Source organism: Ranitomeya imitator, chromosome 1, assembly GCF_032444005.1.
Source record: "Ranitomeya imitator isolate aRanImi1 chromosome 1, aRanImi1.pri, whole genome shotgun sequence".
In the NCBI taxonomy this organism is placed as follows: Eukaryota; Metazoa; Chordata; class Amphibia; order Anura; family Dendrobatidae; genus Ranitomeya; species Ranitomeya imitator.
Genome location: NC_091282.1, coordinates 620,241,921 through 620,314,009, shown reverse-complemented (window position 1 = coordinate 620,314,009; position 72,089 = coordinate 620,241,921). Strand labels below are relative to the sequence as shown.

The 72,089-nt window shown below is 43.4% G+C and overlaps 1 protein-coding gene across 2 annotated transcripts; it reads left to right on the top strand.

The window, feature by feature from the left end:
* The first annotated feature begins 21,659 nt into the window (after positions 1-21,659).
* On the top strand, positions 21,660-59,242 carry LOC138657970 (acyl-coenzyme A thioesterase THEM4-like). 2 transcript variants are annotated; one of them, XM_069745558.1, is made up of 7 exons: positions 21,660-21,768; positions 43,912-44,021; positions 44,095-44,257; positions 44,742-44,895; positions 45,291-45,401; positions 55,843-55,931; positions 58,954-59,242. In XM_069745558.1, the coding sequence occupies exons 2-7, from the start codon at positions 43,923-43,925 to the stop codon at positions 58,977-58,979; spliced, it is 642 nt and encodes a 213-aa protein (XP_069601659.1). In that variant the 5' UTR covers positions 21,660-21,768; positions 43,912-43,922; the 3' UTR covers positions 58,980-59,242. The 2 variants fall into 2 exon arrangements, with proteins under 2 accessions (XP_069601659.1, XP_069601658.1); XM_069745557.1 differs by having other exon boundaries at positions 55,807-55,931.
* The last annotated feature ends 12,847 nt before the right edge of the window (positions 59,243-72,089 follow it).

Below are 72,089 nucleotides of genomic sequence, written 5' to 3'. Positions count from 1 at the left end.
GTGACCTAGGAGCTGCATGAGAACATTCACTGGAGAAAGTGGCCACTGTACTGACCGCAATCCTGAACTTAACACCACAACTAGAAGTAGCCGTGGAGTGTACCTAACACACCTAGACACCTCGTCACAGCCGGAGAACTAAATACCCCTAAAGATGGAAATAGGAATACTATCTTGCCTCAGAGAAAATCCCCAAAGGATAGACAGCCCCCCACAAATATTGGCGGTGAGTCGGAGAGGAAAAAACATACACAGGCAGAAAAACAGGATTAGCACAGGAGGCCACTCTAGCTAGATAGGACAGGATAGGACAGAGTACTGTGCGGTCAGTATAAAAAACCCTTCAAAACATCCACAGCAGAATATACAAAAACTTCCTACATCTTTACTAAAAGATGTAGGAGCATAAATCTGCAACTCCAGTGAATCCTACAATCAGAGCAGGAATAAAACTGAAACAAGCACACTGGCAGTGTGCCACAGAAACAAAAACCAAACACTTATCTTTGCTGAAATAGGCAGCGAGCAGGACAAACCAGAAAGTGATCCAACACTTCACAAGGAACATTGACTACTGGCAAGGGCTAAAGGATCCTGCCCACTTAAATATCCCAGTCAGAATTGTAATCATCCGATATACCTGGCCAGGTCGGTGACTCAGAGACAACTGCATTCCCACCTACAACCACTGGAGGGAACCCAAGAGCAGAATTCACAACAATAATGGCCTCACATGATGCTGCGTACAGTATAATGGCCCCACATGATGCTGCGTACAGTATAATGGCCACACATGATGCGTCATACAGTATATAATAATAATAATAATAATTTTATTTATATAGCGCCAACATATTCCGCAGCGCTTTACAAATTATAGAGGGGACTTGTACAGACAATAGACATTACAGCATAACAGAAATACAGTTCAAAACAGATACCAGGAGGAGTGAGGGCCCTGCTCGCAAGCTTACAAACTATGAGGAAAAGGGGAGACACGAGAGGTGGATGGTAACAATTGCTTTAGTTATTCGGACCGGCCATAGTGTAAGGCTCAGGTGTTCATGTAAAGCTGCATGAACCAGTTAACTGCCTAAGTATGTAGCAGTACAGACACAGAGGGCTAATACTGCATAAAGTGTATGAGAACATGATGCGAGGAACTTTTTTTTTTAATTATAAATAGGCCACACAGGGATCGTTAGGTTAATGCATTGAGGCGGTAGGCCAGTCTGAACAAATGAGTTTTTAGGGCACGCTTAAAACTGTGGGGATTGGGGATTAATCGTATTAACCTAGGTAGTGCATTCCAAAGAATCGGCGCAGCACGTGTAAAGTCTTGGAGACGGGAGTGGGAGGTTCTGATTATTGAGGATGCTAACCTGAGGTCATTAGCGGAGCGGAGAGCACGGGTAGGGTGGTAGACTGATACCAGGGAGGAGATGTAGGGTGGTGCTGAGCCATGGAGTGCTTTGTGGATGAGGGTAGTAGTTTTGTACTGGATTCTGGAGTTGATGGGTAACCAGTGTAATGACTGGCACAGGGTAGAGGCATCGGTGTAACGGTTGGTGAGGAATATGATCCTGGCTGCAGCATTCAGGACAGATTGGAGTGGGGAGAGTTTGGTAAGAGGGAGGCCGATTAGTAGAGAGTTACAATAGTCCAGACGAGAATGAATAAGTGAAACAGTAAGAGTTTTTGCAGAGTCGAAATTAAGAAAAGGGCGAATTCTAGAAATGTTTTTGAGATGCAGGTAAGAAGAGCGAGCCAGTGATCGGATGTGGGGGGTGAATGAAAGGTCAGAATCAAGGATGACCCCAATGCAGCGGGCATGTTGCTTTGGAGTAATGGTGGAACCGCACACGGAGATGGCAATGTCAGGCAAAGGTAGGTTAGTAGAGGGAGAGAACACGAGGAGTTCAGTTTTTGACAGGTTTAGTTTCAGATAGAGGGAGGACATGATGTTAGAGACAGCGGTAAGACAATCACTGGTGTTTTCTAAAAAAGTCGGTGTGATATCGGGAGCAGAAGTGTATAATTGGGTGTCGTCAGCATAGAGATGGTACTGGAAACCAAATCTACTGATTGTTTGTCCAATAGGGGCAGTATACAACGAGAAGAGGAGGGGGCCTAGGACTGATCCTTGAGGAACCCCAACAGTAAGGGGAAGGTGAGAGGAGGAGGAACCAGCAAAACATACAGTGAAGGATCGGTCAGAGAGATAGGAGGAGAACCAGGAGAGAACGGTGTCCTTGAGGCCGATGGAGCGGAGCATAGTGAGGAGGAGCTGATGATCCACAGTGTCGAATGCTGCAGAGAGATCCAAGAGAATTAGCATGGAGTAGTGACCATTAGATTTAGCTGTTAGTAGGTCATTAGAGACTTTAATGAGGGCAGTTTCAGTAGAGTGTAAAGAGCGGAAGCCAGATTGAAGAGGGTCGAGAAGAGAGTTATCTGAGAGATAGCGGGTAAGATGGGAGTGGACCAGGCGTTCGAGGAGTTTAGAGATGAAGGGAAGATTAGAGACAGGTCTATAATTAGCGGCACAGTTTTGGTCGAGGGATGGTTTTTTAAGTAATGGATGTATGATGGCATGCTTAAATGAGGAGGGAAAAATACCGGAAGTGAGGGAAAGGTTGAATATTTTTGTTAGGTGAGAGGTGATAGCCGGGGAAAGGGACTGGAGGAGATGTGACGGAATGGGGTCACTGGTGCAAGTGGTCGGGCGAGAAGATGCAAGGAGCCTGCTTACTTCTTCTTCTGTAACTGCTTCAAAGTCAGAGAGTGAACTAGATGCAGTGGGGGAGGGAGGACAGTGCATGGTATGAAGAGATTGGGAGATGATTTCCTGTCGAATGTGGTCAATTTTTTCTTTGAAGTAATTGGCCAGATCGTCAGCACGGAGATCCGTGGTTGGGGCCTGCTCTCTTGGGTTGAGTAGGGACTGGAACGTGTCAAAGAGACGTTTAGGGTTATTGGACAGGGAGGTGATGAGGGTGTTGAAGTAGGTTTGTTTGGAGAGGTGAAGGGCAGAATTGTATGTCTTTAGCATGAACTTATAATGGATGAAATCTTCGGGTAGATTAGATTTTCTCCACAGACGTTCTGCGCACCTGGAGCACCGCTGCAGGAAACGTGTTTGCAGCGTGTGCCACGGTTGTTGCCGTCTGTGCCGAGTTGTTTTATGTATAGGAGGAGCAGCTTCATCCAGAGCACTTTGCAGGGTTTCATTGTAATGCTTCAATGCAGAATCAGGACATGAGATGGAGGAAATAGGGGCCAATGAGGACTGCAAGTTCTTCATAAGTTTCTGGGTGTTAATGGCCTGTATGTTTCTATAGGTGTGGAAAGTGGGGGTGACCTGAGCGGGATGGCAGTTCTTGATAGAGAATGAAAGAAGGTTGTGGTCAGAGAGCGGGAGAGGGGAGTTTGTGAAGTCATCCACTGAGCAAAGTCGGGAGAAGACCAAGTCAAGGGAGTTTCCATCTTCATGTGTTGGAGAGTTAGTATGCTGCGAGAGGCCAAAAGAGGAGGATAGAGATAAAAGGTGAGAAGCAGATGGGGAGAGGGGAGAGGCAATGGGGATGTTGAAATCACCCATGATAAGGGTGGGGGTGTCACAGGAGAGAAAGTGTGGAAGCCAGGTGGCAAAGTGATCCAGGAACTGATGAGAGGGGCCGGGAGGACGATACACCACCGCCACTCGCATGGAGAAGGGGACGTAGAGTCTGACCACATGGACCTCAAAGGAAGGGAAGACAAGTGAGGGTACTTGGGGGATAACTTGGAAAGTACATTTGGGTGAAAGGAGCAGACCAACGCCTCCACCTGCTCTGTTGTCTGATCTTGGGGTATGAGAAAAGTGTAGTCCACCATATGAAAGAGCAGCAGCAGCGGTGGTGTCTGACTGCTGGATCCAGGTTTCAGTAAGAGCCAGGAGATTAAGAGAATTAGAAAGGAAGAAGTCATGAATGAAGGAGAGTTTATTACACACAGAGCGAGAATTCCAAAGGGCACAATTGAAAGAGACAGCAGGCATGCAGGGAATATTAATAAGGTTAGAGGGGTTTCTGGGTGTAGCAATTGGGAGGTTTGACTGGCTATAACATGGGGGGCCGGGGTTTGGAGATATGTCTCCAGCGACTAGGAGAAGGAGGATCGAAAGAGTGAGCAGATGGTTAAGTGATTTGTGAGAGCGTCTCTTGTGTTGGATGTTGGGACTGAATGGATCTGTGCTGTTAAGCAATGTGAATAGAGCATGAGTGCTATACATAGGAGAGGCAAGGACAGAGGGGCCGATATGGATGGAGTGTAGAGAGTTAATGCGAGGGCGGTGAATGTGAGTGAATGCAGCAGCCAGAATATAGATTATACAAATAAATATGGTGAGTATTTGTGCTGTTTCAAGTGAATATGGATTAGATTTAGTTTTTCTTACCTGTCTCCTGCCCTGTCCAACTGCCATGTTATAACTGCCGAGTACTTAGAAAAAAAAAGTACTTTGAATAAAAAATACACGAATAACAGTGCACGAATGCACCCCTGCACGAATGCATCCCCAAGCTACATCTACATTTATAGAAGGCTAGCCCTTAGATCTCTTTTTTTTTTTTTTGTGTTAAAGCTCGTTAGCAATCAATCTAACTCAGTTGAGACAACAGGACACAATAAATGTAGTGATCAGATAAACAAATGTCCAGGTCTACATGGATCATAAAGCACTTTGAAACAGTTATGTGATCTCTCTGAGTAAGGACATGCAAAAGTGAGTTAAATATCTATAAACACAAACAAAGGCATAATAGGATGACTAACATATATAGATACATGCAGGATTCAATGCCGAAGATAGAATGACTCAGATACCATCCAAGCTGCTTGCTGTCAGGGACTGGAGCAATAGACATGCAGGATATTTCAGCTCAGAGAATGAATGATATGTTTACCATCCAAGCTGCTTGCTGTCAGGGACTGGAGCAATAGACATGCAGGATATTTCAGCTCAGAGAATGAATGATATATAACGGCCCCACATGATGCTGCGTACAGTATAATGGCCCCACATGATGCTGCGTATAGTATAATGGCCCCATATGATGATGCTAGTGTACAGTTGGGGCTGTAGATGTGTCCCAGCAGCTCTGCTTACAATGCAGGCAAAGATTTCTGCACCTGTCGCTGTCCACACTGCAGCTTCACAGATCCTGCACATTGCAATGTAGCCCAGTTCTGCCAACCCTGCGTGCACTCACACAACACCACTACTGGCTCCACTCCATAACTGCTGTAGTATATAAAGGATGCATATATATATATATATATATATATATATATATATATATATATACTGTGCTTATGACTAACAGGCTGCACTGGATTGCTCTAACTGCTGCCACTGATATGGAAATTTGGGTTGGATAAATCTATCCCGTGTGTGCTGTGGCCGTTCCCAATAAGACTGAGTTTTTTGAGCGCTCATCAAGAATGAGTCTGTACACGATTGTGACAGGAAAGCATTCCATCAATACTGACCCTTTATTTCCTGATACATAGTTTTATAATTGCATATAGAAAGGAGTGGTTAGGGGTGGTTAGTTAATTAACATATTGTCTAGCTCCTCTGTTATTGGTTATCTGAATATATATGGAATATTGTGATTAATGCACATATGACTGCTGATTAAGCAACTAAAATGAAGTTCTCTGCATCTGGGACAAAGTTGAGACATCTCATCAGCACTTAATACATCTGGAGTTCTTCTGCTTTTCAGGTGGAAAACACCGAACAGTCTGTCTGGCTTATATTAGTTTATGTCAGCCATTTTAAGCCATTGATTATAATGTATATAGATATATTTGCGTTTATATGAGTATATATGGTTATAGAGGAGTATACATGCAAGTGAGATCTACATGATATAAACATTTCTATCACAAGCCCCCTTTAGATATCACTTGCCCTAATCCTAGCCTCGTGTCCCAAAGCGCTGCAACTCTTTTGTGCTGCCGGCGAACTGACGCAAACCTAGTGCCCACGCCCTACACCGTACAGACTTTTTGCAAATGGGCGATCATGAGATCTGTCCCTAATGGGGGTTAGTTGCAATCAGTCTCTTAGTCAATAGCATGTGTAGTGTATTCTTTATCAGGAAGGTCATCTATTCGGTCAGGCAGGGCATCCACAACATCATTCTGGCTTGGGTGTCATCTTCTGGTATGGGAGCGTTCATGCGATGCGTGGATCCAAGTGGGTCTTTCCTCCAGCTTCACAGAGGTTGGTGTCATCAGCGGCACTTGGACAGGACTATCAGATCTGGGATCGAGTGGTGTTCTCCTTACAAACTTTTTCACCAACACCCAGTCTCCTGGCTTCAAGTAGTGCGTACCGGATACTGAATCTGGCAATGAAGAAAAAACTCGAGAATGGATGTTAGCAAGTTTCTTGGTGAGTTCAATTACATAAGCAGACAAAGTATCATATTGCATAGTCAGCTGCTGAGGGAAAGAATACCCCTAACCTGGGACTAGACCCAAACAAAATTTCATATGGTGACAGCTTTTCCAGGCCTCTGGGAGTGTGCCTTACACTAAGTAGTGTGATTGGGAGTGTCTCATGCCATGGTTTGCGTGTCTCTTGGGCAACTTTCAACATCCTGTTCTTAAGGGTCCCATTCAGTCTATCCATTTTTTCGCTACTCTGGGGATTGTAAGAAGTGTGTAGGCCTAAATCTGACCCTACTGCTGACCAGATCTCCCGTGTGAAATTTGCTGTGAATGCGGGTCCCTGGTCACTGCCTATCACTTCTGGGACCCCATATTTGCGTATCTCATCTCTGAGGGTAGTCTCTTTGCAGTAGTCTTTGCTGACTGGTTCCTCACTGGGAAAAACTTTTGGCCATCCTGTGAACACGTCCAAGACCACAAGGGCATATTCAAAACCTCCACTTGGCGGCATCTGGATGTGGTCTATCTGGATCTGGATCCTCTGGAAGGGGTACAGCGGGCTGGCAAGATGATGTGTGGGAGCTTTCTCCATTCTTCCAGGGTTGCATTTGCCACAGGTCAGACAGCTGCTAGTGAACTTGGCTGTTAGGGTGGAGATCTCTGGAGCGAACCAGTAAGCACCAATCAGATCATTCATCTGTGTCTTTGATCTGTGTGTGGGCGCCTGTGCCCACTGGACCACCGTAGGATACATGCTTCGGGATAAACAGGGCGGGGTAAACAGGGTTTTGTAGTCCATTGCGTATACCCTTCCTTGTTCATGTGTTGCTCCATTCCACATCCAGCATTCCTTCTTGTCCTTTTTTGGGGGGCTTGCTCTTGCAGCTTTTTGAGCAGATCCCAGGACGTCATCTGGTCAGGTTTCTTGTCTTCAGTCATCATGTAGTAGCCGTTCGGCTCTACAACCTCTCCCACTTCTCCATTTTGCCTTCCTTTGGCTGCGTCTTTGGCTGCTATATCCGCCATGTTGTTACCCCATGCCTCTACTGTGTTTAATTTTCCATGTGCTTTGACTTTTAGTACTGCCACCATTTTTTGGAAGTTGGAGTGCATCCAGCAGGTCCTTGATGGCTCCATGATGCTTCACGGTTGTTCCGCTTGCTGTGATGAAGTCTCTTGCAGCCCAGACGGGTCCAGACAAGTCGTGTGCTATGCCATGCGAGTTCCTTGAATCAGTGTATATGTTTGCAGTTTTTCCTTCTGCAATCTGGCAGGCCTTCGTCAGCGCTATCCATTCTGCTTCCTGAGCTGACAGAGTAGGCGGCAGACGTCTGGACCACAGGATCTCTTGATTGCTGTTCTCTGCACATCCTGTGTGGAATCTTCCTTCATCATCTGCAAATCTGGAACCATCCACGTAGAGGATCATCTCTGGTTTGGTCAGTGGCTCTTCTGCCACCTTAGGTAGTCCTGCTGTTTCCTGTTGCATGATGCTGAAGCAATCATGGTCATCCGTCCGGAGCAAATCCAGATCCCTGCGGAAGGTATCATGCAGATTTTGATCAGAATTTTGATCTGAGAGTCCATATCTGTATCCCCCCTTGGGAGTGGGAGTAGAGCGGACGGGTTGAGGACTGTGCATCTGGAGATGGTGACATTGTCGGGCAGGAGTAGAGAGCACTGGAGGTAAAGATGCCTGGCGGTGGAGAGATGTTTTGGCTGGGTTTGGTTGAGGATTGCTGAGATGTCATGCAGGAGGGGGCTTCCCTTGCAACTGGATCCAAGCAAGCTGAAAATTAGCCCAAAGGTCTCGGCTTTCCCCCCTGAAGCTGCATCAGGATTCCAGTAGCAAGGCCTTCTTTTTCCATCAGGTTTCTCGTAGTCAGGTAAGCCTAGTGCTGGCGCTGAGACTACAGAGTCTTTTAACTTCTTGAACGAGCTGAAGGCTGCATCTGTCAGGAGGAACGGGGTTATGTTGACACAGTCATGTAGAGGCTGCATTACGACTGAAGCATCAGGGATCCAGGCTCTGCAATACGAAACTAGACCAAGGAAGGCCTGTAGCGCCTTTGGAGTTGTTGGAGGAACCGTCTTCTCCACTGTGGTCTTCCGGTTATCTGTCAGATGTTTCGTCTGGTGAGCAATACAGTGTCTCTGGAACGTAACTCTCTTCAGACACCACTGGACTTGGTTCTTTGAGACCTTGCAGTGCTGCTCCGCCAGGTAGAATAGGAGAGACAAGGAATGGGCTTTACACGTGTTAATGTCAACTGCACAAAGGAGCAGATCGTCCATGTATTGTAGCAGGGTTACTTCTGCATGTTCTGTGACCCAGTTGGTGAGGACTGTGGACATTACTTTGCTGAGCTGTAATGGCTGTTTTGGGCCCGCTGTGGCATAACTGTCCATGTGTGCTGTCCCCCCTGGTGCGTTAAGGCAAACAGGTACTGGTCTTCTGGATGAAGTGAACACTGGAGAAAGCATTAGCCAGGTCGGTCACTGTGAACACTTTTGCTGTGGAAGGCACCTTTTGAGAGCAGAGTGTGGGGATTCGGCACAATTGGCGTTTTAAACACTGTGGCGTCATTCACATCTCTCAGGTTATGTACCATTTTGAACTTGGCTGGCTCTCCTTTGCAATCTTTTTCTTGACAGGGGTATTGCAAGGCGATGTGCAAGGAACAATGATTCCTCTTTCCAGGTAGATCTTCAGTTGGTCAGAGGCAGCTTGACTCTAGGCCTGGCCTGGGCCTTACGAGGGTACGGGGTACCTGGCTTGAGTGACACCCGTACTGGGGCAACTTGAGGTTTTCCCACGTCCTGAGGTCCCTTAGACCATAAACTTTCTGGTACTACGTCCAGTACCTCCTTGGGTAGGCCTCCGTCGGTTGTTTGAGGTTCTTGTAGGGCCGCCGCCAGCATGATTCTGCTTGGGTCAGGGATGAAGAAAGTGTCATGGTCCCATCTTACTGGAACACTGTGGTTGCCTTCAGCTTCTGCAGTAGGTCCGCTCCCAGCAGGTTGAGTGGCAGGTTCTTGACACCACAAACTGGGACAGGATACAGTGTCCTGGCTGAGTGCACACGCTCAGAGGCTTTGTAAACTGAGAATGTCTGACTTGACCATCAATGCCAATGCGAGACACAGAGGATTCTGATAGGTAGGTGGGATCGGGGAGTTCCACAGGTCTCATCACACTTCTGGCTGCACCGGTGTGTAGAAGAAAAGATCTGACAACACCATCCACTTTCAGGGTAATTTGAGGTATTGGTCCTGCAGACGGGGTTTTACATGTCAGGAGCGTAGTGTCTTGCAGACCTGGCTTGCTTACCCCTGCCCCATGGACGGGGTACTTCACTGTTTTCTGTACTTCTTCCTTGACCTGTTTCTCTGGACCAACTCTTGGGTTGCATGGGTGCTCTGCACTGGTTCCGGAAATGGCCAAACTTGCCATAGATGTAACACTTGACACTTCCTCTGTCTTTGTAGGGTGGTTGCGCTTCCAGGTCAGTGGTCACCATGAGAGGGGCTGTCTTCTGCACTCCTGGTTGGGACTCAATCCCTTTGGCTACTGTGGACAATGGCATGATGGACACTGTAGCGGCAGCGGGGTCCGGCCTGCTGATTGAAGCTGCGGTGGTAAGATGGGGCCTGCAGGTGCGTCCTTGGCGAGGCCCGGGGGTGCCATGAGACCGGTGGCTGCATCCAACCCAAGGTCTTGGGGCATTACAGGGGCTGCGGCCGCATCTGCCATTACTTCTTCCCCCTGCTTTGACATAGCTTCTCCCCTTTGCTAACCTTATTGAGGTTGGTGTCTCCTCTCCGGAGTCTGCAGCGGTTCTTCCGGCGTGTCGTTCGGCACTTTGCAGCGTCTTTACTTCTGGCTCCCCTTCCGGCGTTCTCAGCAGCACTGCACCCGTTTCCTTCTTCGCGCTCTTTGTGGTGCTATAATGGCAGCAGTTTTGGTGACAATTGACAATAAACAGTCTCCTAGGAGCACATAACCCGTTTTGCTGGGTCAGTCCACTGCTATTGATCTGTTCTCGGGCCTAGCCACTATCAGTGGTTTCCTGATTGGCTGTCTCAGTCCATGCACAAAGGCCTGTGCCAACATTTCCGTGTGTATCTGGTCATGAATGGTGAAGCCCAAGTCTTGGAATACTTGCATTACTCTGCCATGAAACTTCTCCACAGACTCTGTCTTGTCTTGGCTCATGTCATGTAAGCTGAGGGCTTGTCCTGCCAATGTGCCTTTGGCTCACACTCTGAGCTGTTCAATTAGCTGTGGCCCTGACTCCCAAGCGTGTACATCTAATTCTGCTGGAAGTTTGAATTGTTCCTTCCTGATTGGCCAGAGTGCATCACCTGCTTTTTTGTTCCATTTATGGCCTAGAGATCATTCCAGGTGGCTATATATGTTCGCTGGTTCTGCTACATTCTTCAGTAAAATGGCATGGGATGCATCCCTGGGTCTGGAAGATTGTCACCTGACTTGAAGTGCACATAGTGTAATGGTGGTGCTTCTATCTGCCCCTGCATTCTTGGTGCCTGTGGGTTTCTTTTCTTAGTACTGGGCAGCATGTATGATGTTCCCTCCACATCTTCATCAGAGGAATACTTGTGATAGCATGTGCTGGGGTCATACACTGACTGATTTTTGGACTTAGAAGCTGCCGTTTTGTGTGAGGATGTCTCCCCCCTTGATGAAGCTGTGGTGGACTAGGCTTATAGCTCTATGTTGATGTGAATGTAGGCAGCTCTGACCAGTGCTGAAGTTGCACATTATCAATAGATGATGATGATGTCAGTCCTCCCCCCCCTGCACCCAGGGCTGAGCTGTCTGCCGCCTACTGCAGCTTAGGGGGTACCTTCTACCGGGGGATCTCCACCTTCCTCCCCTGATACCATGACTGTCAGAGGCTGGGCTGTATTGGGAACATAGAATGTGCCTTGTGCTGTGAGCACCGGATACAGAGACGCCACACTGCCTGGATTTGGCACCTGCCCGACAGGCGGCAAGGCAGGAGAAGGAGAGTGTGAAACAGGAAGAGATATGTGGTGTAGAGGAAAAGAAGGAGGTAGAGATATGAGGTGTGCAGAAGGCAGGACGTGCAGAGGTGAAGAGGAGAGCTGATAGAGCAAAAGATGGGTGGTTTAGTAAAGGGGGAGAGAGAGAGGGAGGCAAGGGGTGTGGTGAAAGAGAAGGAGGATGTGTGGAGTGTGATGTAGAAGGAGGGAGGAGAGCAGAGGGAGGGGAGAGAGAGGGAGGCAAAGGGTGTGGTGAAAGAGAAGGAGGAGGCGTGGAGTGTGATGTAGAAGGAGGGAGGAGAAGATGGGAGGTGTGGAGGAGAGAGAGGAGGAGGAGAGGAGAGGCATGGAGATGGGTGTGGAGAAGGAGGAGTAGATGTGTAGAGGAGATAGAAAGGGAGAGAGGGAGAGGAAAAGAACAAAAAAAGAAAATTCCTTCTTCTTTCATGGCAGATGCAGCCTGAGACTGCATGGTCAGAGCAACAGCGCCATCTCCATGTACAAAGGTTGGGCGGGGCGCACCACATACTGTGCAAAAACTCCCTATACCATGGAATCTATTGAGAGCATGGGGAGGCGCTGATGGCTTAATACCTTTCCCCATTTTATATACATAAAAATCACTTCCTGGTTTGCTCACATATCTCTCTGTACCACCTAAGCGATGTAAGCTCTGCTGCTACTGTATACCATGTATCAGCATTCAGCAATGTAACATCAGCTAACTTCTCTTATTTTCCTTTCTACGTCATGCCATTCTGCAGCTTGAATTCTGCCGTTCTGATGAATTTCACATACTTTATACCTTCTAAAATTCTTCACGTACTTAACACCTTCGTGTTCTGCCACTATCTCAAAGGCCGTTTTCTCATCAGGAAAATAAAAGACCCTCCTGTTGCTTGGCCACCTTATTTCCCATTGCAAAAAGAAAAACAAAAAAAAACACAACAAAAAACTTCAAACAAATGGGTATATAAAAACACCAAAAAAATAATAAAATAAAAAAAAGAAAGGAACACTTCCAAAAATTGGTGCAATATGTTGAAATCAAAACATAAAAAAAAAAAAAAAACTCGGTACACGATCCAAAACTCAGGATCTTTACAGAAAAGGAAAAAAAAACCCTTTTAAACAAAAAGTGAAGAGGCAGAAAAGAAAAGAAACTTTGAAAAACTTTAAAAAAAAGTCTAAAAACTTCAAAATGCAACAAAGACAGAAGGACAGAAGGAAAAAACCCTTCAAAAGAGTAATAAAAAAAAAAAAAAATTAAAACGACTTCTCTTCTCCCTTTTTTTTTTTCCCTGAACTCTGCGCTCAAATGAAGTCAGAGACACACTTCCCCTTTTTATAAGCAGCTGCTTGTTTTACTAAAAAATCACGTATGTCACATCAAAAATGATAGATATCATTTAGTTTCACCTCTTCAAATAAATGTTATACCATAGCCAGATATACGCAAAAATAGGAAACTTAGAAAAAGGAAAAAAAAAACATATGACTGTGTGATTTACAATGGATATATCTCTGCTTGCGGCGTGGAAAAGGAAAAAAAAAAGAGGAAGAGAAAAAAAAACTTCTCTATACAATTATATACTCTTAAAGCAGCAACATGTGACTCGAACCAAACAGATACAGACGTCCGAGAGATGCCCATTTAATTATTCTGTGACACGTGCAGGTTGTGCTGGGAACAGACTACTGCCAATCGCACTGGGCACACCTGTGCCCGGGCCGCCTGAGTGAGAAACACATGTAATGTAAAAGTCTAGCACTCAACTTCAGTAACCGTAGACACAATGATAACCGTGAAAACGATTTATTAGTAGCACCAGAAACGTTTCAGTCCCTTAGGACTTTCATCAGTCGCGTGCCTATGAAGACCAAAGCAGGCAAATTTAGAGTGGCTGGAAAATTATGGGAATAACCAGCGCATATAGGTGAAAAAGCCCTAATGTAAAGGGGATGTACTTTAGAAATATATATGTTATGGTGGAAGCTGTCCACCTATCGGGTGTAACACCCGTGACTTCCGAATGCTGGGGAGGAGGAGAGGAGAAAAGCCACCTCAGGACACGGCGTCCACCGCAATTTTTCAGCCACTCTAAATTTGCCTGCTTTGGTCTTCATAGGCACGCGACTGATGAAAGTCCTAAGGGACTGAAACGTTTCTGGTGCTACTAATAAATCGTTTTCACGGTTATCATTGTGTCTACGGTTACTGAAGTTGAGTGCTAGACTTTTACATTACATGTATTGACGGTTTGGGAACCTAAGTCTTAGCACCAGTCTGTGAGCTGTGCACACGGTGTTTTCTTTTCATGAGTGAGAAACACAAGCGGGATATCTACCACCCCGGTCCGTCATCCTAACTGGATAGCCGGCACTACGGGAATCTGCAGTAGCCCACTAAGTTATCGCTACCCGTGCCTGGAGCCTGGGACCACCTGTCCCTCCTATGCACGGGAATCCTGCAATAACTTATCGAGCGATTTGACCTCCTGCGGTCTGTTACCCAGCAACCACAAACAGTCACTGTTCCTTGCTTCTCCCGGATCTACACAAACACAGAACACATACATGGCACACAGCAGACACCTTGATCCCAGGGTTTTGGGTACAGGCTTTGGACTTTTCACACTACCTGGAATGCGGTGGTGACCACACCTGACCGGCAAGAGGTATAGACCCGGACTGGGCACAGGGGACTTTCAAGTAAGATGATAACATTTTCTTACCTTACTTATGTTGGCTTCTTCTCCTTCTGGCTGTGTGGGAAAAGTAGAGTCCCGTGCGGAACTGCGGGGCACAGCCTCAAAATTGCGACAGTCCTGCAGTATGAGGGACAGTTGGGAGCTATGGATTATGGTGTTTTCAACACTCACCATCTTTGTTGACTGAAGACTTCAGCAGCCACAGTCCAGAGCACCAGATCACAGGGCAGGCAGGGTCTGGCCAGCTTGGAAGTGAATCCAGAGTCCTCTTTACCAGGTGGAGTTAAAAGCCCTCCTTTAGCGCGATGGTGTTATAGTCCCTTACTGCCTATGGCTTCAGATAAGGTCCTCACAGATGTTCTCTGTTATGATCCGGTGACCTTGGAGCAGCATGAAAACTTTCACTGGAGTAGGTGGTAATTATACTGACCGCAAATCCTGATCTTAACACCGCAACTAGAAGTAGCCGTGGGGTGTACCTAACACCCTAGAAACCTCGTCACAGCCGGAGGACTAAATACCCCTATAGATGGAAATAGGAATACTATCTTGCCTCAGAGCAGAACCCCAAAGGATAGGCAGCCCCCCACAAATATTGGCTGTGAGTAGGAGAGGAAAGACACACACAGGCAGAAAAACAGGATTTAGCACAAGAGGCCACTCTAGCTAAAATAAGAAAGGATAGGACAGAGTTCTGTGCGGTCAGTATTAAAACCCTTCCAAAAATATCCACAGCAGATTATACAAAAAATACCTCCATCTACCTAAAGACGTGGAACGTATATCTGCAACTCCAGAGACAATACACTCAGAGCAAGAATACAATAAAAAAAAGCACACAGCTTGTGTGCCATGGAAAAAGAAACAGACACTTATCTTTGCTGAATTGGCAGCTAAGCAGGAGAAGCCAGACAGAGGTCCAACACCTTGCAAGAAACATTGACAACTGGCAAGGACTAATGAGTCCTGCAAACCTAAATACCCCAGTCAGAATTGCCATCAGCAGATACACCTGTCCAGGACTGCAGCCCAGGGACAACTGCATTACCACCTACAACCACCGGAGGGAGCCCAAAAGCAGAATTCACAACAGTTCTCTCTCTTTCCCCCATATAGGATAGGACATAACCCGTATGACTGGTGACTTGAGCCGGTTTATAGGGACTCTAGCAGGCCCCAGGCTCTATAGGTGTCACCGTGCCTCCTGGGTATTAAGGCGGACAGGTAACTTGAAGTTCAGCTGTCCTGTCGGTCTCTGATGTAAGTCATGCAGTTCCTTACAATCCTTATCTGCGCTTCAGAGGGAGGCAGCCTGCTCGTGGCTGGTCTCCCCTGATGTCCTTCTCATATTGCTTCGCTCTCCTTCACTCTCACTGAACAATGTTTGGCTTTCTGTATGTCTCTTTCCAGGAGCTGTGGTGCTTCAGACCACATGGCCCCTTCAGACGTTCTGACCCTCTAGGTCTGTCTGTTCTCTTCTGTCTCTCACACTTTTCTGAACTGAAACTGAACTCTTTCCCTCCAGATCAGGATGTATTTATAGGGGAGTTCACCTTAAACAGGATTAGAGCTCACTCTTCTGGCCTGGAGTGTGAAAATGTTGTATACATTGTGGTTACCTGATAAAAGATCTCCTTCATTGCTTCTTTTTCTTCAGAAAAAGAAAGAGAGAAATTCCGTGGGTTTCTGAATCAGTGTCAGTTATATTTTTCAGCACGTGCAGCTCAGTTCTCAACTGAACGGGACAAGGTGTTAACCATGATAATGTTGCTGACAAACAAAGCCTTAGCCTGGGCTAATACTCTGATTGAAACCAATGATGCATGTCTAAATTCTCTGAATGACTTTATTACTGCAATGTGTCAGATGTTCGAAGATCCCAACCGAAACCTCATGGCAGAGGCTGCTTTATTAACACTTCGTCAAGGAAAGTGTCCTGTCGTGGAATATGCTATGGAATTTCGGAGGTGGGTGCTGGACAGTACATGGTGTGACTCAGCAAAATATGCAATGTTCAGGAGGGGTTTGTCTTCTACTATTAAGGATGAATTGGCTCGAGGTGAATCACCTACTAATCTGACTGACTTTATAAATCATTGTATCCGGATAGATATTCGTCTCACCGAACGCCGGCAAGAGAAGTGGGCGGATGCCAACCGTAATAACCCTATATTCCTCCCATCCTCCTCCAGGGAAACTCAAAACAGGTCGTCTTCTCCAGCAGAGCCTGAACCTATGCAGGTTGATGCGGTTCGGAGGAGTACCATCGACGCACGCAAGGAACATCGCTTCAGAGAAAATTTATGCTTCTACTGTGGAAAATCGGGTCACTACATCTCGGTCTGTCCGGGAAAAAATCACAAGTCCGTAATCGAATGTGACTTTTCTGATGTCTCTTCTGTATGCTCTCAGTCAATTTCTTGCGCGAAAGTGATGTCAGATGAAAATCCAGACTTTCCTGATTGTAGTTCCGTAGCATCGTCACCTGTGGGTGGGGATGTATTTTCAATAAGTTCTGCTACGTCAATCTCAGGCGACGTCAGAAAAGACTCACTTTGTACTATTCCCATTAAGATCTGGGTGCAATCCTGTTGGGTTACTAGTACAGCCATGATTGACTATGGGGCTAGCGGCAATTGCATGGACATTGCATTCGCTAAAAAACATGGTATACACTCGCAGAAGAGACGCTCACCGGTGTTAATGGAGACGGTAGATGGGTCTCCGTTGGTATCTGGGCCGGTAGACTTTCAAACAACACCTCTGAAAATTCATATGGGAGCAGATCATTCTGAAAAACTGTCATTTTTGCTAATTTCCTCTCCTCACTTCCCTATAATTCTAGGGTTACCATGGTTACAGCAAAATCCCACTATCGATTGGAAGACGAAAGAATTGCAGTTTCCAAGTAAACAGACATCATCTGGAGAATTAACTTCAGTCAGGTCAGCAATTACAGTTGAGTTAAAATTACCAATTTAATATCAAGATTTTGCGGATGTGTGTGATAAAAAAAAATGCAGACAAATTGCCACTGCACCGACCATACGACTGCCCTGTAGAACTACTTCCTGGTGCCGCGATTCCATTTGGGAATATTTATCCCTTGTCTGGACCTGAATTAAAAGCTCTTAAAGAGTATATTGATGAGAACTTAGCAAAGGGATTTATACGACCATCTCCCTCCCCAGCAGGTGCCCCAATCTTCTTTGTCAAAAAGAAGGATGGCTCTCTCCGCCCGTGTATTGACTACCGTGAACTTAACAAGGCTACTATTAGAAACTCTTATCCACTTCCACTAATTCCCGAATTACTCGAGAGGGTGCGACACGCCAAGATCTTCACAAAATTAGATCTCCGTGGTGCCTACAATTTAGTACGGATTCGCCCCGGGGACGAGTGGAAAACAGCTTTCCGGTCACGTTATGGACATTTTGATTATCTCGTTATGTCTTTTGGTCTGCGCAATGCACCGGCAACATTCCAACATCTGGCAAATTATATTTTTAGGGACATACTCGATATTTTTGTTGTGATTTATTTGGATGACATTTTAATTTTTTCCAGCAATATCGAGGATCACCAGCGGCATGTGAGAATGGTTCTGGATCGTTTACGGCAAAACGATTTATACATCAAACTGGAGAAATTTGAGTTTCACAAAATGGAAATACAATTTCTGGGCTATGTTATTTCTCCCCAGGGCCTCAGCATGGATGCGAGCAAGATACAAGCTATTCAAGAGTGGCCAATTCCCAGTTCTGTGAAGGAGGTCCAACGATTCATTGGATTCGCCAATTTTTACAGGCGGTTCATTAAAAACTTTTCGGAGATCATCGCACCCATCACTCAATTGACTCGGAAGAAGACGCCGTTTGTTTGGTCACCACAGGCACAACTAGCATTTTCTAAATTGAAGGCTAAATTTACTTCGGCCCCTATTCTCGTGCATCCAGACCCAGATCGGGCCTTCATAGTGGAGGTCGACGCCTCGGACTGTGCTATAGGGGCCATACTCTCGCAAAGAACAGGTGAGAAAGATCTTCTACACCCTTGTGCTTTTCTCTCCCAAAAGTTGTCACCTGCAGAAAAGAATTACGACGTTGGAAATAAAGAGTTGTTGGCGATTAGAGCCGCATTCAAAGAATGGAGGCATCTGCTACAGGGAGCATCCCAACAGACTGTTGTGCTCACGGATCACCAAAATCTTGAATTCATGAGGTCGGCAAGGTGTCTTAAACCCAGACAAGCTCGGTGGAATCTGTTTCTTAACCAATTTGATTTCATTATTTCCTATAGACCAGGCTCTCGCAATGGGAAGGCCGACGCTCTATCCAGGATTCATTCGGATGATGTAACCTCAGCTTCGCCTTCAAGGACCATACTATCAGAACGAAACTTTGTAAGTATGCTGCATAATCAAGATCTATTAAAGGATATTAAGGAGGCCTACGCCACAGATTCACTTCTAATTCAACCACCTAATCAGGTAAATTTAACCTTGAAAAATGGCCTTTGGCTTCAGAGACAACATCTGTATGTCCCGAAAACAATGAAATTAAGAGTAATAAAACTGATGAATGACTCTAAGATCGCCGGTCATAGAGGAGTTCAGAAAACTCAAGATTTTGTGTCTCGTTTCTTTTGGTGGCCAACTTTCTAAAAGGACGTGCGACTGTACGTGTCATCATGTGAGGTATGTGCCAGATCAAAAGTTCCTCGCTCCTCGCCTACTGGACTATTGCAACCTCTTCCTATCCCATCTCGTCCCTGGGGGTCTATATCAATGGACTTTATCGTAGAGTTGCCTACATCCCAAGGGAAGAGCACGATTCTAGTAGTAGTTGACCGATTAACCAAAGCTGCTCACTTCATTCCTTGTACCGGGTTACCGACGGCCAAACAGACTGTGGATCTTATCGTACAAGATATTTTTCGATTACATGGAGTCCCGGATGAAGTAATATCTGATCGAGGGGTCCAATTTACTTCAAAATTTTGGCAAAGTTTTTGTGCTGCTCTGGACATCAAGGTAAATTTGTCATCTGCTTTCCACATCCACAGTCTAATGGCCAAACTGAACGGACCAATCAAACTTTGGAGCAATATCTGAGTTGCTATGTGTGTCACTTACAGGATGATTGGGTGAGTCTGCTTCCGCTGGCTGAATTCACATACAATAACTCACAGAGTGCATCCACCAAAATGTCTCCATTTTTTGCTAATAAGGGATATCATCCCAGCATTCTTCCTCGACTTCCGATAGACATGTCTGTACCTGCGGTAGCCGACCGCATTTAGTCTCTGCAGAAGAATCTGGAAGTTCTGAAGCAGACGCTGGCCACAGCACAAGAAAGATACAAGAAGGCAGCAGACAGATTCTGTAAACCAGTACCCACATACAAGGTAGGAGACATGGTCTGGCTCTCAACAAAGAACTAGTTCCAACATCTAAATTGGGGCAAAAATATGTTGGTCCGTACAAGATCAGTAGCATAGTGAGTTCTGTAGCATGCCGACTCAAGTTGCCTAATTCTTTAAAAATACACCCTGTCTTTCATGTTTCCTTGCTTAAACCGGTAGTGGCAAATCCTTTCTCCGGGCGCACATCTGCTCCTCCTGATCCAATTCTCATAGATGGGTAGGAGGAATTCATCGTGGAGAAGATCATCGATTCTCGGATTCATAGGGGACGACTTCAGTATCTGGTAAAGTGGCAAGGATATTCGTCTGAGGAGAATTCCTGGGAACCTCTAGAAAATATTCACGCTCCTCATCTGATCAGACAGTTTCACAGCAGATATCCCAATAAACCAGATATAAGAACGTCCAGAGGACATCTTTAAAGTGGAGAGTAATGTAAGGACTGAGACTGCATACCTGTTTTTGTCTGTTCTTGCCCTTAGTTCTGTTGGATTCTGCCCTTACCCAAGATGGAGTGGCTGACTTCATGGGGGCCATCTTGTTTCCTGTCTGATACTCCTTGTTTCCTGTCTGCTGCATATATAAAGGAACTCTGCACATTACACCTTGCTTGTGTATCTTGTATCTCACTTGCTGCCAAGCTCAAGGACTTGCAACCTGCTTGTTCTTCTACTCCTCGGGATACCCCGCTTGCTTCTGGATCTACGTACCACCGGAAAGACTCTGTTACTCTTCACCTGCTCTGCACCCACCTCTGCTACGGTCTGCCCCTCTGCTAGGAGCCAGCCTGGACTCTGACCTCTGGATACTGCATTGCTGGACTTGTACTTGCACCCTCGGTCTGTACTTCTAATATCTGCATATTCTTGAGACTGTTTACTACTTGCTTATCTGTAAAGCTGCAGTTTGAATCAGTTTTCTGAAGTTCATCTTCCTACAGTATATACAGTATATATATATCTTGAACTGTGATATACCGTGTTTGTCGTCATTCTGACTCACGTCATCGGTCTCCATAGAACATTAGCATAATCTTATTACACCCTTGTCACCAGGAGAACAAGTGCTCAAATGTAAAAGAAGGCTGCACAAACTTGACGACCAGTGGGAAGAAGAAACGTATACTATCCTACCTTCAAACTTCGACAACACAAAAGTTTGCCTTATCAGTAAAAATGGACGAGAAACTTCAACTGCAGTATCCAGAGACTATCTCAAAGTATGCCCTGATAATCTGAGGAACAAAGAAACAGACACAGGAACATCTCCACCCATGGAAGAAGAAGAAAAGAGAATTGACACCGTTCTTGGAGATTTTCCCCAGTCTTGGACTCAAGTGCATCAGGCCATAGTGATACCTGTCTTGACTTTTCCCCATCTGGAAATACCACAACAAAATGTGATTCCAGACCATCCTGAACCAGAAGAGACTCTGCACCAACAGGTTGAAGCAGCAAACTTCACCCCAGCAGTGGAACCAGAGAATCCACCCTCTGCTGTTGGTGAATCTGTCATACCTATTGTGAATCAAAGAAGACACAGATGCTTGCCCAGTTTGCCAATACAATGCAGGCCTACAAGTAGTACACACACTAGTGGGTCCACTACAGTAACAGCAGACATGTTAGATCAGGAACCACGCAGGTCTACTCGTAGTACCAAAGGTCAAATCCCAGTTCTTTACAGGGACTAAAAATGTCAATAATTGCTATTATTTGTTTAAATTGCTTGCTTACATTTGTTACAGGTTTCTATGGACAGTGAGGTAATGGACAGTGATTATCCAAATTTCATTGCAAATAGTTTGGCACACTCAAGGTGCACCCTGGTTCTGCCCACTTTGCCGGCGTGGGTAGAGCCTTTCTTTGTTTCTACGGACCAAAGACAACAAAAGATGTACTTTTATAAACTTGTTTTTGCAATGTTTAAGCATCAATACCTCGCATAAAGGGAAGCCAAAGTTTTATAATTGTTCAAATGTTTTTCAAAATGTTTGCATTATTTAACCTGTAATCTGTTGTTTTCTTTTCCCAGTCCGGGAGTACTGGATTTAACGGGGGGGAGTGTGACGCCCCAGGGTCCTGGTCGTCACAGTGACATTGCTTTCCTCACGGAGAGAGTGATGTTACATTTAGAAGCAATGAAGGAGATCTTTTATCAGGTAACCACAATGTATACAACATTTTCACACTCCAGGCCAGAAGAGTGAGCTCTAATCCTGTTTAAGGTGAACTCCCCTATAAATACATCCTGATCTGGAGGGAAAGAGTTCAGTTTCAGTTCAGAAAAGTGAGAGAGACAGAAGAGAACAGACAGACCTAGAGGGTCAGAACGTCTGAAGGGGCCATGTGGTCTGAAGCACCACAGCTCCAGTTTGCAAGAAATGAAATATCTTTTACTGAAAAAATTGTTCTAAAAGCAAACAAAATATCTGTGTTGTAAAAAAAAGTCAATTTTTGACCAACCAAATTTCTACAGCCAGATTTTGGATTTTAGTTCAAACCAAAGAAAATTCACACAAAGCAAGTTGTAGAGTATATTTGACAATAGTCAAACTGTACCAGGACTTGCAGTTTGTAAATTTTTTAATCCACTGTAATTTTACACAAAACACATCAAACTGTATGGATGACTAATTGATTCAGTAAAACATTTTAGAATTTTTTTTGCATGTTATATACCAACAAAATGTACCCAAGTACACATTATACTGAATGGATGAGCAATATAATGCTGATAAATTTATTAACAAGTTTTTCACAGTTGTATACCAACGTAATGTACCCAAGAATACATAATACTCTATGGATGAGCAATATAATACAGATACATTTTTAACAATTTTTAGGAGGATTAGATACCACCGAATTGTACCCCAAAACATATAATACATTTTTTATCAATTTTCTTGAAAGTTACATACCACCAAAATGTACCCAAGAACAAGTAATACTGTGTGGATGATCTAATACTGATAATTTTTTTTAACAATTTTTGGGAGAGTTAAATACCACTGAAATGTTCCCAAAACACATAATACTCTATGGGTGAGCAATATAATACCAATATATTTTTTATCCATTTTTTGGAGTGTGATGTACCAACAAAATGTACTTCAGAACAGGGTATACTCTATGGATAACTAATTTAATCCAGATACATATTAAACGCTTTTTGGGAGTGTTGTATACCCCGAAATGTATCTTAGATCATGCAATACTGTATAAATGACTAATTGAATCCATATAAATTTTTGAACTTTTTTGGAGAGTTAGATATCACAGAAATTTACCCAGACCACGGAACAGTATATGTGGGTGAGAAAATTAACCCAGCAACATTTTTTAACACTTTTTGGGAGTTTTACATACCACCGTAATGTACCAATGTAGCACCCTAGGTAACCGATTGCTACAGTGATGTTGCTTTTCCTTCATGCTAAGAGGCAATGGAATTCTATTCACCAGGTAAGGCACACACATGCAACACATTCTGAATCCTGGCCAGGAGGGGAGCTCAGGACCCGGATTCAGGGGAGCTTCCCTAAGCTATATGTACCTGACCTGGAGGAGGAGCTAGTTAGTTAGTGAGAGACTTTGAAGTAGAAGGAAGTCTGGAACTGAGTGCAGATGGAGAGGCCTGGCAGCGACAAGGGAGCTGAAGCCTCTGGAACGAGTGAGAGAACCTGAAGGGTTGTTTTATGTGGAGAAGCCTGAAGGGAAGGAGCACAGGAGAGGAACAGGGCTCAGAGGGGAACTGTGACCGGACACCATCAGAGCCATAACGCAGAAGCCGGGTACCGGGAGCCCGATGCCTTAGTGGAACTGTACGACACTTGGCAGAACCAGAGGACTAAGAACTTTATGTGATTGGCCCACACCACACCTGAGACGCAGCAGCACCTGAGGAGCCAGGGGCATTATAGAGTCTCTGTAAAACGGCTCAAGCTGCCCGTCGTGCTGATTCCTATCCCAGGGGGACACTGAAGGACTCTGCAGAAAGCTTCAGGTAGCAGGACTTCATTTACAGCAGGCACTAGTTGGAAAGACTCACGGACCTCTACTGGAAAAGGGAACTATCTGTTGCCTCTGAGCCGGCCGGATCACCATCACCCTTGCCTGTACCCTGGACTGTGGCCTACCATTTGCAGTAAACCAGGTAAAGACTTACAACTTGTCTCCTCCATTTATTCATTGTCACATACCATCCACGCCTTACACCATAGGACCTCTGGGACTCCGAATCACCTGTGGGAAGTGTACCATCCGTGCTGGAATAACAACCCCCATGGACCCCCTTCAATGCAGTGCCGGTCCTACTGCTGACCGAACACCACAGGAGGTGTCACGACATACTTTGAACATTTTCCCCTTTAACCCCTTTACCCCCAAGGGTGGTTTGCACGTCAATGACCAGGCCAATTTTTACAATTCTGACCACTGTCCCTTTATGAGGTTATAACTCTGGAACGCTTCAACGGATCCTGGTGATTCTGACATTGTTTTCTCGTGACATATTGTACTTCATGATAGTGGTAAAATTTCTTTGATAGTACCTGCGTTTATTTGTGAAAAAAATGGAAATTTGGCGAAAATTTTGAAAATTTCGCAATTTTCAAACTTTGAATTTTTATGCAATTAAATCACAGAGATATGTCACACAAAATACTTAATAAAAGAAGACACAGAAGAGAATAGTAAAACCAAAAACACTCAGTTTGAAAAAATGTTGCAGTAATCCGCAAGTGCTAGTAAAAGATGTAAAAAACAGGGTATTTGGTTGATACGTTTTTTGCAAAAAATGTATACTAAGCTGCTCTACCAATCTTCACGGTATACCCTTATCAGAGCAGTCCTAACTAATGTATGCAATCCCTATCTGATGTATTTAAAAACCTGATCATCTGTATATAACCTGTGTGAACAGGGTTCAGAGAGGAAAAATCCATGTGTGCATACAGGGTAGAACAGCTTTTGTGCAGATAGCCCAAGAGGAGTGGTGGAACTCCCCAGTCTTGTAGACACAAGAGAACAATTATGGAAACAGGAACACATGGGCTACTTGCACAGTGAACAAGTCTGTATGATCATGTTCACACACCACCAAGAAACCTGAAGACACAAAAGAGAATAGTAAAACCAAAAACACTCAGTTTGAAAAAATGTTGCAGTAATCCGCAAGTGCTAGTAAAAGATGTAAAAAACAGGGTATTTGGTTGATACGTTTTTTGCAAAAAATGTATACTAAGCTGCTCTACCAATCTTCACGGTATACCCTTATCAGAGCAGTCCTAACTAATGTATGCAATCCCTATCTGATGTATTTAAAAACCTGATCATCTGTATATAACCTGTGTGAACAGGGTTCAGAGAGGAAAAATCCATGTGTGCATACAGGGTAGAACAGCTTTTGTGCAGATAGCCCAAGAGGAGTGGTGGAACTCCCCAGTCTTGTAGACACAAGAGAACAATTATGGAAACAGGAACACATGGGCTACTTGCACAGTGAACAAGTCTGTATGATCATGTTCACACACCACCAAGAAACCTGAAGACACAAAAGAGAATAGTAAAACCAAAAACACTCAGTTTGAAAAAATGTTGCAGTAATCCGCAAGTGCTAGTAAAAGATGTAAAAAACAGGGTATTTGGTTGATACGTTTTTTGCAAAAAATGTATACTAAGCTGCTCTACCAATCTTCACGGTATACCCTTATCAGAGCAGTCCTAACTAATGTATGCAATCCCTATCTGATGTATTTAAAAACCTGATCATCTGTATATAACCTGTGTGAACAGGGTTCAGAGAGGAAAAATCCATGTGTGCATACAGGGTAGAACAGCTTTTGTGCAGATAGCCCAAGAGGAGTGGTGGAACTCCCCAGTCTTGTAGACACAAGAGAACAATTATGGAAACAGGAACACATGGGCTACTTGCACAGTGAACAAGTCTGTATGATCATGTTCACACACCACCAAGAAACCTGAAGACACAAAAGAGAATAGTAAAACCAAAAACACTCAGTTTGAAAAAATGTTGCAGTAATCCGCAAGTGCTAGTAAAAGATGTAAAAAACAGGGTATTTGGTTGATACGTTTTTTGCAAAAAATGTATACTAAGCTGCTCTACCAATCTTCACGGTATACCCTTATCAGAGCAGTCCTAACTAATGTATGCAATCCCTATCTGATGTATTTAAAAACCTGATCATCTGTATATAACCTGTGTGAACAGGGTTCAGAGAGGAAAAATCCATGTGTGCATACAGGGTAGAACAGCTTTTGTGCAGATAGCCCAAGAGGAGTGGTGGAACTCCCCAGTCTTGTAGACACAAGAGAACAATTATGGAAACAGGAACACATGGGCTACTTGCACAGTGAACAAGTCTGTATGATCATGTTCACACACCACCAAGAAACCTGAAGACACAAAAGAGAATAGTAAAACCAAAAACACTCAGTTTGAAAAAATGTTGCAGTAATCCGCAAGTGCTAGTAAAAGATGTAAAAAACAGGGTATTTGGTTGATACGTTTTTTGCAAAAAATGTATACTAAGCTGCTCTACCAATCTTCACGGTATACCCTTATCAGAGCAGTCCTAACTAATGTATGCAATCCCTATCTGATGTATTTAAAAACCTGATCATCTGTATATAACCTGTGTGAACAGGGTTCAGAGAGGAAAAATCCATGTGTGCATACAGGGTAGAACAGCTTTTGTGCAGATAGCCCAAGAGGAGTGGTGGAACTCCCCAGTCTTGTAGACACAAGAGAACAATTATGGAAACAGGAACACATGGGCTACTTGCACAGTGAACAAGTCTGTATGATCATGTTCACACACCACCAAGAAACCTGAAGACACAAAAGAGAATAGTAAAACCAAAAACACTCAGTTTGAAAAAATGTTGCAGTAATCCGCAAGTGCTAGTAAAAGATGTAAAAAACAGGGTATTTGGTTGATACGTTTTTTGCAAAAAATGTATACTAAGCTGCTCTACCAATCTTCACGGTATACCCTTATCAGAGCAGTCCTAACTAATGTATGCAATCCCTATCTGATGTATTTAAAAACCTGATCATCTGTATATAACCTGTGTGAACAGGGTTCAGAGAGGAAAAATCCATGTGTGCATACAGGGTAGAACAGCTTTTTTGCAGATAGCCCAAGAGGAGTGGTGGAACTCCCCAGTCTTGTAGACACAAGAGAACAATTATGGAAACAGGAACACATGGGCTACTTGCACAGTGAACAAGTCTGTATGATCATGTTCACACACCACCAAGAAACCTGAAGACACAAAAGAGAATAGTAAAACCAAAAACACTCAGTTTGAAAAAATGTTGCAGTAATCCGCAAGTGCTAGTAAAAGATGTAAAAAACAGGGTATTTGGTTGATACGTTTTTTGCAAAAAATGTATACTAAGCTGCTCTACCAATCTTCACGGTATACCCTTATCAGAGCAGTCCTAACTAATGTATGCAATCCCTATCTGATGTATTTAAAAACCTGATCATCTGTATATAACCTGTGTGAACAGGGTTCAGAGAGGAAAAATCCATGTGTGCATACAGGGTAGAACAGCTTTTGTGCAGATAGCCCAAGAGGAGTGGTGGAACTCCCCAGTCTTGTAGACACAAGAGAACAATTATGGAAACAGGAACACATGGGCTACTTGCACAGTGAACAAGTCTGTATGATCATGTTCACACACCACCAAGAAACCTGAAGACACAAAAGGGAATAGTAAAACCAAAAACACTCAGTTTGAAAAAATGTTGCAGTAATCCGCAAGTGCTAGTAAAAGATGTAAAAAACAGGGTATTTGGTTGATACGTTTTTTGCAAAAAATGTATACTAAGCTGCTCTACCAATCTTCACGGTATACCCTTATCAGAGCAGTCCTAACTAATGTATGCAATCCCTATCTGATGTATTTAAAAACCTGATCATCTGTATATAACCTGTGTGAACAGGGTTCAGAGAGGAAAAATCCATGTGTGCATACAGGGTAGAACAGCTTTTGTGCAGATAGCCCAAGAGGAGTGGTGGAACTCCCCAGTCTTGTAGACACAAGAGAACAATTATGGAAACAGGAACACATGGGCTACTTGCACAGTGAACAAGTCTGTATGATCATGTTCACACACCACCAAGAAACCTGAAGACACAAAAGAGAATAGTAAAACCAAAAACACTCAGTTTGAAAAAATGTTGCAGTAATCCGCAAGTGCTAGTAAAAGATGTAAAAAACAGGGTATTTGGTTGATACGTTTTTTGCAAAAAATGTATACTAAGCTGCTCTACCAATCTTCACGGTATACCCTTATCAGAGCAGTCCTAACTAATGTATGCAATCCCTATCTGATGTATTTAAAAACCTGATCATCTGTATATAACCTGTGTGAACAGGGTTCAGAGAGGAAAAATCCATGTGTGCATACAGGGTAGAACAGCTTTTGTGCAGATAGCCCAAGAGGAGTGGTGGAACTCCCCAGTCTTGTAGACACAAGAGAACAATTATGGAAACAGGAACACATGGGCTACTTGCACAGTGAACAAGTCTGTATGATCATGTTCACACACCACCAAGAAACCTGAAGACACAAAAGAGAATAGTAAAACCAAAAACACTCAGTTTGAAAAAATGTTGCAGTAATCCGCAAGTGCTAGTAAAAGATGTAAAAAACAGGGTATTTGGTTGATACGTTTTTTGCAAAAAATGTATACTAAGCTGCTCTACCAATCTTCACGGTATACCCTTATCAGAGCAGTCCTAACTAATGTATGCAATCCCTATCTGATGTATTTAAAAACCTGATCATCTGTATATAACCTGTGTGAACAGGGTTCAGAGAGGAAAAATCCATGTGTGCATACAGGGTAGAACAGCTTTTGTGCAGATAGCCCAAGAGGAGTGGTGGAACTCCCCAGTCTTGTAGACACAAGAGAACAATTATGGAAACAGGAACACATGGGCTACTTGCACAGTGAACAAGTCTGTATGATCATGTTCACACACCACCAAGAAACCTGAAGACACAAAAGAGAATAGTAAAACCAAAAACACTCAGTTTGAAAAAATGTTGCAGTAATCCGCAAGTGCTAGTAAAAGATGTAAAAAACAGGGTATTTGGTTGATACGTTTTTTGCAAAAAATGTATACTAAGCTGCTCTACCAATCTTCACGGTATACCCTTATCAGAGCAGTCCTAACTAATGTATGCAATCCCTATCTGATGTATTTAAAAACCTGATCATCTGTATATAACCTGTGTGAACAGGGTTCAGAGAGGAAAAATCCATGTGTGCATACAGGGTAGAACAGCTTTTGTGCAGATAGCCCAAGAGGAGTGGTGGAACTCCCCAGTCTTGTAGACACAAGAGAACAATTATGGAAACAGGAACACATGGGCTACTTGCACAGTGAACAAGTCTGTATGATCATGTTCACACACCACCAAGAAACCTGAAGACACAAAAGAGAATAGTAAAACCAAAAACACTCAGTTTGAAAAAATGTTGCAGTAATCCGCAAGTGCTAGTAAAAGATGTAAAAAACAGGGTATTTGGTTGATACGTTTTTTGCAAAAAATGTATACTAAGCTGCTCTACCAATCTTCACGGTATACCCTTATCAGAGCAGTCCTAACTAATGTATGCAATCCCTATCTGATGTATTTAAAAACCTGATCATCTGTATATAACCTGTGTGAACAGGGTTCAGAGAGGAAAAATCCATGTGTGCATACAGGGTAGAACAGCTTTTGTGCAGATAGCCCAAGAGGAGTGGTGGAACTCCCCAGTCTTGTAGACACAAGAGAACAATTATGGAAACAGGAACACATGGGCTACTTGCACAGTGAACAAGTCTGTATGATCATGTTCACACACCACCAAGAAACCTGAAGACACAAAAGAGAATAGTAAAACCAAAAACACTCAGTTTGAAAAAATGTTGCAGTAATCCGCAAGTGCTAGTAAAAGATGTAAAAAACAGGGTATTTGGTTGATACGTTTTTTGCAAAAAATGTATACTAAGCTGCTCTACCAATCTTCACGGTATACCCTTATCAGAGCAGTCCTAACTAATGTATGCAATCCCTATCTGATGTATTTAAAAACCTGATCATCTGTATATAACCTGTCTGAACAGGGTTCAGAGAGGAAAAATCCATGTGTGCATACAGGGTAGAACAGCTTTTGTGCAGATAGCCCAAGAGGAGTGGTGGAACTCCCCAGTCTTGTAGACACAAGAGAACAATTATGGAAACAGGAACACATGGGCTACTTGCACAGTGAACAAGTCTGTATGATCATGTTCACACACCACCAAGAAACCTGAAGACACAAAAGAGAATAGTAAAACCAAAAACACTCAGTTTGAAAAAATGTTGCAGTAATCCGCAAGTGCTAGTAAAAGATGTAAAAAACAGGGTATTTGGTTGATACATTTTTTGCAAAAAATGTATACTAAGCTGCTCTACCAATCTTCACGGTATACCCTTATCAGAGCAGTCCTAACTAATGTATGCAATCCCTATCTGATGTATTTAAAAACCTGATCATCTGTATATAACCTGTGTGAACAGGGTTCAGAGAGGAAAAATCCATGTGTGCATACAGGGTAGAACAGCTTTTGTGCAGATAGCCCAAGAGGAGTGGTGGAACTCCCCAGTCTTGTAGACACAAGAGAACAATTATGGAAACAGGAACACATGGGCTACTTGCACAGTGAACAAGTCTGTATGATCATGTTCACACACCACCAAGAAACCTGAAGACACAAAAGAGAATAGTAAAACCAAAAACACTCAGTTTGAAAAAATGTTGCAGTAATCCGCAAGTGCTAGTAAAAGATGTAAAAAACAGGGTATTTGGTTGATACGTTTTTTGCAAAAAATGTATACTAAGCTGCTCTACCAATCTTCACGGTATACCCTTATCAGAGCAGTCCTAACTAATGTATGCAATCCCTATCTGATGTATTTAAAAACCTGATCATCTGTATATAACCTGTGTGAACAGGGTTCAGAGAGGAAAAATCCATGTGTGCATACAGGGTAGAACAGCTTTTGTGCAGATAGCCCAAGAGGAGTGGTGGAACTCCCCAGTCTTGTAGACACAAGAGAACAATTATGGAAACAGGAACACATGGGCTACTTGCACAGTGAACAAGTCTGTATGATCATGTTCACACACCACCAAGAAACCTGAAGACACAAAAGAGAATAGTAAAACCAAAAACACTCAGTTTGAAAAAATGTTGCAGTAATCCGCAAGTGCTAGTAAAAGATGTAAAAAACAGGGTATTTGGTTGATACGTTTTTTGCAAAAAATGTATACTAAGCTGCTCTACCAATCTTCACGGTATACCCTTATCAGAGCAGTCCTAACTAATGTATGCAATCCCTATCTGATGTATTTAAAAACCTGATCATCTGTATATAACCTGTGTGAACAGGGTTCAGAGAGGAAAAATCCATGTGTGCATACAGGGTAGAACAGCTTTTGTGCAGATAGCCCAAGAGGAGTGGTGGAACTCCCCAGTCTTGTAGACACAAGAGAACAATTATGGAAACAGGAACACATGGGCTACTTGCACAGTGAACAAGTCTGTATGATCATGTTCACACACCACCAAGAAACCTGAAGACACAAAAGAGAATAGTAAAACCAAAAACACTCAGTTTGAAAAACTGTTGCAGTAATCCGCAAGTGCTAGTAAAAGATGTAAAAAACAGGGTATTTGGTTGATACGTTTTTTGCAAAAAATGTATACTAAGCTGCTCTACCAATCTTCACGGTATACCCTTATCAGAGCAGTCCTAACTAATGTATGCAATCCCTATCTGATGTATTTAAAAACCTGATCATCTGTATATAACCTGTGTGAACAGGGTTCAGAGAGGAAAAATCCATGTGTGCATACAGGGTAGAACAGCTTTTGTGCAGATAGCCCAAGAGGAGTGGTGGAACTCCCCAGTCTTGTAGACACAAGAGAACAATTATGGAAACAGGAACACATGGGCTACTTGCACAGTGAACAAGTCTGTATGATCATGTTCACACACCACCAAGAAACCTGAAGACACAAAAGAGAATAGTAAAACCAAAAACACTCAGTTTGAAAAAATGTTGCAGTAATCCGCAAGTGCTAGTAAAAGATGTAAAAAACAGGGTATTTGGTTGATACGTTTTTTGCAAAAAATGTATACTAAGCTGCTCTACCAATCTTCACGGTATACCCTTATCAGAGCAGTCCTAACTAATGTATGCAATCCCTATCTGATGTATTTAAAAACCTGATCATCTGTATATAACCTGTGTGAACAGGGTTCAGAGAGGAAAAATCCATGTGTGCATACAGGGTAGAACAGCTTTTGTGCAGATAGCCCAAGAGGAGTGGTGGAACTCCCCAGTCTTGTAGACACAAGAGAACAATTATGGAAACAGGAACACATGGGCTACTTGCACAGTGAACAAGTCTGTATGATCATGTTCACACACCACCAAGAAACCTGAAGACACAAAAGAGAATAGTAAAACCAAAAACACTCAGTTTGAAAAAATGTTGCAGTAATCCGCAAGTGCTAGTAAAAGATGTAAAAAACAGGGTATTTGGTTGATACATTTTTTGCAAAAAATGTATACTAAGCTGCTCTACCAATCTTCACGGTATACCCTTATCAGAGCAGTCCTAACTAATGTATGCAATCCCTATCTGATGTATTTAAAAACCTGATCATCTGTATATAACCTGTGTGAACAGGGTTCAGAGAGGAAAAATCCATGTGTGCATACAGGGTAGAACAGCTTTTGTGCAGATAGCCCAAGAGGAGTGGTGGAACTCCCCAGTCTTGTAGACACAAGAGAACAATTATGGAAACAGGAACACATGGGCTACTTGCACAGTGAACAAGTCTGTATGATCATGTTCACACACCACCAAGAAACCTGAAGACACAAAAGAGAATAGTAAAACCAAAAACACTCAGTTTGAAAAAATGTTGCAGTAATCCGCAAGTGCTAGTAAAAGATGTAAAAAACAGGGTATTTGGTTGATACGTTTTTTGCAAAAAATGTATACTAAGCTGCTCTACCAATCTTCACGGTATACCCTTATCAGAGCAGTCCTAACTAATGTATGCAATCCCTATCTGATGTATTTAAAAACCTGATCATCTGTATATAACCTGTGTGAACAGGGTTCAGAGAGGAAAAATCCATGTGTGCATACAGGGTAGAACAGCGTTTGTGCAGATAGCCCAAGAGGAGTGGTGGAACTCCCCAGTCTTGTAGACACAAGAGAACAATTATGGAAACAGGAACACATGGGCTACTTGCACAGTGAACAAGTCTGTATGATCATGTTCACACACCACCAAGAAACCTGAAGACACAAAAGAGAATAGTAAAACCAAAAACACTCAGTTTGAAAAAATGTTGCAGTAATCCGCAAGTGCTAGTAAAAGATGTAAAAAACAGGGTATTTGGTTGATACGTTTTTTGCAAAAAATGTATACTAAGCTGCTCTACCAATCTTCACGGTATACCCTTATCAGAGCAGTCCTAACTAATGTATGCAATCCCTATCTGATGTATTTAAAAACCTGATCATCTGTATATAACCTGTGTGAACAGGGTTCAGAGAGGAAAAATCCATGTGTGCATACAGGGTAGAACAGCTTTTGTGCAGATAGCCCAAGAGGAGTGGTGGAACTCCCCAGTCTTGTAGACACAAGAGAACAATTATGGAAACAGGAACACATGGGCTACTTGCACGGTGAACAAGTCTGTATGATCATGTTCACACACCACCAAGAAACCTGAAGACACAAAAGAGAATAGTAAAACCAAAAACACTCAGTTTGAAAAAATGTTGCAGTAATCCGCAATCTGCACAAAAGCTGTTCTACCCTGTATGCACACATGGATTTTTCCTCTCTGAACCCTGTTCACACAGGTTATATACAGATGATCAGGTTTTTAAATACATCAGATAGGGATTGCATACATTAGTTAGGACTGCTCTGATAAGGGTATACCGTGAAGATTGGTAGAGCAGCTTAGTATACATTTTTTGCAAAAAACGTATCAACCAAATACCCTGTTTTTTACATCTTTTACTAGCACTTGCGGATTACTGCAACATTTTTTCAAACTGAGTGTTTTTGGTTTTACTATTCTCTTTTGTGTCTTCAGGTTTCTTGGTGGTGTGTGAACATGATCATACAGACTTGTTCACTGTGCAAGTAGCCCATGTGTTCCTGTTTCCATAATTGTTCTCTTGTGTCTACAAGACTGGGGAGTTCCACCACTCCTCTTGGGCTATCTGCACAAAAGCTGTTCTACCCTGTATGCACACATGGATTTTTCCTCTCTGAACCCTGTTCACACAGGTTATATACAGATGATCAGGTTTTTAAATACATCAGATAGGGATTGCATACATTAGTTAGGACTGCTCTGATAAGGGTATACCGTGAAGATTGGTAGAGCAGCTTAGTATACATTTTTTGCAAAAAACGTATCAACCAAATACCCTGTTTTTTACATCTTTTACTAGCACTTGCGGATTACTGCAACATTTTTTCAAACTGAGTGTTTTTGGTTTTACTATTATCTTTTGTGTCTTCAGGTTTCTTGGTGGTGCGTGAACATGATCATACAGACTTGTTCACTGTGCAAGTAGCCCATGTGTTCCTGTTTCCAAAATACTTAATAAGTAACATTTCCCACATGTCTCCTTTACATCAGCATAATTTTGGAACCAAATTTTTTTTTGTTAGGGAGTTATAAGGGTTAAAAGTTGACCAGCAATTTCTCATTTTTACAACACCATTTTTTTTTAGGGACCACGTCTCATTTGAAGTCATTTTGAGGGGTCTATATGATAGAAAATGCCCAAGTGTGACACCATTCTAAAATCTGCACCCCTCAAGGTGCTCAAAACCACATTCAAGAAGTTTATTAACCCTTCAGGTGTTTAATAGGAATTTTTGGAATGTTTAAATGAAAATGAACATTTAACTTTTTTACACAAAAAATTTACTTCAGCTCCAATTTGTTTTATTTTACCAAGGGTAACAGGAGAAAATGGACCCCAAAAGTTGTTGTCCAATTTGTCCTGAGTACGCTGATACCCCATATGTGGCAGTAAACCACTGTTTGGGCGCATGGGAGAGCTCGGAAGGGAAGGAGCGCCGTTTGACTTTTCAATGCAAAATTGACAGGAATTGAGATGGGACGCCATGTTGCGTTTGGAGAGCCACTGATGTGCCTAAACATTGAAACCCCCCACAAGTGACACCATTTTGGAAAGTAGACCCTCTAAGGAACTTATCTGGATGTGTGGTGAGCACTTTGACCCACCAAGTGCTTCACAGAAGTTTATAATGCAGAACCGTAAAAAGAAAAAATCATATTTTTTCACAAAAATTATATTTTTGCCCCCAATTTTTTATTTTTCCAAGGGTAAGAGAAGAAATTGGACCTCAAAAGTTGTTGTCCAATTTGTCCTGAGTACGCTGATACCCCATATGTGGCAGTAAACCACTGTTTGGGCGCATGGGAGAGTTCGGAAGGGAAGGAGCGCCGTTTGACTTTTCAATGCAAAATTGACAGAAATTGAGATGGGACACCATGTTGCGTTTGGAGAGCCACTGATGTGCCTAAACATTGAAACCCCCCACAAGTGACACCATTTTGGAAAGTAGACCCCCTAAGGAACTTATCTAGAGGTGTGGTGAGCACTTTGACCCACCAAGTGCTTCACAGAAGTTTATAATGCAGAACCGTAAAAATAAAAAATCATATTTTTTCACTAAAATTATATTTTTGCCCCCAATTTTTTATTTTTCCAAGGGTAAGAGAAGAAATTGGACCTCAAAAGTTGTTGTCCAATTTGTCCTGAGTATGCTGATACCCCATATGTGGCAGTAAACCACTGTTTGGGCGCATGGGAGAGCTCGGAAGGGAAGAAGCGCCTTTTGACTTTTCAATGCAAAATTGACAGGAATTGAGATGGGACGCCATGTTGCGTTTGGAGAGCCACTGATGTGCCTAAACATTGAAACCCCCCACAAGTGACACCATTTTGGAAAGTAGACCCTCTAAGGAACTTATCTGGATGTGTGGTGAGCACTTTGACCCACCAAGTGCTTCACAGAATTTTATAATGCAGAACCGTAAAAAGAAAAAATCATATTTTTTCACAAAAATTATATTTTTGCCCCCAATTTTTTATTTTTCCAAGGGTAAGAGAAGAAATTGGACCTCAAAAGTTGTTGTCCAATTTGTCCTGAGTACGCTGATACCCCATATGTGGCAGTAAACCACTGTTTGGGCGCATGGGAGAGTTCGGAAGGGAAGGAGCGCCGTTTGACTTTTCAATGCAAAATTGACAGAAATTGAGATGGGACACCATGTTGCGTTTGGAGAGCCACTGATGTGCCTAAACATTGAAACCCCCCACAAGTGACACCATTTTGGAAAGTAGACCCCCTAAGGAACTTATCTAGAGGTGTGGTGAGCACTTTGACCCACCAAGTGCTTCACAGAAGTTTATAATGCAGAACCGTAAAAATAAAAAATCATATTTTTTCACTAAAATTATATTTTTGCCCCCAATTTTTTATTTTTCCAAGGGTAAGAGAAGAAATTGGACCTCAAAAGTTGTTGTCCAATTTGTCCTGAGTATGCTGATACCCCATATGTGGCAGTAAACCACTGTTTGGGCGCATGGGAGAGCTCGGAAGGGAAGGAGCGCCTTTTGACTTTTCAATGCAAAATTGACAGGAATTGAGATGGGATGCCATGTTGCGTTTGGAGAGCCACTGATGTGCCTAAACATTGAAACCCCCCACAAGTGACACCATTTTGGAAAGTAGACCCCCTAAGGAACTTATCTGGATGTGTGGTGAGCACTTTGACCCACCAAGGGCTTCACAGAAGTTTATAATGCAGAGCCATAAAAATAAAACAAAATTTTTTTCCCACAAAAATTATTTTTTAGCCCCCAGTTTTGTATTTTCCCTAGGGTAACAGGATAAATTGGACCCCAAAAGTTGTTGTCCAATTTGTCCTGAGTATGCGGATACCCCATATGTGGGGGGGAACCACCGTTTGGGCGCATGGGAGGGCTCGGAAGGGAAGGAGCGCCATTTGGAATGCAGACTTAGATGGAATGGTCTGCAGGCGTCACATTGCGTTTGCAGAGCCCCTAATGTACCTAAACAGTAGAAACCCCCCACAAGTGACACCATTTTGGAAAGTAGACACCCTAAGGAACTCATCTTGATGTGTTGTGAGAGCTTTGAACCCCCAAGTATTTCACTACAGTTTATAACGCAGAGCCGTGCAAATAAAAAATATTTTTTTTCCACAAAAATTGTATTTTAGCCCCCAGTTTTGTATTTTTCCAAGGTTAGCAGGAGAAATTGGACCCTAAATGTTGTTGACCAATTTGTCCTGAGTACGCTGATACCCGATATGTGGGGGGGAACCACCGTTTGGGCGCATGGGAGGGCTCGGAAGGGAAGGAGCATCATTTGGAATGCAGACTTAGATGGATTGGTCTGCAGGCGTCACATTGCGTTTGCAGAGCCCCTAATGTACCTAAACAGTAGAAACCCCCCACAAGTGACCCCATATTGGAAACTAGACCCCTCAATGACCTTATGTAGATGTTTTGTGAGAACTTTGAACCCCCAAGTGTTTCACTACAGTTTATAACGCAGAGCCGTGAAAATAAAAAATCTTTTTGTTTTCCCACAAAAATTATTTTTTAGCCCCCAGTTTTGTATTTTCCCAAAGGTAACAGGAGAAATTGGTCCACAAACGTTGTTGTCCAATTTGTCCTGAGTACGCTGATACCCCATATGTGAGGGTAAACCCCTGTTTGGGCACACAGGAGAGCTCGGAAGGGAAGGAGCACTGTTTTACTTTTTCAACGCAGAATTGGCTGGAATTGAGATCGGACGCCATGTCGTGTTTGGAGAGCCCCTGATGTGCCGAAACAGTGGAAACCCCCCAATTATAACTGAAACCCTAATCTAAACACACCCCTAACCCTAATTCCAACGGTAACCCTAACCACACCTCTAACCCTGACACACCCCTAACCCTAATCCCAACCCTATTCCCAACTGTAAATGTAATCTAAACCCTAACCCTAACTTTAGCCCCAACCCTAACTGTAGCCCCAACCCTAACCCTAGCCCTAACCCTAACCCTAGCCCTAACCCTAGCCCTAACCCTAGCCCTAATCCTAGCCCTAACCCTAGCCCTAACCCTAACCCTAACCCTAGCCCTAACCCTAGCCCTAACCCTAGCCCTAACCCTAACCCTAGCCCTAGCCCTAACCCTAGTCCTAACCCTAGCCCTAGCCCTAACCCTAGCCCTAACCCTAGCCCTAACCCTAGCCCTAATGGGAAAATGGAAATAAATACATTTTTTTTTATTTTTCCCTAACTAAGGAGGTGATGAAGGGGGGTTTGATTTACTTTTATAGCGAGTTTTTTAGCGGATTTTTATGATTGGCAGCCGTCACACACTGAAAGACCCTTTTTATTGCAAAAAATATTTTTTGCAATACCACATTTTGAGAGCTATAATTTTTCCATATTTTGGTCCACAGAGTCATGTGAGGTCTTGTTTTTTGCGGGACGAGTTGACGTTTTTATTGAAAACATTTTCGGGCATGTGACATTTTTTGATCGCTTTTTATTCCAATTTTTGTGAGGAAGAATGACCAAAAACCAGCTATTCATGAATTTCTATTGGGGGAGACGTTTATACCGTTCCGCGTTTGGTAAAATTGATAAATCAGTTTTATTCTTCGGGTCAGTACGATTACAGCGATACCTCATTTATATCATTTTTTTATGGTTTGGCGCTTTTATACGATAAAAACTATTTTACAGAAAAAATAATTATTTTTGCATCGCTTTATTCTCAGGACTATAACTTTTTTATTTTTTTGCTGATGATGCTGTATGGTGGCTCGTTTTTTGCGGGACAATATGACGCTTTCAGCGGTACCATGGTTATTTATATCTGTCCTTTTGATCGCGTGTTATTCCACTTTTTGTTCGGCGGTATGATAATAAAGCGTTGTTTTTTGCCTCGTTTTTTTTTTTTCTCTTACGGTGTTTACTGAAGGGGTTAACTAGTGGGACAGTTTTATAGGTCGGGTCGTTATGGACGCGGCAATACTAAATATGTGTACTTTTATTGGTTTTTTTTTTTATTTAGATGAAGAAATGTATTTATGGGAATAATATTTTTTTTTTTTTCATTATTTTGGAATATTTTTTTTTATTTTCTTTTACACACTTTTTTACTTTGTCCCAGGTGGGGACATCACAGATCAGTGATCTGACAGTTTGCACAGCACTCTGTCAGATCACTGATCTGACTAGCAGCGCTGCAGCCTTCACAGTGCCTGCTCTGAGCAGGCTCTGTGAAGTCACCTCCCTCCCTGCAGGACCCGGATCCGCGGCCATCTTGGATCCCGGGCTGGAGGAAGCAGGGAGGGAGGTGAGACCCTCGCAGCAACGCGATCACATCGCGTTGCTGCGGGGGGCTCAGGGAAGCCCGCAGGGAGCCCCCTCCCTGCGGGAAGCTTCCCTATACCGCCGGCACATCGCGATCATGTTTGATCGCGGTGTGCCAGGGGTTAATGTGCCGGGGGCGGTCCGTGACCGCTCCTGGCACATAGTGCCGGATGTCAGCTGCGATAATCGGCTATGACGTACTATCCCGTCCAGGGTTAGATAAGCCCAGGGCACCTCGACGGGATAGTACGTCTAAGGTCACAGAGGGGTTAAAGACTGTTCCCCTCTAATGTTGAGCCTCAGGGCCAAAGACCAGGTCGCAGCCACCGTGACATCCCCCCTTGAGACTGGATCCGGTACCGAGTACCCCAACGCCCTGGCTGGGCTACTCACTAATAACTATGTTAAACTGTATGGATGACTAATTGAATCAATACATACATGCTAGCCACCTTAGGGAGAGACCCAAGTAAGCCCGAAACACGTGTCCACTATGTAATTGAATCAAGAAATAAATTTGGAACTTAAATATTTTGAAGTCTAGCTTATGTATTTGTACATTTATAAAGGCTTTTCAAAAAGTGCAAAGCCATGAAAATATTAGGATGGTCATCCATAGATCCCTGAAAGGTAACAACTGGCAGGCCTCATTCAAATATTTTAAAAGTGTACTTGTTGTAGTCCTACACTCATAAACGCTTTACACAAAGTACAAAGCCAGGAAAAAATTATAAGGAAGGTAAGAGAGTAATCCTCTTTAGGTCTCTGCTTCTTTTCCTTCCTCAGGAGACATGGGTGACTGCCTCCACCTGCTTCTGCTGGAGCCCTGGGCTGTAAGTGACCTGGCTTCCACTAGTGATGGGGCCCCTGACATATAGAAATGGGCAACAGCTTCCTGTGTCACCTGCACCATCACCTGCTCCCACATAGGAGCTGAGGTACCCCAAGGACAGTACGCTCTCTCGGGTGTGGTAGTAGCCCTGTCTTGAGCCACCACAAAGAGTCTATCCCAGGCCTGTTCATTCCTCAAGAAGGGTTCATCATGCTCCCTTCCTTCTGGTATCACACCCACTACATAATAGCAATGTTGACCCTTCATTTTGAAGAACCTGACCTTTGTTCCACCCGTCAGCTCCTGCAGACTTCGAGGTAAGTGTTCCGTCTCCAATGCCCAATGGTTGAACAACATGTGATGATGGGTCCCAACCTCTTCAATGGACCCCCTTCTCCGCTGACTGTCATTAGTAACAACTACTTTGCGGGATACAAATTTTCGGTACCTTGCAGATAGTAGGCCTGATAACATTTCTCCAGACCTGGTCCTGGCTCGCCTCTTTGTCTCTTCCGACCAGCCTAGAAACCACATTCCAGTCACCAGTTCCTGGATCCTGGATCTATTGGCAAGAACCCCAGCGTTAAAGGATGCGGCATGGTTTGGGTCTTGGTAGTTTCAGGAAATCATCCAGATCCGGATCACAGGATCCTGCCAGCTTCCTCTGGCTCCAATATTCCTCCTGTTGCTCCGTTGAGAGTCTTGCGTGGCTCTGACATCTTTGTTGCCCACTATGCTTATACTGTATGGATGACTAATTGAATACAGGAAAAAAAAAATTAAACATTTTTTGTAGTGTTATATAACACAGAAATGTACCCCAGACCACAGAATAGGGTATGGGTGAGAAATGTAATCCAACTCATTTTTAAACCATTTTTTGAAGTGTTAGATATGTACCACAGAACATGTAATACTGTATGGCTGAGAAATTTAAACTTGCAAAAAAATTTAAATCTTTTTTTTAGCTTTATAGATCACAGAAATGTACCCAATACCAAGGAATAGTGTATGGGTGAGAAACGTCATCCAGCTAATTTTTTTAGCACTTTTTGGAGTATTAGATTTTACAGAAATGTAGCACCGACCATGGAAAACTGTACTGCTGAGAAATTTAAGCCTTCAAAATTCTTTAATGCTTTTTTCATTTTTATAGATTATAGAAATGCCCAAACTACGTAATACAGTATGGGTGAGAAATTTAACCCTGCCAAATTTAGAAATGCTTTTTTTGGAGTGTTACAGTGGGGCAAAAAAGTATTTAGTCAGTCAGCAATAGTGCAGGTTCCACCACTTAAAAAGATGAGAGGCGTCTGTAATTTACATCATAGGTAGACCTCAACTATGGGGGACAAACTGAGAAAAAAAAATCCAGAAAATCACATTGTATGTTTTTTTAACATTTTATTTGCATATTATGGTGGAAAATAAGTATTTGGTCAGAAACAAACAATCAAGATTTCTGGCTCTCACAGACCTGTAACTTCTTCTTTAAGAGTCTCCTCTTTCCTCCACTCATTACCTGTAGTAATGGCACCTGTTTAAACTTGTTATCAGTATCAAAAGACACCTGTGCACACCCTCAAACAGTCTGACTCCAAACTCCACTATGGTGAAGACCAAAGAGCTGTGAAAGGACACCAGAAACAAAATTGTAGCCCTGCACCAGGCTGGGAAGACTGAATCTGCAACAGCCAACCAGCTTGGAGTGAAGAAATCAACAGTGGGAGCAATAATTAGAAAATGGAAGACATACAAGACCACTGATAATCTCCCTCGATCTGGGGCTCCACGCAAAATCCCACCCCGTGGGGTCAGAATGATCACAAGAACGGTGAGCAAAAACCCCAGAACCACGCGGGGGGACCTAGTGAATGAACTGCAGAGAGCTAGGACCAATGTAACAAGGCCTACCATAAGTAACACACTACGCCACCATGGACTCAGATCCTGCAGTGCCAGACGTGTCCCACTGCTTAAGCCAGTACATGTCCAGGCCCGTCTGAAGTTTGCTAGAGAGCATTTGGATGATCCAGAGGAGTTTTGGGAGAATGTCCTACGGTCTGATGAAACCAAACTGGAACTGTTTGGTAGAAACACAACTTGTCGTGTTTGGAGGAAAAAGAATACTGAGTTGCATCCATCAAACACCATACCTACTGTAAAGCATGGTGGTGGAAACATCATGCTTTGGGGCTGTTTCACTGCAAAGGGGCCAGGACGACTAATCCGGGTACATGAAAGAATGAATGGGGCCATGTATCATGAGATTTTGAGTGCAAACCTCCTTCCATCAGCAAGGGCATTGAAGATGAAACGTGGCTGGGTCTTTCAACATGACAATGATCCAAAGCACATCGCCAGGGCAACGAAGGAGTGGCTTCGTAAGAAGCATTTCAAGGTCCTGGAGTGGCCTAGCCAGCCTCCAGATCTCAACCATATAGAAAACCTTTGGAGGGAGTTGAAAGTCCGTGTTGCCAAGCGAAAAGCCAAAAACATTACTGCTCTAGAGGAGATCTGCATGGAGGAATGGGCCAACATACCAACAACAGTGTGTGGCAACCTTGTGAAGACTTACAGAAAACGTTTGACCTCTGTCATTGCCAACAAAGGATATATTACAAAGTATTGAGATGAAATTTTGTTTCTGACCAAATACTTATTTTCCACCATAATATGCAAATAAAATGTTAAAAAAACAGACAATGTGATTTTCTGGATTTTTTTTTTCTCAGTTTGTCTCTCATAGTTGAGGTCTACCTATGATGTAAATTACAGACGCCTCTCATCTTTTTAAGTGGTGGAACTTGCACTATTGCTGACTGACTAAATACTTTTTTGCCCCACTGTATATGTAAAAACAATTTACCGCAGAACACAGAATATTTTATTGGTACAAAATTAAATTTTTAATGATTTTTTTGAGTGTTATATAACAAAAAAAGTGACAAAAAGCATGTAATACTCAATGGATCAAAATATGTTCATTATTTTTACCCCCTCCCCCCAAAAAAAATGCAGCTATTTATTTTGCAAGAGACTGCACAGCCCTAATCCTTGTCTAATGACTGGATTCTGTCACTCTCCCTGCTCCTGTGACTCTCTCCTTACCTAGGCTAAATGGAGATTGTATGTGCAGCAACATGCAAAGCATTGTAACAGCAAAGCAAATGATAAGCCTTAGAAGGGCTGTTACTATGATTTCTCAGCTTCAGCACCAGTATCAACACTACAGTTCTCGGATTCATTATACTGTGCACACACTGGCCTATACAAGCAATACGAACTGTCACAGAGCTGTGCAATGGCATCAGTGTGCCGAGTCGGGCGGCACCTGTTCTTTTATAACCTCTGATGATGTCACATGGCCAGCCAATCACAGTAATGCCACACCCAAGATGGCTATGGCATTACAGTGACACACAGGCAATCCCTTCATTCTTATTGGCTGTGTAACCGGTGCAAAACATCCGGGTCGAAGGATTGGCGTGAGTAACGAGTATCAACAAGCACGTTCGCTCATCCCTAATCAGCACCAAGGTCTCTTTGAATATTTCCTATAGGTTCTGATTATATTGCTACATAACAGAATAAAGACATTCCTCCAGCTAGTAAAGATGTCTCAGAAATTATCTTGGCTTTACCTGCAGCCTACGAGCACTATGCACTAACTAGAAAATATACTTTTCTCTAATCAAATTTACAGTATCACGGTAGTTTAAACTTACAAAATTGTTAATAAAAGTTCATATTTTTCAATCTCAGAGATGTTGACATCAACCTTTTCAAGTCAAGGTTCACTAGACAGACTGAGAAGTCTACTCCCTAAATACTGCAAATTCAGATCTGTTCAGATTTGTTGTGAAGATGTAGACTTTTCATCCAAATTATTTTCTACTTTTTACCAACAGGAGTGATAACTATGCTTAAAAAATGGGCCAGATTGATCGAAAAGACCAAGGTTCTGTGTAGTCTACCCATTCAATTACAAGGAACCAAAACATCTTGCTGTGACTTCTCGGTGAGTTTTGCACAAATACATGAAAGAAAGCTTTATGGTAAACAATGATATCACATTGGATGCTTTCTTTCAGGTCAGATGCCATAGCCCTACTGAGGAGCTACGGGATTTTGGACTACCCAATGCTACATGGGGCCCGAACTTAAAGGATCTATATAATAAATTCCAGGAACTCAGCAAAAGTGGCAACTGGAAACGAATACCTTCACACAACACCATCGCACATCACTTAGATGGTGAGAATCTATGAAAATGGGTCTAAGCTATGGAGCAATTTTAATAGAAAGAGTTAGACTCTTCAGGGGCAAGTCTTTGCTTTTCATAAGTCATTCATAATATAATAATAATAATAATAATCTTTATTTATATAGCGCCAACATATTCCGCAGCGCTTTACAGTTTAACAGTTTCAAACACAAAAGTCATAAGTAACAACGTTAACAATACAATAATTAAAGCAAAATAAGACGACCCTGCTCGTGAGAGCTTACAATCTACAATGAGGTGGGGGAGATACAAAGTACAGGTGTGTATTTACAGTGATGTATTTACAATCATGGTCCAGCCATCTTCAGGGGTTGGGGAATAGATGGGGATAGTGAATGGGCTACACACAAACATAACATAACTTTGATTAGTGAACGTGATAGGCCGCTCTGAACAAATGTGTTTTGAGCGAGCGCCTAAAACTATGCAAATAATATTCTTCTTCACATGCAGGTGACCCTCTTGAAACAGGGATAGGCAAACGGATGTTCCTCAGGAACTTAGACAGCGATGGTCTCGGATTTGAGTATTGCATGTTTTACAACAAGGATGAAAGCAGAATGGTCTGTCTTTTCCAGCCTGGTCCCTACCTTGAAGGTCCTCCTGGGTTAGATATTGAATATTTACACATTTTAGATCAATGCTTCAAGACAAAATTAAAAAACAACAACATTTGTTGTAGTACTCAGCAGAGCTGGTGCGATTTGATTCACAGAACCCAGTCCATTGACCACTATGCTGGATGGTAACAGTGAAGACCACCTCTTATTTGATGGCATCTGTGGCTCTTCTTTTGATTAGCTGGCCTGCCCATTGTGCCAGACTGACTAATCAAAAGAAAAGTTGGGGATGCCATCAGATAAAAGGAGGTTCTCAGCATCCCTGTGTAGTAGTGGCTCATCGACTTTATTTTTTTGTATTGCTATAGGGCTTAATAATCTCAATGTTTGCCCATGTATAAGAGTTATTCTAGTCTTAGCATGATGTGACATTCTTTTCCAGGTATGCCCACGGAGGTTGCATTGCCACAATTATTGACAGTACAGCTGGAGCAGGAGCTGTGTACACTTGTGGTAGCATCATGACAGCGAATCTCAACATTACCTATTACAAGTAGGTGATAGTAAGGGTTTATGCTTCTGACACAGGGTGGACATCAACAAAGGTTCCTGTTCAATAAAAGTACCGTATATAATTTCCATCTGCTAATTTAAAGGGAACGTGTCACCAGTTTTGTGACATAGCAACTAAAAATATCACCTTCTTCATTGCCTGCTCTGCATTCAGTAAATCCTTATATAACCCCCTGATTCCCCTTGTATACTCCGGAAAAAAATTTAAAATTTCTCCCTTGCTGTATGGTAATCTTTTCAGTCCGGTCTGATGAGTGTGGTTTTGGGCCTCTTAATCCCTACCATCGGCTGATGCTCACATCCTACTTCGTGGATGATGCCTCTTGCATCACTCACATCGTCGTGCAACATCTCGCGTCTGCTGAGAAATATTGCATTTCACACCTGCGCACTATACTTTGCCCAACTACGAGCAAAGCCAAAAAACAGGTGTCATGCGCCGGCACACGTACTGTACTTCCGGCTCATGTACCGGAACTATATTTGCTAGTGCATGCGCACTTCTGTTTTTTGGCTTTGCCTGCAGTTGGGCAAAGCATACTGCGCAGGCGCAAAACACAATATTTCTGAGCAGGCGATATGTCGCATGGCGATGTGGATCGTTATCCATGTCAGGAGGACGGCGAGCAGAAGCCAGGAGGAGAGACCTGAAACCACGCCCATCGGACCGGACTGAGAAGATTATCATACAGCGCGGGAGAAATTAAAAAAGGTTTTCGGGAGTATACAAGGGGAGTCAGGGGGTTCTATAGGGATTTAGGGAATACATAGCAGATGCTGAATAAGGTGATATTTTTAGCTGCTATGTCACAAAACTGGTGACAGGTTCCCTTTAATGTCTGTGTAATTTTCATTTATCTTCTATGACGTACAGCAGGTTATAACAGCTATTTTACTGAACCACATAGCTTCAAAAAATGAGCTTACTTGGCAGAAACCAGTTGTGATGTCTGAGTAGCTTTTCTTAACCTACTATGATGTACAGCAGGTTATAACAGCTTCGCGGCTGAACCACATAGCTTCAGATATATTCAGCCCAAACAAATTTACGGTAATTGGGGGAAATGAAGTGTGATGTCAGAGTAGCTTTCCTTAAGCCACCCATGATGTACAGTAGGTTATAACAGCTATGTGACTGAATTACACAGCTTCAGAGAACCTCATGACAGACTCCTTTAGTTTTGCTGTCAGCACCTTTCAACTTGTTCATAGATCTTTAAGAGAGAGCACACAGGTTTAATTGCACCCGATGGACAGAACAAAACTGAGATGGACTTGGTTGAGTGGACGCCGATCTTTTCTAAAGCTGGCTACTTGGGCTATATCCTCCATAAGATCTACAATAGGGAAATAATACTTAGCATGCCAAAACATATTCTTATTTATTTGTTATGCTAACATGTCTGTATTCACCATTTTTCTGGCCCAGCTGGGACATTAAATAGGATCTTTCACTGGTATTTTTTATTCATTTTCTGAGTACTTGCTCGAATTGCCACTGCTCTGCTGACTCTGGAACAGTCTTTCTTTTTCTTTTGCGCCCCTCCGTTCCAAAGTCATGTATCATGGTAATAAAGGTGACTATTTGCCTTTCAACCTACTAGGCATACACCACAGAACTTCTCTGTGGGCGTTTGGTTTTTCTCCTCTAATGCTATCCAATCAAAACATGCCCACATAGAAGTTCTATGGTATACGCTCTGTTAGTTAAAAGAAAATTTCCATCTTTATTTCCGATGAGCATAACTTTGGAACGCAGGAGCTCAGAAGAAAAAGAAAAACTGTTCCAGAATCAATCGAGCAGTTGCAATTGGAGGAGGTACTCAGTTTAAATTAAAGTGAAAAATCAAGTGAAAGATTGTTAGGGCTAGCAGAACGCACTAAGTAATAGAGAGATTGATACGAGGTGTGTTCGCAGCCCGGGGTCCACCGTGCAGAGATACCTGCTGCAAAGTAATGGCGGATGGACACTGAGCTCACACGTGGGTTAAACTTCACCCCTTGTGAAATATAAGCGACCTCTGTTGCCTCACAAAGTTGCGCTGTACACAGAAACTAATACCTTAACTAGGGTTGTGCTTGCTCTGGTACTCTTCTGTGCTAACCGCACACATGAAGGAACCAGATGCTAAGCCAAGGCTAATTGCCCCCACTGACGCTGCCTGCCTGAGTGTACAGCCCCAAAGCTAAGCAGACTCACACCACATATATGCTGAGTGGTAGAGTATCCACTGGCAACAGCCAAACACAAATGATACTAGCGCATTGCCGTGCGGCCATGCAAACCTTTTATAGTTGTAGCTCTTCAGGACCTTCCTAGTGGACCAATAGGAGCTGCTACAGGACCTAAGCGTGTGACTCCCGACCTCCAATGAGTGGTCTTCCCTTGGGCATGCTCTGAAGGAGAAAAGCAGGACTTAGTCCCAGGAGAGCCTGCTCACTGCCGAACAGTACTGGTTATAATGGCTGAACCTGGAAGGGCAGCAGTAACCAAACGTGCAGTATCTGTCCGAGCCAGGCGCTGGGACCGACGTCTCCGCTGAGCAGGTTCCACTGCGGCTGGAGGAGAATAGGAGACCGCAGCGGACATGGTTTGAGATTCCCCCTGTGCAGCGGCAGGAACTCGACACCTAACAAAGATCCCCTTTAAATCTGTTTCTATTTAAATCTTTCTGATTAGTGGGAAAATAATTAAGGGCCTTAAGCACATAGGCATTTCCATTCACAAACTAAGGATAGAAATGTAATGTGCCACTAGCAGTTCTCTACTAAGCAGTAATCCCAGAGAAGATGAATTACTCAAACCCTCTCTGAATCTATCCCACCCAATCTGATAAGGAGCACAGAGTGAAGCTTCTGCATGTAGGCTGATACAGTTGCCAAAGGTAACCAGTCCAGCAGAATAAGTATCGTGCAAGTGTTCTACTAATTTCTATATGACCCATGCACCATACAAGTATGGTTTCCTTGGCAACTGAGCTGGCCAACGTGCAGGAGTGTGTCTCCACGCATCATGCTAAATTGCGTGGGAAATATTATGGGGAGGTACACCTACATTATTATTACGCCCACCCTCCATTTTAAGTATTGTGAGGCTATGGAGGTGTTTGCAGATGGACTCACACCAATAAGGACATAATGGCATATTTTTGGGAGGGGACCTATTTTTAGTGGCCCACTTGAGGACCTCGTAGTTACAACTGTCCCAGTATGGTTGTTTTGAGTGCGCTGCTCAGGGGTGGTTCTTAAATGAGTAATGTAGTGAAAAGAAGTTATCACCTATCGATTGGTGAGGGCTTGACCACTGTGACTTGCAATGCTCCATTCACTCCTTATGAAGCTGCCTGGAAAAGCAAGTGCAGCGCTCAGGAGTAGGGTTGAGCGAAACGGATCGGACAAATTCAAAAATCATCGACTTTCGACAAAGTCGGGTTCATGAAACCCGACCCGATCCTAGTGTGTGATCGGCCATGAGGTCGCCGATCTGCGCACAAAAGTCGCGTTTCATATGACGCTTTCAGCGCCATTTTTCAGCCAATGAAGGAGGACGCAGAGTGTGGGCAGCGTGATGACATAGGTCTTGGTCCCCACCATCTTAGAGAAGGGCATGACAGTGATTGGCTTGCTTCCTGCGGCGTCACAGGGGCTATAAAGGGCCGTGCACGCCGGCCCTCCATCTTATTTCTGCCGATCTTAGCATAGGGAGAGGTTGCTGCAGCTTCATCAGAAGAAGGAATATAGTTAGGGAGGGAAGATTAACCCCTAAACTGCTTGTGCTGTAGCGATTTCCACTCAAACTTTATTGAGCCATGAAAACGCGACGTTTCGACCAGTACCCTGGTCTTTTTCAAGCATACAGCAAGGTACACAGTGCCTGCTTAAATGGTGTGGATACCACGCAGGGCACCAATCACCAACCAGCCACTAATTACTAAAATGTATTACAAATAACACAGATCAGACAATACATCAAACATTAAAAGTGGACAAAAGACCGCCCACATTGTAGAGGATGATGAAAATCATGGCGGAATGTATACATTGTATATCGATATTGCAGTGTTTATTTTCTGTCTAGCCAGTCAGACTTCAGCATTCTCGTAGCCATGGTCACTAGATACCAATGATGTAGCCCCTGGAGTAATCATCACAACCAATCCAGATCTCTTATGTGGTTGGCGCCAAAAAGCAGAGTCAGCCTATCCAGTCTTCCAATGTTCCAAGGTATAACCTGAATAACAAATCAGGTAACTGCTTACATCATGTATCATACCTGCGTCATCATCCTGCGTCACACATCCGACAAGCAACAGGATCATAGACTGCCCAGAATCCCCCTGGTGCACATAGCTGCGCGTCATGGCAACAGACAGCCCACAGCACATGACCGCAGGAAGAGCCCGCCCAGCAGCGACGCAACTACCTACGCCAGAGGGTGTAAGAACGCCCACAAGTGCGCGCAAGCGCATCATCGCTGGGACCAGCCGCATCTCAAAACGCGGTGCAAACTGGCCCAACGGCGACGCGATCGTCACACCCGTAACGCCAACCACCCATCGGAGACGCAGCAGCGTCGCCGCTAGAGTGTTCATATCCCAACGTCCCAGCGTGGGTATATCAGACGCCAGAGCGCAAGCATAAGAACCACCAGTGGATCTGCGTCCCCGCAACCACTATAGGTTGTCAAGGTGACCTGGAAAGCAAGCACAGGCAGATTAACCATCCAAGAGCCAACCAGCACCTGACCTAAACAGTAAAAACCAGCACATAACTGGAGCATATTAATGTGTTAAAGTGATCAAGAGACCAATGGGAGAGGGAAAAAGAGCCCACTACAGCCATATATATCTCAAAAGTGACCAACTGTAATTAGACCACCAAACAAAATCCCCTATGTACAAAGAAATATAAAAGCACTTTAAAAACAAAAGCACTTTAAGAACAAAACAATGATGAGGGTACCATATCAAGGGGGAACAGAATTATATGGGGATACACACCTGCAAGTTAAAGTCCAAATTTAGACCCCTGGGTTGTAATGTCCCCAATGAATAGATCCATCTCATTTCTTTCTTTCTAAGCAATAATAATCTGTCCCCTCCTCTCCTAAGAACCGGAACACTATCTATTACCCTAAAGCGTAATTGATTGACAGAATGATTATTATCCAAGAAATGCTTGGGGATTGGCAAGTCAGTGAGTCCCGTTCGAATCGTGCTTTTATGTTTACTGATTCGCGCCCGCACCTCCATTATGGTTTCCCCCACATACGCCAACCCACACGGGCACGTAATCCTGTAAACAACAAAGCTCGAGGAGCAGGTATATCGTTCTTTCAAAAGAATCTTCTTTCCCGTATGGGGGTGATTAAAGAACTCCCCTTTGAGCATATTATTACAACTCGCACAACCCAGACATGGGAAATTCCCAAGCCTGGGTGTGCTCAGAGTTGTCTGTACAAGACTCTTGAACGACCCAATATCAGATTTGACTAGGCTATCGCCCAGATTGCGTCCCCTTCTGTACGACATCATAGGATAACTTTTAAACGCTGGTATTGATCGCAAACCTCATTGTAAACCCAACCAATGTTTCCTCAAAATTCTGTCAATATAATTACTGGCCGAGGTGTAAGTCGACACAAATGGGATACGCTCACTGGGCTGTTTGGAAGTACTAGACTTCCGTATTGACTCCCGTGATAGATTACGGGCCTTTAGACTAAAGTTTCATCAATATCTCAATGGGGTGTATGTGGAGTTACAATTCACCTTGACATATTCTACTACCCGCCTCCAATTTTTGGATACCCTTGTGTACAAGGAAGGTGACAAATTGGGGACTGACATCTTTGTTAAAGAAACAGATAGGAATGGCCTGTTGCTATTTGATAGCAACCACCCTCGCAGAATGGTCAACTCCTTGCCATGGAGTCAACTTCTGAGGGTGCAGAGGATAGTGTCAGATGACACTGTAGTTGACCGGAGGCTAGAGGAGATGTGTCTTAAATTTTCCAACAGGGGTTATCCCAAGAAGGAGCTGGGTAGGTTTAGTCTAAAGGCCCGTAATCTATCACGGGAGTCAATACGGAAGTCTAGTACTTCCAAACAGCCCAGTGAGCGTATCCCATTTGTGTCGACTTACACCTCGGCCAGTAATTATATTGACAGAATTTTGAGGAAACATTGGTTGGGTTTACAACGAGGTTTGCCATCAATACCAGCGTTTAAAAGTTATCCTATGATGTCGTACAGAAGGGGACGCAATCTGGGCGATAGCCTAGTCAAATCTGATATTGGGTCGTTCAAGAGTCTTGTACAGACAACTCTGAGCACACCCAGACTTGGGAATTTCCCATGCCTGGGTTGTGCGAGTTGTAATAATATGCTCAAAGGGGCGTTCTTTAATCACCCCCATACGGGGAAGAAGATTCTTTTGAAAGAACGATATACCTGCTCCTCGAGCTTTGTTGTTTACATGATTACGTGCCCGTGTGGGTTGGCGTATGTGGGGGAAACCACAATGGAGGTGCGGGCGCAAATCAGTAAACATAAAAGCACGATTCGAACGGGACTCACTGACTTGCCAATCCCCAAGCATTTCTTGGATAATAATCATTCTGTCAATCAATTACGCTTTAGGGTAATAGATAGTGTTCCGGTTCTTAGGAGAGGAGGGGACAGATTATTATTGCTTAGAAAGAAAGAAATGAGATGGATTTATTCATTGGGGACATTACAACCCAGGGGTCTAAATTTGGACTTTAACTTTAACACATTAATATGCTCCAGTTATGTGCTGGTTTTTACTGATTAGGTCAGGGGCTGGTTGGCTCTTGGATGGTTAATCTGCCTGTGCTTGCTTTCCAGGTCACCTTGACAACCTATAGTGGTTGCGGGGACGCAGATCCACTGGTGGTTCTTATGCTTGCGCTCTGTCATTTGATATACCCACGCTGGGACGTTGGGATGTGAATGCTCTAGCGGCGACGCTGCTGGGTCTCTGATGGGTGGTTGGCGTTACGGGTGTGACGATCGCGTCGCCGTTGGGCCAGTTTGCACCGCGTTTTGAGATGCGGCTGGTCCCAGCGATGATGCGCTTGCGCGCACTTGTGGGCGTTCTTACACCCTCTGGCGTAGGTAGTTGCATCGCTGCTGGGCGGGCTCTTCCTGCGGTCATGTGCTGTGGGCTGTCTGTTGCCATGACGCGCAGCTATGTGCACCAGGGGGATTCTGGGCAGTCTGCGATCCTGCTGCTTGTCGGATGTGTGACTCAGGATGATGATACAGGTATGATACATGATGTAAGCAGTTACCTGATTTGTTATTCAGGTTATACCTTGGAACATTGGAAGACTGGATAGGCTGACTCTGCTTTTTGGCGCCAACCACATAAGAGATCTAGATTGGTTGTGATGATTACTCCAGGGGCTACATCATTGGTGCCTAGTGACCATGGCTACGAGAAAGCTGAAGTCTGATTGGCTAGACAGAAAATAAACACTGCAATATCAATATACAATGTATACATTCCGCCATGATTTTCATCATCCTCTACAATGTGGGCGGTCTTTTGTCCACTTTTAATGCTTGATGTATTGTCTGATCTGTGTTATTTGTAATACATTTTAGTAATTAGTGGCTGGTTGGTGATTGGTGCCCTGCGTGGTATCCACACCATTTAAGCCGGCACTGTGTATCTTGCTGTATGCTTGAAAAAGGCCAGGGTACTGGTCGAAACGTCGCGTTTTCATGGCTCAGTAAAGTTTGTTTGAGATTACGACACCCGACTGGAGCGCTGTTCATCTTCTCTTGGACTATTTGGAATATCCAGGCTGGTTCCCTGGACAAAGAACGAGCGCCCCCTGAGTGAGTGCTGTCAGCCCTACCTTTTTTCTACTGTAGCGATTTCCACTGTCCAACACCACCATTTGTTTGCAGGGACAGTGGAGGCTATATTTTTGTGCATCAGCGCTGTAGCTTATTAGGCTGCCTTATAAGGCTCCTGATAGCTGCATTGCTGTTTGCACGCTGCTGTGCAAACCAACTGCTTTTTTAAAAGCAAAAATCCTGTTGCTCCTTTGCACAGTTATCTTGTTTATTTGTCCACACTTTTGTGTGCAGCAGTCCTTTTTATTGCTGCCATACTTGTCCTGAGATCGTTGTAGGGAGATTTGAAATTGTACTACAGTCCTTGTATTTTTTCGTATATCTTCCAGCCACTTTCTGCCACTTACATTGTGTTGTTTCATACACTGGGCCTGAGTTTTGGTTCAGTCTCCCCCCAAAAAAAGGGAGTTTCAAATTATCACAAAGTGGATATACTTCAGTCCTGTTAGTTTGTTGTATATCAGCCAGCCACTTTCTGCCACTTACATTGTGTTGTTTTGTGCACAGGGCCTGAGTTTTGGTTCTGTCTCCCCCCCAAAAAAGGGAGATTCAAATTCTCAACACGTTTATATACATCTTCTACCTTGTTTTACAGTACCATATAACGGTTGTTATTTTGGTTAGATTTTCCAAAAAATGAGAAAGTCTGGTGGAAGAGCCCGTGGGCAGTGGTTGCCAGCTGGTACTGATGGTGGTGGTGATGGTGGTGCATCTGGTGGTAGTGGCAAAAGCACAATAGCACCTAAGGCTGGAGGTGTTGAGCCAGCGTCATCGTCTGACAACACAAGGCCTCGAAGGCTCCCTTATCTGGGAGTAGGAAAACAGCTTTTAAAGCTTGAGCAGCAGGAAAACGTTTTGTCCTGTTACCAATTTTGAACTGCATTTAGCCTACTTTATTATTTGGGCCTACATCTGTGTTTCCTCCTCATCCTGCCCATTGCCCAGCCACTGCTAGATGAGTCTGCTGGTACATTGATCCAGACCACTACATTCCCCTTGCACTCTACCCAGCCAGAATCTGAAACTGCTGAAAGTGAGGTTCCCCTTCCCGCATACTATACCACCTTACACGGGGACAAAGAGGAAGGTGCAGATTAAAGTGCAGGTTCCTTCATCAGATGGGGGGGCATACTCGTTGGTGACGTCACTGGCTCAAGGCCCCTCATAGTACGCAAAAGTGTCTCTGCCAGTGGGAGGCGCCACCCGCCGTCAAACACACCGCCGTACTATGAGGGGCCCTGTGCCAGTGCTAACAGATGGGCCCCCTTCTTGCTCAGGATCACAGCACTTGCAAAATTGAAACACTTACCTCTCCCTGCTCCACCGCCGTGACGTATTCCGCATTTCCTGGGCCTACGAAAATCTTGAGCCAGCCCTACCCCCCCACAACTTTAGCCAAATGACTCCCAGTTTTCAATGCCTAACTATTATTATAAAGTAAATTAAGATTGACAAGCTTAAGTAATAAGAATTGATGTTTTTGGCATTAAAATGGGCACTGTAGGTGTTTTCCTGTCCTCCACTCACTGCCGACTTTGATTCCCCATTGACTTGCATTGGGTTTCGTGTTTCAGTCGGCCCCGATTTTTCGCAATAATCGGCCGATTTCACCCGACCCGACTTTTGACAAAGTCGGGTTTTGCAAAACCCGACTCGCTCCGAAAAAAGTAAAAGTCGCTCAACTCTACTCAGGAGCCCCAAGTGGAATGAATCAAGTGGCGGTCAAGCTATATATTGGATAAACAAGCCTTGTTTTACTAACCCCTACTGATCAATAAGTTATGTCTTATCCAATGGCAGCACCTTGTTGGAGGTGGAATTTTTTTTTGTCCTCTAGCAAGATGGCGCCACTGGCACCTGCGCAGTAGCAGCTATCAGATAACTGATAGCTGCTACTGCGTAGGCACGGATGGCTCCATTTTCAAATGGATTTTTTTTTTTTAGGAACTTCAGGATTACATCAAACAAATATGTGTATATAATTCATTACACATGCGATCAAACTTCAGTGCAGGCACCACCACTGACATTTACCTGCAGAAGGGTTTCTTTTTTTCCAAGACATATACAATATTTATTATGTAAACTAGGGTGCTGGTCAGTGAGGGATCAATGACCTGTCAGAAGCCATACTGACAAATACCTAATCAGAGCACCACATAAAGACCGCCCACAGGTCGACCCGAAGCATGATGGGCATATCATTAACTCAAAACTAAAAACAAAAGATTAAACAACAACCACAACATCAGCAGGTATCATTGTAATTAGTATAACGGTGCCGACCTGACACTGTAGGCTACTGTGCATAATCCTGCTGACAGGTTCCCTTTAAATGTCTAGAACTATGGATTTTGGCAAGTATGTCCCCATGTATCACTCTTGGTCTACGCTACAGAACTATTGGTCTTCTGTCCCAGTGTACTAGTCTTTCTTTATAGATAAGAATTCTAATGGAGGAAACTCAGCTTCTTCTGGTAACATTTTACTTGGCAGGCCCATAAAACTGGGGTGTACCTTATTTGTTGACAGTCATGTGGACAAAATTGAAGGAAGGAAGGTTTATTCGATCTGTAATATCCAAAGTCATGATGGCATCATGCTTCATGCAGAAGCTACAGGTGAGTAAGTAAAATACAAAATAGCCCTCAAGACTGTTTAGAAGAATAATTTACTTACAATGATGAATTTTTATAACCGATCTTACAGCTCTGGCAAAAATTAAGAGAGCACCGCAAAATTTTCAGTTTCTCTGATTTTTCTAGTTATAGGTATATTTTTGAGTAAAATGTACATTGCTGTTTTATTCTATAAACTACTGACAAAATGTCTCCAAATTTCCAAGGGAAACATTTTGTATTTATTTGCAGCAAATGAGATATCGTTAAAATAATAAAAAAGAAACAGTGCTTTCATACCTCAAATAATGCAAAGAAAACAAGTTCTTATTCATTTAGAAACAACAATACTAATGTTTTAACTCAGGAAGAGTTCAGAAATCAATATTTGGTGGAATAACCATGATTTTTAATCACAGCTTTCATGCGTCTTGGCAAGCTTTCAACCAGTCTTTCACACTGCTTTTGGGTGACCTTATGCCACTCATGGTACAAAAATGTAAGCAGTTTTTCGTTGTTTAATGGCTTGTGACTATCCATCTACCTCTTTATTAAATTCCAGAGGCTTTCAATGGGGTTCAGGTCTGGAGATTGGGATGGCCATGACAGGGTCTTGATGTGGTGCTCCTTCATCCACACACTGATTGGCCTAGCTGTGTGGCATGGGGCATTGTCCTGCTGGAAAAACTAGTCCTCAGAGTTGGGGAATATTGCCTGAGCAGAAGGAAGCAAGTGTTTTTCAAGGATAACCTTGTATGTGGCTTGATTCATCTGTCCTTCGCGAAGATTAACCTGCCCAATTCCAGCCTTGCTGAAGCATCCCCAGATCATCACCGATCCTCCACCAAATTTCACAGTGGGTGCAAGACACTGTGGCTTATACGCCTCTCCAGGTCCCCGTCTAACCATTAGACGACCAGGTGTTGGGCAAAGCTGAAAATTAGACTCATCAGAGACTACCTTACTCCAGTCCTCTATGATTCATTCCCTATGGTCTTTGGCAAACTTCAGCCTGGCTCTCCTTTGCTTCTCATTGATGAAAGGCTTTTTTCTAGCTTTACATGACTTGAGTCCAGCCTCTAGGAGCTTGTTCTGAACTGTTCTTGCCGTGCAATTCACCCCAGCTGCCATTGGCCATTCCTTTTGTAGGTCACTTGATGTCATCCTGTGGTTGCTGAGTGACATTTGAATAAGATGACGGTCATCCCAGTCAGTGGAGAGTCACTTTCGCCCTCTGCTGGTCTGTAGCTTTGTTGTCCCCAATGTCTGCTGCTTGACCTTGTTGTAATGCACTGCGGTATGCACTGCGGTATTCGAAATTTTAAGGATAGAGTCAACATGATGCTCACTGTTATGAACAGGTAATTCAGAACCACAATGGACATTGAAGTTCAGAGCACACAAAGTGACCTGACAATTACCAAAAACATAGGACGAGCTCTGAGACGTGGGAACTCTGCTGACCGCAATCCCTAATCCTATCATACCACACTAGAGGTAGCCGTGGATTGCGCCTAACGCTCCCTATGCAACTCGGCACAGCCTGAGAAACTAACTAGCCCTGAAGAAAGAAAAATAAGCCTACCTTGCCTCAGAGAAATTCCCCAAAGGAAAAGGCAGCCCCCCACATATAATGACTGTGAGTTGAGATGAAAATACAAACGCAGAGATGAAATAGATTTAGCAAAGTGAGGCCCAACTTACTGAATAGACCGAGGATAGGAAAGATTGCTTTGCGGTCAACACAAAACCATACAAACAACCACGCAGAGGGGGCAAAAAGACCCTCCGCACCGACTAACGGTACGGAGGTGCTCCCTCTGCGTCCCAGAGCTTCCAGCAAGCAAGAAAAAGCAATATAGCAAGCTAGACAGAAAAAATAGCAAACAAAAATAACACAAGCAAAACTTAGCTTATGCAGGATAGACAGGCCACAGGAACGATCCAGGAGGAAGCAAGACCAATACTAGAACATTGACTGGAGGCCAGGATCAAAGCACCAGGTGGAGTTAAATAGAGCAGCACCTAGCGACTTAACCTCATCACCTGAGGAAGGAAACTGAGAAGCCGCAGTACCACTCTCATCCACCAAAGGAAGCTCATAGACAGAACCAGCCGAAGTACCACTCACGACCACAGGAGGGAGCTTGGCCACAGAATTCACAACAGCTCACTGTATCACTCTGCTAATAAAGCCTGAATTGAGCCCTTCTTTTCCTCTCTCAAGACTTTTCTTTTCAACTCCTTTGGCATGGTTAAAAGTTTATTTTTTCATTCAAATTACTTTGGGGCTATTCCTAGCACTTGTTTTGCCATCCAGCTTGTCCTATTGCAAGAGGATTGTGAAGACCACAGCGGGTTTTTTTATACTTTCCCTCATTAAATAAGATTTTGTTCAGGTGATCACCTAATCAGAAGCACATTAAGTAGAATGAGCTGTATTCTTGTTTGAATTCAACTGACACTGAAATGGAATGGCTGTCAGACATGTAGCGAAGGTGATTTTTAGAAAATTTTTAGTGGTCTCTTCATTTTGCCAGAGCTGTATATTCATTGGTTGCTATATCTATCTATCTAGATAGATAGATATCTAGTCCAGTCCAGAAATCTGTGATACCCAGACTAGCCAATCTTTAATTTTCCGCATGGCATCCTGGATGTGTCTGGTGTTACTAGGCCATCAACATCATTATGTTATATAGTCACAAAGTTTCATAAAATGTCATGACATGTTTGATGCCACAAAGATGTGGGTGGTAGCAGTGAAGATTGCCTTTGTTCTTCCACAGAGGGCTGAATTGAATGGCAAATCTTTTTGCTCAAATATATTCTCCTCTAACACTCTTGAAAAAAATAAGGAGAATGTCTGAGTGTAAAACACTTTAAATTTACTGAACATCATTTTTGCTCATACCATAGGATTTAGCACTTTTGGGTTCCCATAGTTTGTTCTTCGTATCTTGGATAAGGATATTACTTCCCTATTGTATTTTACAGTTGATAGAGTCTTTGTTTTTAATACCAGTTCTCTTTATAAAGGCGAACCGATAAAGGAGAACCATCAGGAACAGGTCATTCATGACTACGTGTCCATAAGAAAAGAGCCTGGTCAACCATCAACTCAATGTCCTCTTCAATTCTCAAGATGGACTACAGCATCAAGGTCTACTTATTACATTATGGCACCTGTGAATAATTAATAAATGTAGATAGTCTCATTCCAAGATAGCTGAGTTTTACTAAATTATTATCAAAAAACTGTGAGGCCTCCTAATGGTCACTATCATGTCAATAAAGTTTATCTAATGGTCAATACAATGTCATTCAAAATTGTACCAAAGTCTGGGCCTCTAAGTGTCAGCTTTATTACTAACTTGTACTCCACTCCTCTTGTCAATTGCACTCTGTAGCAACAGAAAGGCCAAAATGGATTACAGGGGGTGGAGACAGGTCTGTATTTATCTACAGGAAGTGGGGAAGGTCTTTATCTCTCTGCATGATGAAGGACATGTTTTCATCTATTGTGACACAGTCAGGGCTGCCACTCGGAATTTTGCGGCCCCATACTGGCAACAATTCCCATTAAACACCAAATCACATTTATAACCATCAGCTTTTGTTCTGGGCAAAAGACTTTTTAAGCTGCCACCACGACAAAGTAGACTCTTTTGGTAGGGCCCTACTCTTCTCTAACCTATTAAATATAAATATATTTTTGTGTATTTTTCTTTAAGGGAATAAGTAAAATACATTTTTTTTAAATGACTATTAATACCACATACAAGGGACAAATACCATCACACCATGACCAGACCACATATTAAAACCAGATAGTGACCAAATAATACCACATAGAAGGAACAAATACCACCACACCATGACTAGATCACATATTACCAAAACATAGTGACTGAATGCTACAATAAAAAAAAACACATGAACTCTGTATTTACTGTTAGTGTACAGGTAATACAGTGATGACGAGTGACATTATATACAGGTGTTCTGTATATAGTGTCAGTCTACAGGTAATACCGGATCACCAGTGACATTATACACAGAAGCTCTGTACATAGTATACAGTGTCAGTGTACAGGTAATACAGTGATCACCATTGACATTATTCTCAGGAGCTCTGTATATAGTTTATAGTGTACAGGTAATACAGTGATCACTGGTGACATTATGCACATAAGCTCTGTATATAGCTCACAAGTAATACAGGGATCACCTGTGACACTATACACTGGAGCTTTGTATATACAGTGTGCCCGTAAAGTCATGGTGCACTTTTGACCGGTCACTGGAATGCAACAAAAAAAGATAGAAATGTGAAATCTGCTCCAAATAAAAGAAAAGCTCTCCCAGTTTCATAACTATTCAGTGCAGTTCGATGTGGGCTCCATTTGTTGCCCTACACACATCTAAACGATAGTGAAGCTCTTGCCACACATGGGTAAGGACGTCTGGTGTAACAGAGTGAATAACGTCTTTGATTCTGTGTTTTAAGTGATTAATGTTGTTGATACATTCAATGTACACATGTTGCTTCACTTAACCCCAAAAGTAAAAGTCTAAAGGCATCAGGTCTGGGGATCGTGGTGGCCATGGCTTGACAGAACCCCTGCCTATCCACCACCAGGGGAATGTTCTATCCAGAAGCTTATGAACAACTAGATGGTGGCCCAATTCTAATGCATTGGGTATTCTAGAATATGCATGTCTACATAGTATATTGCCCAGCCCACGTAGTATATTGCCCGCCCACGTAGTATATTGCCCAGCCACGTAGTATATTGCCCAGCCACATAGTATATTGCCCAGCCACATAGCATATTGCCCAGCCACGTAGTATATTGCCCAGCGACGTAGTATATTGCCCAGTCACATAGTATATTGCCCAGCCACATAGTATATTGCCCAGTCATGTAGTATACAGCACAGAGCCACGTAGTATACAGCACAGACACGTAGTATACTGCCCAGTCACGTAGCATACTGCCCAGTCACGTAGTATATTGGCCAGTCACGTAGTATATTGCCCAGCCATGTAGTATATTGCACAGCTCGCACAGTTCCATGCACGCAGTATATAACACAGGCCATGTAGTGTATAACACAGGCCACGTAGTGTATAACACAGGCCACGTAGTGTATAGCACAGGCCACGTAGTGTATAGCACAGGCCACGTAGTATATTGCACAGCCCGCGTACTATATTGCACAGCTCGCACAGTACATTGCACAGCCCACGCAGTACATTGCACAGCCCACGCAGTACATTGCACAGCCCGCGCTGTACATTGCACAGCCAGCGCAGTATATCGCACAGCCAGCGCAGTATATCGCACAGCCAGCGCAGTATATAGCACAGCCCACGCAGTATATAGCACAGCCCACGCAGTATATAGCACAGCCCACGCAGTATATAGCACAGTCCACGTAATATATATTGCAGGGCCCACACAGTATATAGCAATGTGGGCATCATATCCCTGTTAAAAAAAAAAATTAAAATTAAAAATAGTTATACACTCACCCTCCGTTGGCCCCCGGATCGAAGCGGTTACCGACGCTACTCGTGCGCTCCAGTCTGAAGAGTGCATTGCGGTCTCGCAAGATGATGACATAGCAAGACCGCACGTCATCATCTCGCAAGACCGCAATGCATGGAGCGGTCACCGGGGCGTCGCGAGGAGCGTCGCTTCGATCCGGGGGCCAACGGAGGGTGAGTATATAACTATTTTTTTTTTTTTATTATTTTTAACATTAGATCTTTTTACTATTCATGCTGCATAGGCAGCATGAATATTAAAAAGTTGGTCACGCAGGGTTAATAGCAGCGTTAACCGAGTGCATTACACTCTGCCATTAACCCTGTGTGAGCGCTGACTGGAGGGGACTAAGGAGCGGGCACTGACTGCGGGGAGGAAGGAGAGGCCATTTTTCCGCTGGACTGTGACCGTCGCTGATTGGTCGTGGGTGTTTTCCCGCGACCAATCAGCGACTTGGATTTCCATGACAGACAGAGGCCGCAACCAATGAATATCCGTGACAAAAAGACAGAAAGACAGACAGACAGACGGAAGTGACCCTTAGACAATTATATAGTAGATGGTGGGGTAGTGTGGAGGAGCGCTGTACTGTTGAAAGATGACACTTTCTGGAAATTGTGGCACTGCATTCAATTCCAACATGCCATCACAGACCACTCTGGGAAAAAAAATGGGCCTATCACAGAGTTTCTCCACCAAACTGCCGGTTTCCTTCAACTGCTTATACCTATTACTATGTGGTGGCGCTTCGTTATAAATGCGCCAATATTCACGTAGCACTTTGGTCACGGATTTGAATTTAGCGAGCCACAGAACACACTGAACTTTCCACTGCACCACCGACATCTCGACTGTCATGGAAAACCACACAGCTGGCATAAGCTTGTGGTTGCATGATGTCACAGACCTGGCAGTGTATTAATCAGAGTTCAGTTTGTCCGTGGTTAATCTGACTGGGGGCTCAGCAACAGCTTAAATGAGTTTGTGTTGTTTGATTGGTTCTTGTTGTCTCTCCTCATGAACAGGTCTGATATGATTGGGTCAGAGAAAGGGTGCTAAAATGTAAACTATAAATAGATCATGTAACTGGTCAAAAGTGCACCATGACTTTTCGGACACACTGTAGTAGATAGTTTACAGGTAATACAGGGATCCGCAGTGACATTATACACAGGAGCTCTGTATATAGTGTCAGTGTACAGGTAATACAGTTATCACCTATGACATTATACACAGGAGCTCTGAATATAGTTTCAGTGTACATGTAATATATTGATCACCAGTGACATTATACACAGGAAATCTGTATATAGTGTATAGTGTACAGGTAATACAGTGATCATCAGTGACATTATATACAGAAGCTCTGTATATAGTGTCGGTGTACAGGTAATGCAGTGATCACTGGTGACATTATACACAGGAGCTCTGTGTATAGTGTCAGTGTAAGGTAATACAGCAATCATCAGTGACTATACACAGGAGCTCTGTATACAGTGTCAGTGTACAAATAATACAGGGATCACCAGTGACATTATACACAGAAGCTCTGTGCATAGTATACAGTGTCAGTGTAAGGTAATACAGAGATCATCAGTGACTATACACAGGAACTCTATATACAATGTCAGTGTACAGGTAAAATAGTGATCATCGGTGACATTATACACAGGAGCTCTGTATATAGTGTCACTGTACAGGTCATACAGGGATCACTAGTGACATTATACACAGGACCTCTGTATATAGTGTCAGTGTACAGGTAATACAGTGATCACCAGAGATAATAAATATAGGAGCTCTGTATATAGTATACAGTGTCAATGTACACATAATACAGTGATCACTAGTGACATTATACACAGGACCTTTGTATATAGTATACTATTTATAGTATATACTATGTATAGACGCCCCGGTGACCGCTCCATGCATTGCGGTCTCGCGAGATGATGACGTGCGGTCTCGCGAAACCACTACGTCATCATCTCGCGAGACAGCAATGCACTCTTCAGACTGGAGCGTGCAAGGAGCATCGGTAACCGCTTCGATCCGGGGGCCAATGGAGGGTGAGTATATCACTATTTTTTATTTTATTTCTTTTTTTAACAAGGATATGGTGCCCACATTGCTATAGACTGCGTGGGCTGCGCAATATATTATGTATGCTGCGCAATATACTATGTGGGCTGGGCAATATACTACGTGGGCTGTGCAATATACAACGTTGGCTGTGCAATATACAACGTGGGCTGCGCAATATACTACGTGGGCTTTGCAATATACTACATGGGCTGCGCAATATACAACGTGGGCTGCGCAATATACAACGTGGGCTGCGCAATATACAACATGAGCTGCGCAATATACAACATGGGCTGCGCAATATACCATGTGGGCTGCGCAATATACTACGTGGGCTGCGCAATATACAACATGGGCTGCGCAATACAGTGGGGCAAAAAAGTATTTAGTCAGTCAGCAATAGTGCAAGTTCCACCACTTAAAAAGATGAGAGGCGTCTGTAATTTACATCATAGGTAGACCTCAACTATGGGAGACAAACTGAGAAAAAAAAATCCAGAAAATCACATTGTCTGTTTTTTTAACATTTTATTTGCATATTATGGTGGAAAATAAGTATTTGGTCAGAAACAAACAATCAAGATTTCTGGCTCTCTACCTATGATGTAAATTACAGACGCCTCTCATCTTTTTAAGTGGTGGAACTTGCACTATTGCTGACTGACTAAATACTTTTTTGCCCCACTGTATACTACGTAGGCTGCGCAATATACAACGTGGGCTGTGCAATGTACTACGTGGGCTTGGCAATATACTATGTGGACTGCGCAATATACTATGTGGGCTGCACAATGTACTACTTGGGCTGGGCAATGTACTACGTGGGCTGCGCAATGCACTACGTCGGCTGGGCAATGTACTACGTGGGCTGCGCAATGTACTACATGGGCTGCGCAATATACAACGTGGGCTGTGCAATATACAACGTGGGCTGCGCAATATACTATGTGGGCTGCGCAATATACAACATGGGCTGTGCAATATACAATGTGGGCTGCGCAATATACTACGTGGGCTGGGCAATATACTACGTGGGCTGAGCAATATACAATGTGGTTGGGCAATATACTACATGGGCTGCGCAATATACAACATGGGCTGCGCAATATACAACGTGGGCTGCGCAATATACTACGTAGGCTGCGCAACATACAACGTGGGCTGCGCAATGTACTATGTGGGCTGCGCAATATACAACATGGGCTGCGCAATATACAACGTGGGCTGTGCAATATACTACGTGGGTTGCGCAATATACAATGTGGGCTGCGCAATATACTACATGGGCTGCGCAATATACTACGTGGGCTTTGCAATATACTACGTGGGCTGCGCAATATGCTACATGGGCTGCGCAATATGCTATGTGGGCTGCACAATGTACTACTTGGGCTGGGCAATGTACTACGTGGGCTGCGCAATGTACTACGTCGGCTGGGCAATGTACTACATGGGCTGTGCAATGTACTACATGGGCTGTGCAATGTACTACGTGGGCTGCGCAATGTACTGCGTGGGCTGCACAATGTACTGCGTGGGCTGCGCAAAGTATTGCGTGGGCTGCGCAATGTACTGCATGGGCTGTGCAATATACTACGTGGGCTGTGCTATACACTACGCATACATATTCTAGAATACCTGATGCGTTAGAATCGGGCTACCATCTAGTTAACATATAATTGGCTATTATGCAACTCACCATTCCAAATATAAATTATAATCTGCCACTGTGCCCCAACTAACTATACATAGCCACTTTCCCACTTAATAAATATATAAATTAATTAACACCTGTACTCTTTCCCCCAATTCATTACAAGTCACTGCATACTCAATGCCCCCAGTATGTACCTCTCGCTCCCTCGATTCATTATATTTATTGTACATGCCCCTTCTGCCCAAATTCATTGTCATGTCTTCTCTCTCTTTCCCATCCTCTACTCATTATCAACCGCTCTCCCCCCACATTCAATATATTATTTACTCCCCCACCATCAAAATTCATTATTTTCTCTCCATGAGATCATTTTCTCTCCCCACCTTCAATTCAATTGCTGTCCCCGTCCCTCACTCTCAAATAATCATTTCCAGTCTCCCATCCCCTCCTCCACTTCATCATGTGCAGTCTGCTTCTCCCCCACTTCATCATGTGCAGTCCCCTTTAACCCCCACTTCATCATGTGCAGTTCCTTTTAACCCCCCCACTTCATTATGTGTAGTCCCCTTTAACCCCCCACTTCATCATTTGCAGTCCCCTTTAACCTCAACTTCATCATGTACAGTCCCCTTTAACCCTCCACCTCATCATAAACAGCCCCTTTTAACCCCCACTTCATCATATGCAGTTCCCTTTAACCCCCCACTTCATTATGTGCAGTCCCCTTTAACCCCCCCACTTCATCATTTGCAGTCCCCTTTAACCTCTACTTCATCATTTGCAGTCCCCTTTAACCTCCACTTCATCATGTGCAGTCCCCTTTAACCCTTCACCTCATCATATACAGGCCTTTTTAACCCCCACTTCATCATGTGCAGTGTCCTTTAACCCCACACTTCATCATGTGCAGTCCCCTTTAACCTCCCAACTTCATCATATGCAGTCCCATTTAGCCTCCCACTGCATCATGTGCAGTCCCCACCCCCACCCCCTACTTCATCGTGTGTAGTCCCCACCCCCCACATAATCATGTGCAGTCCCCTTTAATCCCCTCACTTCAGCATGTGCAGTTCCCTTTAAACCCCACTCCATTATGTGCAGTCCCCTTTAACCCCCACACTTCATCATGTGCAGTCCCCTTTAACCCCGACTTGATCATGTGCAGTCCCCTTTAACCACCCCAATTTATCCTTCTCAGTTCCACCTCCTCTCCTCACCCATGTAATTCATTTTATAAAGAAAACAAAAATGTTTTGGATACTTACCTCACAGATGTTCCTCAGCAGCGCAGCTCTGCTTCCAGCATCCGGTACATGTCGGCACGTATGTAATGACATCGTCGCATATGCACCGCCATCACCTGACAGGAAGTACACAGAAGACTGAGGGAGGGAGCGGGAGCTGTGCAGCCATCAAGGTTAGACAGCTGTGCACATCTCTGAGAAAGCTCCCAGGCCCCAGCGCCGACGAGTGTGCCGTAGGAATGAGATAATAAGATAAACCTCACAACCGATGTGTGATATGTGATGGATTAGAGGGTAGGAGAGGTAAGGTAAGGGTAAAGGAACATCTTTTTACATACCCGACTCCTTATATGATGAATATATAAGATGTCTCTGGATATAGGGTAGGTCCTAGGGTGTGATTTCAAGCGGACCTATCTGGGAAAATAGTTTCTCTGTAATAGTGAGAAGGAGACTACGTAGTAAGGTGTACAGTATAGTTAGCAAAAGTAGAATGACGGTATACTAACCGGGTAAGAAAAAGGACCAATATCACATATGGGCCTAAAGTTCCAGGTTCGAAGTAAACCGTGGCTGTAATGTAACACATAGATATTGGAAAATGACTAGCATAAAGGGCAAAATAAGGACGGACACTAAATATATGGGGAGTATATAGGAATTCTCACCTAGCACAAGTAGCTCAATGTGAACAAGACATAAGGCTATATATCCACTGTTGTTTCAAGAGATGGGTTGATAATCAGTGTAATAGCTGCAATGTAAGGTATATAAAGAGAGCATATATAAGTGCTATCCCTATTAAAATGGTTATGTGTTATTCAGCACAAATAATATGATTCTCTTCTCACCATGAGAAAAGGACTGTATCACGTATATTATGGCATCAAATCACTAGAATATCCAGTAATAATGGTGTAAGAGTCTGTAGGAAAAATAAAATAAAAGACCGGAGGGACATAATGTCAATGCGATGTGGTCCTCTACATATGTAGCCTTGTGGACAATTGGGCCCCAAGAGATACAGAAATGCGCTAAACTGTGGCTCGCCTATTAAGTGAAGTGCATTAGGATGCCTCATGGAATGGGCGCACTTGGTAAATCCACTGCCTGTGGTATAGCAATGCAAGAGTGGAAGACAATTATATCCGTACTCTACATATAGAAGGTATATGTGGTGGAGGTATTGCTAGATGAAGAAAGTAACTTACCCGTGTATAGTGAGCGAGTAGTGTACCTCAACGCGGTGTCCGCCGCTAGTTGAATGGCATAGGGCATATAGAACATGCTTAAATAGCTAATGGGCGGGACCGAGTGTGTAGCCGAAACCGGAAGTGCGTCACAGGTTGTGACGCGAGCTTCCGGTATACACGGGTGCTCTCAGTTGTCATGGGAACTGACAACTAGAGCGGTCACCTGATCGCTGCATGTTCGTAGTCTAAAGGCAAGTGGTAAGTGTGGTATGTTGAGCCGCCGAAACCGGAAGTGCGTCACTAGTTATGACGCATACTTCCTATGTTGTTGGACCGGCGTCGTGGTCATGGTAACCGGCAGTCAGAGTGATCACATGATCGCTATATAGGAAGATGGTATGGGAGCGCTTTTAAATCCCAGAAATGCTTGTAAGAAGGGGGTAATATTAGAACATATGACCGGACCTTTTTGCATATACTGTATACCTAGAGGAGATAATAAACAAATTGCAGTCGGGTAGGGAACAGAGGATGGGAGAGTCCAAGGGTAGAGAGGGGTCAGGAGGTGACTTGCGTGAAGTTGTCAATATAGGCGACTCTGCAGAAAAAGACAGATAAATTAGCATACATCATAAAGGTAGCATAATCACCAATAAATAGGGACATTGTCATGAAATCATGAGAAGAAAGATGACATTATATATCCATATAATCGAATAACAATTGCATTACCATGATGCCTAAACGATATATAGTTCTAGGTAAAAGCTAGAGGGTCGTAATCCCTATTTAGGCCCTTTGGTGTTGAGCATTCACCGTTACCGCTCATTACAGTAATGAATATAAAAAATAAAATAAAGAAATATGCAGCTCCATTCCTATGGGAGTGGAGTCGGGTCCATATTCATTACTGTAATGAGCGGTACCATGTGACCGCTCAACACTGGAAGAAGCTGTCAGCTCCCGGAGACCGGAGAAACAGGGACTGCGCCAGGAGCTGGTGAGTATGTTACAGCCGCCGCTCCCCCTCCCCTGCCGACCCCCCAGGAACAATGACGTGAGTATAAGCCGAGAGGGGCACTTTCAGCCTAAAAAAATGGACTGAAAATCTCGGTTTATACTCGAGTATATACGGTATTTATTTAGATAATTTAACATTCAAAAAGCTGTAAAAAGCTATTCCCCTGAGTATGCCCAATCTTACGCGTTTCGAATGGTCATGTTCTTAGTCATAGTATGGCATGATCCCTAGGCGTAAAAAGTTTCATTTAATAGTGCAAGTAAAGGAAGTGATGTGAACAAATCACAAATCAATAATATATCATTGATAAATAAATAAATAAATATAGATTTTTTTTTCAAAACCCTTTAGCTCAATATATGTACAAGGGATTTGTTTTGATATTCAAATCTTTTGGGTTTCTACTATCTAGTTTTAATATCCATAATGCTTCTTTTTAAGGTAGAATATGTGATCTGTCTCCTCCATGTTTGGGAGGAAGAACCCTATTAATAGCATTAACCCTGAAGAGTTCTAACATCTCCCTTGTGGCGGTTAAGGAAGTTGAGAAGCACCCTATAGACTACAGGTAGTTTTATTTTGCGCATCGTATATCTGTTCCGAGATGCTTCATCGTATCGGTCTGATGGTGCAACTCATATAAATTACATTTCTCACATGTAATGACATAGACTACATAGGTACTTCATGTAATAAATAAAGGAATTGATTATATACTATCTGCCATCAGCAGAAGATACACATTTCTTAGTAGTACAAATGCTTGAACATAGCCCACATGATTTCTGTCCACATTTGTAGAAACCACTGGTGGGCAACCATTTCTCCATATTTGTCAATTTAGTTTTACCCACATTAGTATCATCACTTGGTGAAGTGTAGTTACGGTCATAGAAAATATTGAAATCACTAAGCCCCTAGAGAAGGGGTCACTGGCCCACCTCCCTCCTTCCCTGTCACACAGATTTCCAGTAAGGAAGCATATAGCTGACAGCCTGAGTCTCTTAAAATAAACTGTTCAATGGGGGCGTGGCCTGAGCTCTGGCGATGTAGGAGGTAAGAGCTCTGAGCTCCCACTAAAGAACCCAAAAAGCGACGAAAAAAATCCACAAGAGGCATTTATTTATAATTTTTATTGAGTTATTATCCCTCTACAACAGAATTGGAACATTTTACTGTCAAAAAATGCTTTCAATCAAGAATTTTTACTTCATAGAATGTAGGAGATAAAACCGGAGACAACATTTTGAAAAGCGGAGGGATACCTTTACCTATTTTTTTTTTTTTCTCACACCAGAATTCAACTTTAAGGTCAGTGCTTGCATTTTCCACCTAAGAGCCAATTGGACAGTTATCCCTGGTCATTTGGGTGCCCATATTGCTGAGATTTCTTTTTATTTGGGTCTCTTGTGCACTGAAACAGCATTCTTCCCTATGGTGTAAAGGCGGAGGGATACCCACTTCATATATTTTTTTGACTGTAGGATATAATTAAATTGATGACCAGTGCACCTAGTTTTCACTCAGTGGACAACTTAGATTTATCATCCTGTCATTTTGACACATATACAGTGGGGCAAAAAAGTATTTAGTCAGTCAGCAATAGTGCAAGTTCCACCACTTAAAAAGATGAGAGGCGTCTGTAATTTACATCATAGGTAGACCTCAACTATGGGAGACAAACTGAGAAAAAAAATCCAGAAAATCAACTTGTCTGTTTTTTTTATCATTTTTTTTGCATATTATGGTGGAAAATAAGTATTTGGTCAGAAACAAACAATCAAGATTTCTGGCTCTCACAGACCTGTAACTTCTTCTTTAAGAGTCTCCTCTTTCCTCCACTCATTACCTGTAGTAATGGCACCTGTTTAAACTTGTTATCAGTATAAAAAGACACCTGTGCACACCCTCAAACAGTCTGACTCCAAACTCCACTATGGTGAAGACCAAAGAGCTGTCAAAGGACACCAGAAACAAAATTGTAGCCCTGCACCAGGCTGGGAAGACTGAATCTGCAATAGCCAACCAGCTTGGAGTGAAGAAATCAACAGTGGGAGCAATAATTAGAAAATGGAAGACATAGAAGACCACTGATAATCTCCCTCGATCTGGGGCTCCACGCAAAATCCCACCCCGTGGGGTCAGAATGATCACAAGAACGGTGAGCAAAAATCCCAGAACCATGCGGGGGGACCTAGTGAATGAACTGCAGAGAGCTGGGACCAATGTAACAAGGCCTACCATAAGTAACACACTACGCCACCATGGACTCAGATCCTGCAGTGCCAGACGTGCCCCACTGCTTAAGCCAGTACATGTCCGGGCCCGTCTGAAGTTTGCTAGAGAGCATTTGGATGATCCAGAGGAGTTTTGGGAGAATGTCCTATGGTCTGATGAAACCAAACTGGAACTGTTTGGTAGAAACACAACTTGTCGTGTTTGGAGGAAAAAGAATACTGAGTTGCATCCATCAAACACCATACCTACTGTAAAGCATGGTGGTGGAAACATCATGCTTTGGGGCTGTTTCTCTGCAAAGGGGCCAGGACGACTGATCCGGGTACATGAAAGAATGAATGGGGCCATGTATCGTGAGATTTTGAGTGCAAACCTCCTTCCATCAGCAAGGGCATTGAAGATGAAACATGGCTGGGTCTTTCAACATGACAATGATCCAAAGCACACCGCCAGGGCAACGAAGGAGTGGCTTCGTATGAAGCATTTCAAGGTCCTGGAGTGGCCTAGCCAGTCTCCAGATCTCAACCCTATAGAAAACCTTTGGAGGGAGTTGAAAGTCCGTGTTGCCAAGCGAAAAGCTAAAAACATCACTGCTCTAGAGGAGATCTGCATGGAGGAATGGGCCAACATACCAACAACAGTGTGTGGCAACCTTGTGAAGATTTACAGAAAACGTTTGACCTCTGTCATTGCCAACAAAGGATATATTACAAAGTGTTGAGATGAAATTTTGTTTCTGACCAAATACTTATTTTCCACCATAATATGCAAATAAAATGTAAAAAAAACAGACAATGTGATTTTCTGGATTTTTTTTTCTCAGTTTGTCTCCCATAGTTGAGGTCTACCTATGATGTAAATTACAGACGCCTCTCATCTTTTTAAGTGGTGGAACTTGCACTATTGCTGACTGACTAAATACTTTTTTGCCACACTGTATCTGAAAGATTAGAGGTGGCACAACCGAGATTTACCAGTAAAACCCGGCTGGAATACTGCACAGCTTAACAGCATTCTCACCTGAGGTAGAAAGTAGTTCCGGCAGCTCCATTTGACTTACTGAGGCAAGCTCCTGCTTCAGCAAGATTATAGATCCAGGAGCGCTTCAGGTACCTGCTTCCACGCCGACCATCAATACAGATACATTGCTTATCTAAGATCAAAGGGG

Bases quoted from the DNA above. Each gene is read 5' to 3' on its own strand.
- LOC138657970 (XM_069745557.1), top strand. From the start codon at position 43,923: ATGCTTAAAAAATGGGCCAGATTGATCGAAAAGACCAAGGTTCTGTGT. The intron at 44,022-44,094 runs GTGAGTTTTGCA...GCTTTCTTTCAG, and splicing joins CATCTTGCTGTGACTTCTCG to GTCAGATGCCATAGCCCTAC. The intron at 44,258-44,741 runs GTGAGAATCTAT...CTTCACATGCAG, and splicing joins CATCGCACATCACTTAGATG to GTGACCCTCTTGAAACAGGG.